The 72,089-nt window shown below is 46.8% G+C and overlaps 3 protein-coding genes and 2 pseudogenes across 6 annotated transcripts; 1 reads left to right on the forward strand and 4 right to left on the reverse strand.

Annotated features, from left to right (window-relative positions):
- Positions 1 to 25,331: 25,331 nt before the first annotated feature.
- Positions 25,332 to 54,850, forward strand: LOC125537160 (chromatin remodeling protein EBS). 4 transcript variants are annotated; one of them, XR_015616236.1, is made up of 7 exons: positions 25,332 to 25,547; positions 36,174 to 36,522; positions 37,216 to 37,284; positions 38,855 to 38,970; positions 39,061 to 39,255; positions 40,352 to 40,487; positions 54,205 to 54,850. XR_015616236.1 is itself a non-coding variant. In XM_087543743.1 (5 exons), the coding sequence occupies exons 1-5, from the start codon at positions 25,475 to 25,477 to the stop codon at positions 54,232 to 54,234; spliced, it is 657 nt and encodes a 218-aa protein (XP_087399869.1). In that variant the 5' UTR covers positions 25,332 to 25,474; the 3' UTR covers positions 54,235 to 54,850. The 4 variants fall into 4 exon arrangements, 2 of the variants coding, with proteins under 2 accessions (XP_087399869.1, XP_087399870.1); XR_015616235.1 differs by having other exon boundaries at positions 38,855 to 39,255; XM_087543743.1 differs by lacking the exons at positions 38,855 to 38,970; positions 39,061 to 39,255.
- Positions 29,440 to 31,737, reverse strand: LOC147984810 (uncharacterized). The gene has a single exon (XM_087543742.1). It carries the CDS (start codon positions 31,485 to 31,487, stop codon positions 29,682 to 29,684), a length of 1,806 nt encoding a protein of 601 aa, XP_087399868.1. The 5' UTR covers positions 31,488 to 31,737; the 3' UTR covers positions 29,440 to 29,681.
- LOC147984811 (uncharacterized) lies at positions 41,047 to 43,055 on the reverse strand (annotated as a pseudogene).
- Positions 43,121 to 45,982, reverse strand: LOC147984812 (uncharacterized; annotated as a pseudogene).
- LOC147984813 (uncharacterized) lies at positions 46,525 to 50,792 on the reverse strand (the record flags this gene model as incomplete). The annotated part of the gene is made up of 4 exons (XM_087545662.1): positions 46,525 to 46,554; positions 47,450 to 47,539; positions 47,714 to 47,842; positions 49,611 to 50,792. Coding segments are annotated over 4 exons (1,431 nt in total), but the record flags the coding sequence as incomplete, so codon positions are not given.
- Positions 54,851 to 72,089: the final 17,239 nt, after the last annotated feature.

Raw genomic sequence — 72,089 nt, forward strand, 5'->3', positions numbered from 1 at the left:
TTGAAAACTCTTATTATTTACCAAACTTTGAATTTGAATTTTGGACCGGTTTTGATCTAACAATAGATTAGCAGCAGAATCCGTGGTGACGTGGCACCATTAGCGTGGGATCATTGTAGCTTAATTATCCGGGCGTCACAATTCTCCTCCACTACAAGAAATCTCGTCCCGAGATTTAGAAGCGGGAGTAAGGGGGAAGGGATTTGGTTACGATATTCTAACGAATCTTCTCGTTTCTTGGTTGCTCTTCTCGAAGAGGTCGATCCATTACACTGACGTCTTCATTCCACTGCTTCAGGTCATCATTATGAAGTCGTCATCCTTTCTTCGGGGGCTCCATCGTACTTACAAATAGGTAACGGGGCAGATCGGCAACAACAGAATGTTATAGGGTAATAATCTGGGATTAACCCATGAATGAGCCTATGAGTACCTCTCGAGTTGAACAATTAAAACACGTCGAGAGTTAAGTTCGAAGGTGCAATAAGAAGTTTCAAGTGCCAGGCAATCGTTCGATGCCTGAAACAAAGTGTGAAAGGGGTCCAGAGCAATGAGAATAAGTATTGTGTTTGATACCAGAATAGATCACTAGGAAGGTGGCTCGTGATCTTTCATACGAAGCCAAGCGTGAGGAATGACTTTAGAAACAGGGGTGTACATGAGAGTCAGGTTTTGATCCTGTGTAACTGTGGGTTATGGGCCCACCATGTGGGTTAAAAGTAGGAAGGGTGTTGACATCTTGCACAGTCATGTAGGCAAGGCATGTCAGAGGTTAGTCTGTCGGTTATGTCGACAACAACATCGGTACCAAGGGCGAGGGACGAAGAGAACCATTTTCCCGCTCGTTGAACGAGGCGGGCCAATAGGCAAGGTTCCTGTCCATCGGTGGCTACCGAAATGTCAACAACAACAGTAACAGGGTCTTGCTGACAGAATTGTACACCGAGGTATATACATAAGCAGGAGAATATTACTGCTTAGATCATATAGATCACAAGAAAGGTTAAACCAAATAATGGAAAGGAAAATGTGTTTAAACACATATATCAGGGGTATATCCTCCCCAAGGACAAGCAGAGCATGATATCCTTGGCAGGATATAACAAAAACTCTTTAGGAAAGGGGAAAGAAATTTCATGACATTACCCATGCAACGGTGTTTGGATAATTGAGCAGGTAACATTTAGCATTATGCTTCAAATGTTTTTATTGAAAATCGAAGTACCACAGACATGCTTCGAGATAGCATCGACATGGTCTTCAAGCAAAGATCGGACTTTGGATATGCAAAGGATCCAACAGGAGCAACTTATAGAATAAGTCTTACGATTTCCTCGTGGAAGAATGGCTAGCCTTGCTGAAAAGGAATCTATAACAATAGGGCCTCCGGCCAGGTGTGCTAGGCATGACATCACCTTACCGGGTCAAGATGTTATAACTCCTGAAAATATGTTCCAACCATCATATCTGACCGAGATTCAGATCTGATTGGTGTCAGGATAACTCAGACTTAGGATGCCTGAGCAGAAAGATGCAACACAAATTGTCGAGATGACATTGTAAGGTTCTCGGGAAATGAACTATGAAAGCGAGTTCCGAACAAGGGTCCACCATTAAATCAAGGAGAGGCGAGGAGGTGACTGATTGACTCAGCGACAATCCATTGAGATTTCCAAAAAGATGGATTTCCACAACTATGTGAACAAGGAGATAACATAAGCTAGATCAAATGACTTAGTGATGTATGCTTGAGGAAACATACACAGTTAAACATTGGTTGAAATGTGCACCCGAAATATGGGCTAGGTAGCACGATCAATGTTCGAATGATGATTCAATAAGCCATAGACGTAGCATGAAACTATAGACCAATAACTTCAAAGCAATAGGGTTGCTAGAAGTTTAGAATTTACGCATCACAGACCATTTGTCGGTATTCCGAATAGAACCAACACGGGGACCAAGAAATGATCGCAAAAAGGCGAGAGATATTACTATATCAAGAATTCTCAAGAGGTGGTAAAATTACCACGAATTTCTTGACATAAAAGATGGTAATACTCCAAGGTAAAGGAGAACAAATGCTGGATAGCAAGGATCTCAAGGTATAACACAAAACACGAACAAGTTTGTGTTGAACGGAAGGCAATCGAGTGGTCGATGATAACACAAATCATCGAGGGCAAGGATGGTATTTCTCATCAGGAATTCAATTGATATCCTTGAGGAGCTCGAAATGTTGATGATGATCATGACAATTTCTGTCAAGAGGTTTCATGGAGATGTAATCGGTCGGCGATGACATCAAGTCAAACGAATGATGAAGCGAAAGGTTATTGGAACCATGGGTGCGACACAAACTTGAAATCAAGTTTGTTGTTTGAGGTGAAACAATAAGACAAGAAAGATCAACGTAGGCTTAGCCCATCGTCGAAATTGTGCTCCGGGAAAAAGGACCAGGTAGCACAGTTAAAATTTGGCACGATAATGATATAGCCGAGTAGGCTCGGAATGACGTGATCGAGTTCAGACTCGTAAGTAATGATGGTTACCAAGAGTTGTTGAATCGTAGTGCGGACTCAATTCAGTTGTTGGTGTCATTGAGGGGTTCTAACAACTGAGAACCCATTGGAAAAATGGAATCGGCAAGAATATTAGTTGATGAAGAACTCATAAGAAGTTATGTATCCCGTGGTATCCTCGAGATACCAGGGGGTAATACTCGACGACGGATCAAAGTAGAGGTTGGACTGGGGTATTGCTCTATAGAAGACAGGTGCTTAAACTTGCACGAGAAATGGTATTTAAAGGAGATCATGGTCGGAACCACGATTGCCAAAGGCCAGATCCCAGATATAAGCTGAACTTATACCAAGGGAGTAATTAATTTAAGAGAAGCTTTAATGATAAGATCTACATCGCGTCCATGGGCATGAACACAAAGCTCAAGGTCGACTCCCACTTCTTCAATGCATAACCTTACATTTACCTCCCCTTTTCGAAGTTGTAGTGCTGAAAAGTTATCTGACGAAGCATCACCAGGGTATAACCCGCATAACTTTCGAGGTCACACAAATTAAGGAAGGCATAGGTTCAACCCGTCAGGGTATCGTGGAAACATATACCGCAAGCTTTGAGAGTAAATATTACCAGCTCGAAAGCAGAGCATGGTTGGCAAAAGGAGAGGATACAAATTACCAAAGGCATTATGTATCGGAGAAAGAACTCACAAGGTGATTAATTATGAAGGACATTGTCGGATAATAATCCAACAGTGGATATGGTGATCCACAATGGAGCTGATGTGAGTATCGATACCCAATCAGAGGAAGAAAGAATGCAAATGCATCATTTTACAGAACATCTGAATAATTCAACGTTTAAATAACAAAGGATTTATGATTTTCAAATCAAGGGATCAGGAGCAAACGCTCTGATCAAGGATGGACAAGTTGAATAGACTTAGGGGTACAATCGATGGCAATCTGATTGGCCGAGGACCAGCTCACGTTTTAAATGACATCTGAGCTGGAAGGATGAATTCTATGATCTGAGTGAGGATTGCGAGCATTCGCAACATATTGAGTCAATGGACTCGAAATGATATTGACAAAGGTTGCCAATAAGATTACTATACTTATGGGATTAACCATAATGCAAGCAAGCAAGAATTTCAGGAGCAATAGGTTGCTCAGGATTTTCGGAAGACCGAATGGTATTTCAAAAAATTTTGTGAACTGCATGAATATCTGGGGATGAGCGGATACTCGATAAATGCGAGTAATTATCCGTAGTGGTATGCATGTGGCAAAGAACTGCAAGGCAGTAGGCACAAAGTATTCTCGGGGTATCTTATAATAACAAGATCGACTGGGAATAAAAGTAAGCACGACAGGTCTAAATACTTGTCCATAGGGATATTTCGGTGGTAGGGAATTGCAAAAGCAACGGCATAAGGTTTCGGGAGAACATCAGAGAGTATTGTCAGAATCTTCTGTTGAAGCAGTCGATCATTTGGCCTGAATGGGGCTCTCCGGGAGGAAGTATTTTCGAGAACCTAAAGTTAGATTTTAGTCAAACCATTTAACCCGAATAGAAGAGAGATCAGAGTCCCAGAGTAAGGATCGAGGAGTAAAAGATCCTAATACCACCCAGATGGCGACGTGGGCCCATGGGCCGCACAGCCATGTTAGAAAAACAGTTTTCATCGACTAGACTCAACTTCGGCCAAGGAGTTGGAAAGGGGATTCCTACAGGCAGTCGGCTCTGATACCAACTTGTGACGCCCCCGATTCAATCGTACACTAATCATACCCGCAAACATGTACAATCAAGATCAGGGACTCACGGGAAGATATCACAACACAACTCTACAAATAAAATAAGTCATACAAGCATCATATTACAAGCCAGGGGCCTCGAGGGCTCGAATACAAGAGCTCGATCATAGACGAGTCAGCGGAAGCAACAATATCTGAGTACAGACATAAGTTAAACACATTGCCATAAGATGGCTAGCACAAACTGGGATACGAAAGAGGCGCAGGCCTCCTGCCTGGGATCCTCCTAAACTACTCCTGGTCGTCGTCAGCGGGCATCACGTAGTAGTATGCACCTCCGGTGTAGTAGGAGTCGTCGTCGAAGGTGGCGTCTGGCTCCTGGGCTCCAACATCTGGTTGCGACAACCAGGTAGAAGGGATAGGGGAAAAAGAGGGAGAAAGCAACCGTGAGTACTCATCCAAAGTACTCGCAAGCAAGGAGCTATACTACATATGTATGCATTGGTATCAAATGGAATAAGGGTATCATATGTGGACTGAACTGCAGGATGCCAGAATAAGAGGGGGATAACTAATCCTTTCGAAGACTACGCTTCTAGCAGCCTCTGTCTTGCAGCATGTAGAAGAGAGTAGACTGAAGTCCTCCAAGTAGCATCGCATAGCATAATCCTAACCGATGATCCTCCCCTCGTCGCCCTGTGAGAGAGCGATCACCGGTTGTATCTGGCACTTGGAAGGGTGTGTTTTATTAAGTATCTGGTTCTAGTTGTCATAAGGTCAAGGTACAACTCCAAGTCGTCCTGTTACCGAAGATCACGGCTATTCGAATAGATTAACTTCCCTGCAGGGGTGCACCACATTCCCCAACACGCTCGATCCCATTTGGCCGGACACACTTTCCTGGGTCATGCCCGGCCTCGGAAGATCAACACGTCGCAGCCCCACCTAGACCAACAGAGAGGTCAGCACGCCGGTCTAAACCTAAGCGCCCAGGGGTCTGGGCCCATCGCCGTTAGCACACCTGCACGTTGCGTGGGCGGCCGGAAGCAGACCTAGCCTAGTGGCGTTCCAGTCCAATCCGGCGCGCGCCGCTCCGTCGCTGACGTCACGAAGGCTTCGGTTGATACCACGACGCCGGGATACCCATAACTACTCCCACGTAGATGGTTAGTGCGTATAGACCAAATGGCCAGACTCGGATCAAAAACCCAGATCTCGTTAAACGTGTTAAGTATCTGCGAACGCCGACCAGGGCCAGGCCCACCTCTCTCCTAGGTGGTCTCAACCTGCCCTGTCGCTCCGCCTCAAAGTAACAGTCGGCGGCCGTCGGGAACCCAGGCCCACCTCTACCGGGATGGAGCCACCTGCCCCTTCAGCCCCCATCTCCGAACAGTATCACAGGTAAGGTAACTGTGTAAAGTATATTGTATATGCCCGTGATCACCTCCCGAAGTGATCACGGCCCAGTAGTATAGCATGGCAGACGGACAAGAGTGTAGGGCCACTGATGGAACACTAGCATCCTATACTAAGCAGTAGGATAGCAGGTAATGGTAACAACAGTAGTAGCAAGGATAGGCTATGCATCAGGATAGGAATAACGGAAAGCAGTAACATGCTACACTACTCTAATGCAAGCAGTATAGAGAAGAGTAGGCGATATCTGGTGATCAAAGGGGGGGCTTGCCTGGTTGCTCTGGCAAGAGCGAGTGGTCGTCAACTCTGTAGTCGTACTGGGTAGCAGCGGCGTCGGTCCCGGTGTCTAGCGAGAGAAGAGGGGGGAGAAACAATAAATATTTAAGCAAACAGATGCATAGCGATGCATGACATGACAAGTATCGGTGCTAGGGGTGCCCTATCGCGGTATGAGGTGATACCGGTGAAGGGGGGAAACATCCGGGAAAGTATCCCCGGTGTTTCGCGTTTTTGGACAGATGAAAAAGAGGGGGAAAGTTGCGTGTTCGCTATGCTAGGGATGTGTGGCGGATAAACGGGCTGCGTATTCAAATTCGTCTCGTCGTTCTGAGCAACTTTCATGTACAAAGTTTTTCCATCCGAGCTACGGTTTATTTTATATTAATTTTAAAAGATTTAAATCATTTTTAGGATTTATTTATTTAATTTAATCAACATTATCCAGAATAGTGTCTGCTGACATCATCATGACGTCAGCATGTCGTCAGTAGTTGACTTGGTCAACCTGACAGGTGGGTCCCGATCGTCATACTCTGTTTTAATTAACTAACAGTTAATTAGGTTAATTAGTGATTAGGTTAATCTAATTATAATTAATTAACTTAATTAATTCCTTAATTAATTAATTAATTAATTAATTTTATTATTATTATTATTTTTTAATTCTTTTCTTCTTCTTTTTTAATTAAAACGTTCTGGGGCGTGGGCACACTGGTCAGCTGCCCAGAGGGCTTAACGGGCGCGCGGTGAGGCGGGTTGCGGGCGCCGGGGTGATACGAGCACCCAGACCGCCCGGGCGCACGCCCAGGGCTGCAGCAACGGCCACTGCAGGGGTGGGCGCGCGCCGGCTGGCGAGTAGGAGGGGCCGCAGGCGAGGACCGGCAACATCGGCCGCCAGCGCGACAACATGTGGTCAGTGCACGGGGAAAGGCACCAGCGGCGGCAGCAGTCATACGCACCAGCACAGCAGAGGCAGGGCAGGGAAACGACAGTGGACGGGGCGGCGGGAGCGCGGGCAGTGGACGCGGTGCTTGCGCCAGGATGACCCGGGGCACGCACTGCCGCGGGCAGCGAGGCGAGGACGGACACGGGGCCGGCTGTGCGCGACGAGGACAGGGGAAAGGAGGAGACGGGGGGGTCCCTCACCCGCGTTGCAGGGGAGGCCCGATGTAGGGCGAACGCGACGGCGGGGAGCGGTGGAGTCGAGGAGGCGTTCCGGCGGGGTCCGACGACGGCGCGTGGCGATGCGGCGCCGGCGTCGAGCACGTCGGGCGGGGTCCCGCTTCAGCGTGGTCGTGGGCAGGTGGCGAGGGAGGCCGGATCCGCGGCAAGGCCCCCGGGATCCGTCCCCTCTCCAGCAAGGAGGCGGCTTGGCGATGGCGGAGCGGTGGTGGCGACGGGCGCCAGGGGCGGCGGGGTCTAGCAAAAAGGGGGGGGGCGTTGCGTCCCGATCTGGTTCGGGGGGGAGCGAGAGGAGCGAGGGTGAGGGGAGAGTGGGGATCGATCCCGATCCAGGGGAGTCGGGGGAGGGAGTGGGGCGAGTGGGGGGGTTAGGGTTAGCGGGGCGTGGCCTATAGGCCAGGCGGGCGTGCGGGGAGTGGGCCGGCCCGTTCGGACGGCGGAGGACCAACTGGGCCACTTAGCCCAGCGGGGGGGGCTTTCTCTTTGTTTTTTTTGTTAGTTTAGTTTTTCTCTTTTGTATTTTCTTTTCTTTTATTTATTAACTTTTCTGTTTTAAATCATTTTAAATTATTTAGGCCCCTTTTTTATAAAAATGTGCTTACTACACCATATTTATCTATGTAATATTTAGTACAACCCGAACATTTTTATTTTAATGTTTGAAAACTCTTATTATTTACCAAACTTTGAATTTGAATTTTGGACCGGTTTTGATCTAACAATAGATTAGCAGCAGAATCCGTGGTGACGTGGCACCATTAGCATGGGATCATTGTAGCTTAATTATCCGGGCGTCACAACTTCGACAGGTCAAAACAAGACCAGCAACACCGCCCGAATGTGCCGACAAATCCCGATAGGAGCTGCACATATCTCGTTCTCAGGGCACACTCAGATGAGACTATCTACGAGTAAAACCAACACTCAAGTTTCCCCGAGGTGGCCCCGCGGGCAGCTCAGTTCGGACCAACACTCAGAGGGAGCACTGGCCCGGGGGGTTAAAATAAGATGACCCTTGGGCTCCGGTAACCCAAGGGAAAAAGAGGCTAGGTGGCGAATGGTAAGACCAATGTTGGGCATTGCTGGAAAAGCTTTAATCAAGGCGAACTATCAAGGGGTTCCCATTATAACCCAACCGCGTAAGGAACGCAAAATCCGGGAACATAACACCGATATGACGGAAACTAGGGCGGCAAGAGTGGAACAAAACACTAGGCAAGAGGCCGAGCCTTCCACCCTTTACCAAGTATATAGATGCATTAAGATAGCAAGATAATATAATGACATCCCAACAAGTAAATAAATTTTCCGACAAGGAACGGCTCCAATCTTCACCTGCAACTAGCAACGCTATAAGAAGGGCTGAGCAAAGCGGTAACATAGCCAATCAACGGTTTGCTAGGACATGGTGGGTTAGAGGTTCAACATGGCAATTGGGAGGCTAACAAGCAAAAGGTAGGCATCGTAGCGTTGGCATAGCAAAGAGCGAGCAAACTAGCATAGCAAAGATAGTAGTGATTTCGAGGGTATGATCATCTTGCCTGCAAAGCTGTCAGAGTTGGCTGGATCCTCAAAAGCAAACTCAACGGGCTCCTCGTTAGCGAACTCGTCTCCTGGCTCTACCCAAACAAGACAAACAAGCAACAAGGATACAATCAACCACGTGCAAGCTCAAACAATAAGATGCAATGATGGTATGCTATGCGGGATGCAAAATGCAAGATATGACAGGAAATGCATGAACCTGGCCTCAACTTGGAAAATCAAGTGTGCCACTGGAAAGATGAGATGAAATCTCTTGAAAATGATATAAAGAACGCCGGAATCGGAGTTACGGTTTGGAAATGGCAAGCGATTCAAATATGACACCGGTCTGCGATTTACAGCAAGTAGGCATCTAAATGCAATGAAATGAACATGCTACAGCACCCAAACATGACAAAAAAATACATGGAAGGGATGCACACAAGATGCTTAACAAAAGTTTAGCACTGAGCTACGTCCAAATCATCCATTAACAGGTTCAAACAAGCATGGCAAAAACACAAATGGTAAAACAGATCTCAGACGTAGTGAAATTGACACTTGTTTGGAATTTCAGATCATATAGCCTTCTTCGGAGCAACAAAACAACATGCTACAGGACCTGAACATGACAAAGAAAGACATGGCATGAAGCTACTCAACAAGCTTAACAAAAGTCCCTTAGTGACCTTGAGCCAAAAGGGATCACAAAATATACTAACAAGCACACGAACATAGCAAAAACATAATCAGTTTTCAGACTTAGTGAAAACTGGGACATGCTGAAACATAACTCACGAAGGCATGTTTACGAGCTCGATGCACTCACCACGGAGCAAGTCATGGCAAGACAATCATACATCCCTTAATAAGGCACAAAATTCAAGCTAGACATGGCAAGAACAATGGCATAGCATGCACGGATCAACTACAATAACATCGGCAAAATCGCAAACAAGTTGACGATCTGTCCAGATTCACAACGAAGCAAAAGTAGAGCTCGATTGACTCAAGCTAGGGTGCGCCATAATTGCAAACAAAGACATGGATGGATAGAGAACTACAAGATTAACAAAACTCCCTTACTGATCATCCTCAAAAAAGGCACGGATCACTAGGAAATAGCATGAACATATGGCATCATGAACTAAATAATCCCAGACTTTGTGAAAACTACCAAGTCCCAGAAAACAGATTTACCGGGTGCCTCACTTTGTAAGCTTGCACAAGTCACCACACACATCCTAAAAATGCATGGGTTGCACCTCTGGAAAGATAACAAGATGCTTAACAAAACATATGAAGGACTCACAGGCATATCATGCACACAATAATCATGGCAAAAATGACAAAAGTCTAAGATGAACTAGCAGATCTGACAATTAACTCACGAAGCCTCCTTCTAACAGAATTTCGGGCATCAAGATGAGCTCAAATGAAAATGATGCAATGGAATGAAATGATGTGCTCGTCGAGGCGAACATTTGGATATACTATATGTCCAAAACGGAGCTACGGATGCGAAGGTATAGCCGGTCAAAGATTGCATAAAAAATTAACAGAGAGGCAAAAGTCAACCCTAGGGTTTTCAGATCTAAGATCCGGATCGGCACGGATTTCGGAGCACGCGGGAGTTACTGTAGCTGTTCGCCGGAACCGACAGGGGAGGAGGCCGGCGGCTTGCTGGAGCTGCGAGGGAGGCCCGGGGCGCGCGGGGAACGAGGCGGCGGCGGCGGTGGTCGACCGAGCCGGCGGCGGCCGCCAGGCGAGGCGCGGGACGGCGCTGAGCTTCGGGGCGACGGGCCCTCGCCGGCAGGAACAGCGGCGGCGCGGCGAGGTGGGCTCGGCCACCGGCCGCGGGGAGGACGACGCGGGCGCGGGCGGCGGCCTCTGGCCCGAGCGGCGGGGAGGAGGGCCGGAGATGGGCGGCGGCGGGCGCCGGTTGCCACGTGGCAGCGCGGGAGAGGGCGGCGGGATCTGGACGTTGTCCGGCTCCGTCCGGACACGTCCGGCGGCGGCGGAGATCTGTTTTTTTAGGGTTTCGTGGGAGGAGAAGATCCGAAAACAGGGGGGTCTATTTATAGGCATAAGTGGAGCTAGGAGAGTCCAAATGAGGTGTGGTTTTCGGCCATGCGATCGTGATCGAACGCTCTAGGACATGGAGCAGAGTTTGGTGGGTTTTGGGCCAAATTGGAGGGGTGTTGGGCTGCAACACACACGAGGCCTTTTGGGTCCCTCGGTTAACCGTTGGAGTATCAAACGAAGTCCAAATGGTACGAAACTTGACAGGCGGTCTGCCGGTAGTAAACCAAGGCCGCTTGGCAAGTCTCGGTCCAATCCGGAAATGTTTAATCCCCACACACGAAAGAAAGCTAGAAATGACCACCGGAGGAGAACGAAGCACCGGAATGCAAAACGGACAACGGGGAAAATGCTCGAATGCATGAGACGAACACGTATGCAAATGCAATGCACATGATGACATGATATGAGATGCATGACAAAGACAACAACACACGGAGACAGAAAAACCCGAACCCGAGGAAATAAATAACTTAACACCGGAAACGGCAAGAGTTGGAGTACAAATTGGGAAAGTTACATCCGGGGCGTTACAACACTCCACCACTACGAAAGGATCTCGACCCGAGATCTAGGACTGAAAGAATGCCGGGTACTCAGAACGGAGGTGATCCTCGCGTTCCCAGGTAGCTTCACGTTTGGAATGGTGTGACCACTTGACTTTGAGAAATTTGATTGACTTGTTGCGAGTCTTACGTTCAGTCTCTTCAAGAATAGCAACTGGGTGCTCACGATAAGAGAGATCTTCTTGGAGCTCAATGTCCTCGAAGTTGACGGTGCAGTCAGGAGTCTTGAAGCACTTTCGAAGCTGAGAGACATGGAACACGTCATGAACATTTGCAAAGTTTGAAGGAAGCTCGAGTTGATAGGCGAGGTCGCCTCTCTTGCTGACAATCTTGAAAGGTCCCACATATCTAGGGGCAAGCTTCCCTTTGATACCGAAGCGACGAGTACCTTTGATAGGAGAGACACGGAGGTAAACATGATCTCCGATCTCGAAAGCCAAATCATGGTGCTTACTATCATAGTAGCTCTTCTGACGGGATTGGGCTGCTTTGAGGTTATCTCGAATGACTTTGCACATTTCTTCTGCCTCTGTGATTAAGTCATTACCCAAAAGCTGACGTTCACCGGTTTCAGACCAGTTGAGAGGGGTACGGCACTTCCTGCCATACAGTTTCAAAAGGGGCCTTGCCCGAACTTGCTTGAAAACTGTTGTTGTAGGAGAATTCAGCATAAGGAAGACAATCCTCCCACTTCATGCCGAAGGAGATCACACAAGCCCTGAGCATATCTTCAAGAATCTGGTTGACACGCTCAACTTGACCGCTTGTTTGAGGATGGAAAGCTGTGCTGAAACGAATGTTAGTGCCCATGGCCTTCTGAAAAGAATCCCAAAACTTCGAGGTAAAGATGCTGCCACGGTCTGAAGAGATCACTTGAGGAATACTGTGCAGAGAGACAATGCGAGAGGTATAGAGCTCCGCCAATTGAGTTGCAGTGATCGAATCTTTGATAGGCAGAAAATGAGCCACTTTGGTGAGTTTGTCGATGACAACGAATATAGCATCATTGCCACGCTTGGACTTTGGAAACCCAGTCACGAAGTCCATCTCAATGTGGTCAAACTTCCATTCTGGAATGGCAAGAGGTTGGAGGAGACCAGCTGGCCTTTGGTGTTCTGCCTTCACTCTTCTGCAGACATCACATTCATTCACGAATTGAGCGATCTCGCGCTTCATTCGAGTCCACCAATAAGCTTGCTTAAGGTCCTAATACATCTTCGTGCTCCCAGGGTGGATGGAGAGGAGAGAATTGTGAGCCTCGTTCATGATCACTTTACGGAGGTCACCTTTGGGCACAACAATACGATCCTTGAAGAAGAGAGTGTCCTTGTCATCAAGGCGGTAGCACTTGTACTTGGACTGACTCTTGGCAATCCCAATCTTCACCTTTTTCACCATAGCATCAAGAAGCTGGGCTTGGCGAATCTGGTCTTCTAAGGTAGGAGAGACTTGAAGGTTGGCGAGGAAACCTTGAGGAACAACTTGAGATTAAGTTTGCGGAAAGCTTCACAAAGCTCGGGTTGATAAGGCTTGAGAATCAGACTGTTGCAGTAAGCTTTCCTGCTCAAAGCGTCAGCAATCACATTAGCCTTGCCTGGAGTATACTCGATACTTGGATTATACTCTTGAATCATTTCGACCCATCGAGTTTGCCTGAGGTTGAGATTAGGCTGAGTGAAGATGTACTTGAGACTCTTGTGATCAGTGAAAATGTCCACTTTTCTTCCCAATAGAAGATGTCTTCAAGTCAAAAGAGCATGCACAACTGCCGCCAACTCGAGATCATGAGTGGGGTAGTTCTTCTCATTAGGCTTCAACTAGCGAGATGTATAAGCAACAACTTTCTTCTCTTGCATCAATACTGCGCCAAGACCTTGGAGAGAGGCATCACAAAAGACCTCGTACGGCTTGGATTCATCAGGCGGAGTCAGAACTGGAGCAGTGATCAATTTCTCTTTCAAAGTGTTGAAAGCAATATCACACTCCGGAGACCAAACGTACTTGACGTGCTTCTGAAGAAGATTTGAGAGAGGCTTCGCGATCTTAGAAAAGTTTTCAACGAATCTTCAGCAATAGCTTGCGAGACCGAGAAAACTGCGGAGTTGCTTCACATTCTGAGGAGGTTCCCAATTCACAATTGCAGACACCTTCTCAGGATTCACGGCAATGCCCTTGGCAGAGATGATATGACCAAGATAAAGAACCTCATTAAGCCAAAATTCACACTTGGAGAACTTGGCGTAGAACTGATGTTCTCTGAGCTTATCGAGAACCAAACGCAAATGCTTGGCATGATCTTCCTTGTTCTTGGAGAAAACCAGAATGTCGTCGAGATAGACCAAAACGAAGTCATTGGTGTAGGCGTTGAAGATGAAGTTCATCATGCGAGAGAACGTCGGAGGAGCGTTGGCGAGGCCAAAAGACATGACAGTGTATTCATATGAACCAAAGCTTGTTCTGAATGCTGTCTTGGGAATATCTTCTTCACGAATGAGAATCTGATGATAGCCCATACGGAGATCAAGCTTGGAGAATACTTGGGCACCTTTGAGTTGTTCGAACAGCTCATTGATGTTGGGAAGTGGATATTTGTTCTTGATGGTCTTCTTGTTCACTGGACGGTAATCAACACAAAGTCGGTCCGTTCCATCCTTCTTCTTCACAAAAAGAACACCACAACCCCACGGAGAAGAACTAGGCTGGATGAGACCCATTTTCTCTTGCATATCGAGTTGCTTCTTCGGCTCCTTCAATTCTTCAGGTCCGAGCTTGTAAGGACGTTTGCACACAGGTTCCGTGCCAAGCTCAAGATCAATAACGAATTCAACTGGCCGGTGCGGAGGCATTCCTGGAAGCTCTTCTGGAAAGACGTCTTGATATTCGCAAACAACTGGAATTTGAGAGATGGCATCCAATTCACCCTTCTCATTGAGAGAAAACAGACGGATGGAATTATCCTGAGCGGCAAAGACAATTACATCCTCCGACGAATGAGTCAATTGAATCTGCCTGGCTGCACAATCAAGCTGAGCCTTGTGCTTAGAAAGCCAATCCATCCCGAGAATAAGATCAATATCCGAGTTACCAAGAACCATTGGAGAAGCCAGAAACTTGAAATCACCCATCAAGATAGAAATATCCGGAACCATCAAACTAGAACTCAGACGCTTAGCTGGAGAGATGACTTGCATAGCTCTAGGTAAAGCCTTAGTACTAAAATTGTTCTCTGATGCAAATGGGAAAGACATGAAGGAATGCGATGCACCAGAGTCAAAAAGTACTTTCGCGGGAATATCATTAACAGGAAGGTTACCCATGATCACATCTGACGAGTCCTCTGCCTGAGCTGCATTCATCAAATTGACCTTGGCATGCTTGGGGTTATGCTTGACCACAGTTGTACTTGTCGATCTGATAGGAGGAGGAGGAGGAAGACGCCTCTGGTTGAGACACTTGTTGGCATAGTGACCCTTCTGTTGGCACTTGTTGCACGTGACCTCTGAAAGCGGACGGTGATACGGAGCACTCGATCTTGGAGCTTGAGACGAAGTCTTGTTCTGAAAGCCAGGGTTGGGTGGGTGGGAAGAACCACTGCCACCTTTACTCTTCTGCTGATACGGCTGACGGAACGGAGGAGGAGGAAGCCAAAACTTCTGCTGCTTGGCCACTTGAGTAGAGGAAGAAGGAGTAGCATCTCTGACTCGCTTCTTGGAAGCATCACACCTCAACTGAGCAGCCTCTTGCTTCAGTGCCATGTTGTAGAACTCATCGTATCTCAAGGGCTCGAAGAGAACAAGAGCGAGCTGAATATCTTCTCTGAGACCACCCCTGAACTGATATATCATGCTCTTCTCATCAGGGACATCCTGCTTGGCAAAGCGGGCGAGCTTCTGGAATAACTTGTTGTAGTCATAGACAGACAAAGAGCCTTGCTTCAGATTGCGGAATTCCTCACGCTTGCTTTCAACCACGCTCTGCGGAATATGATGAGCTCGGAAATCTCGACGGAAATCATCCCAAGTGCTAACACGTCCACCTCTGGAGTCCTTGTACTGCTGGAACCATTCTGCAGCTTGATCTTTGAGTTGGAAGGAAACGAACTTGACAAAGTCCTCAGGCCTGACGTTACTGCACTCGAAATGCTTGCACAGATCCACAAGCCAATCGTCAGCATCGGTTGCCTCAACACAATTGCTGAAAGTCTTTGGCCCGTTAGCAAGGAACTGGTTGAGTGTAGCAAAGTGACTCTGATTGCTGCCTTGATTCCCTTGACTGCCTTGATTGCGCTCTTGAAGAATTTGCATGATCAGCTGTGTGTTTGCATTGGTTGCTGCCATCACAGCTTGCCATGCCTCTGGAGGAGGTGGAGGTGGTGGCGGATCAGGATTCGGAGTCGTGCGCGTTGGAGGAGCCATCCTGAAGAGGTTGACCACCATTAGCACATTGACAGATAAATATTGAAGCTGAATCCAACGGCATGAAAATTGCAACTTATAGTCTTCACATCCGAACAAAATGAACGAATGCATTCCTCTTGAAATGGTCACATATCCATAAATTGAGAAGCCACGTAGAATTAAGGTAGAGAAACAAATCAACAAGGTACGGATCAAGAACGAATAATCGGTAAGAAATCCCAATCTCAAACCAATATCCGTGGAAGAAAAACTAGAGCTACTAGAATTCCCACCTATGAAACTTCCGAACCTTTCCGGTTATGCAATCAGGTGTTGGGGATACAGGGGAAGCATAATATCTCACCCAAACTAGCAAATCCTACATCCAGCTGTATCCATCCTTCAACACATAACCAAGAAACCTTCGGAAACCATCTACCTCAACCTTCGAAAAGCATCCGTTATACAAGTTATGGCGATACTCCCGAACTCCCGCCCCAGTACTGGGTGGCGTCGAGGTTATCTGACCAACGAACTGCATAAAAGAGATTTTCGATGTCGGCGTACTAGACTCAGGTATTCCAGAACTGCAACGATAAAATTATGATGACAACACCTCAGAGCTCAACTCCCCGGGACACTTCCACTAAACCCCTGACAGGAGGCACCAAGACAATGTTCTCATCATAAAACCATCGGAACAATTCCAAGATACCCGCGTGATCCTAAAAAAAATTAGTGAAATTTGAGAAGAGAAGAGTCAAAACTCTACGTCAGGATGCCTTACCAGAGCGATGAGGAGACTGGGAAGTAAAAAGAATTCCTAAACTCTCCGATATATAATTCCTAAATGACTCAAAACATTTTTCTAGACACAACTCGACCACTAATAACGATCAAGCAATGGGGCTCCTAAGGTCGGGGAAGGCTCTGATACCAACTTGTAACACCCTCAATGCGACTATAGCTCCCATGTGTCGAGGCACGACTTAGAGACATAATCGCATTTAAGGCATATGTCGCAAGTTAGGCAATCTTCACAACATCCCATGTAATATGATAATAAAAGGGGAGATAACATAGTTGGCTTACACTCGCCATGTCAATCAAGTACATAAATAACATTACATCATCCAAAACACTCATGGCCCGACTACGGCGCCAAAATAAAGAGAACCCAACATGCGACAACGGTCCCAATCACCCCCAACTGGGCACCACTACTGATCATCGGGAAAGGAAACGTAGTATCGTTGAGAGTCTTCGTCGAACTCCCACTTGAGCTCATACGCGTCTCCTGGAGCGGAATCATCGGGCCCTGCATCTGGTGTAATAGTAATCTGTGAGCCACAGGGACTCAGCAATCTCGCACCCTCGCGATCAAGACTATTCAAGCTTATAGGTAAGGCAAGGTAAAATATGAGTGGAGCTGCAGCAATCGACTAGCAAGTATGGTGGCTAACTTATTCGCAAAAGAGAGCGAGAAGAGGAGGCAAAGCACGAGCGAGAAGCTAGAGAACAATCTGCGCAAACATTACTCCAACACTGTGTCCACTTCCCGGACTCCGCCGAGAAGAGGCCATCACGGTAACACACTCAGTTGATCCATTTTAATTAATTAAGGTTCAAGTTATCTACAACCGGACGTTAACAAATTCCCATCTGCCCATAACCACGGGCACGGCTTTCGAAAGTTCAATCCCTGCAGGGGAGTCCCAACTTAGCCCATGACAAGCTCTCACGGTCAACGAAGGAATAGACCTCCTCCCAAGACGTTCCGATCAGACTCGGTATCTCGGTAACTCAAGACACTTCGACGGGTTAAAACAAGACCAGCAACACCGCCCGAATGTGCTGACAAATCCCGATAGGAGCTACACATATCTCGTTCTCAGGGCACACTCAGATGAGACTAGCTACAAGTAAAACCAACCCTCAAGTTTCCCCGAGGTGGCCCCGCAGGCAGCTCAGTTCGGACCAACACTCAGAGGGAGCACTGGCCCGGGGGGGTTAAAATAAGATGACCCTTGGGCTCCGGTAACCCAAGGGAAAAAGAGGCTAGGTGGCGAATGGTAAGACCAATGTTGGGCATTGCTGGAAAAGCTTTAATCAAGGCGAACTATCAAGGGGTTCCCATTATAACCCAACCGCGTAAGGAACGCAAAATCCGGGAACATAACACCGATATGACGGAAACTAGGGCGGCAAGAGTGGAACAAAACACTAGGCAAGAGGCCGAGCCTTCCACCCTTTACCAAGTATATAGATGCATTAAGATAGCAAGATAATATAATGACATCCCAACAAGTAAATAAATGTTCCGACAAGGAACGGCTCCAATCTTCACCTGCAACTAGCAACGCTATAAGAAGGGCTGAGCAAAGCGGTAACATAGCCAATCAACGGTTTGCTAGGACATGGTGGGTTAGAGGTTCAACATGGCAATTGGGAGGCTGACAAGCAAAAGGTAGGCATCGTAGCATTGGCATAGCAAAGAGCGAGCAAACTAGCATAGCAAAGATAGTAGTGATTTCGAGGGTATGATCATCTTGCCTGCACAGCTGTCAGAGTTGACTGGATCCTCAAAAGCAAACTCAACGGGCTCCTCGTTAGCGAACTCGTCTCCCGGCTCTACCCAAACAAGACAAATAAGCAACAAGGATACAATCAACCACGTGCAAGCTCAAACAATAAGATGCAATGATGGTATGCTATGCGGGATGCGATGCGGGATGCAAAATGCAAGATATGACAGGAAATGCATGAACCTGGCCTCAACTTGGAAAATCAAGTGTGGCACTGGAAATATGAGATGAAATCGCTTGAAAACGATATAAAGAACGCCGGAATCGGAGTTACGGTTTGGAAATGGCAAGCGATTCAAATATGACACCGGTCTGCGATTTACAGCAAGTAGGCATCTAAATGCAATGAAATGAACATGCTACAGCACCCAAACATGACAACAAAATACATGGCAGGGATGCACACAAGATTCTTAACAAAAGTCTAGCACTGAGCTACGGCCAAATCATCCATTAACAGGTTCAAATAAGCATGGCAAAAACGCAAATGGTAAAACAGATCTCAGACTTGAAATTGACACTTGTCTGGAATTTCAGATCATATAGCCCTCTTCGGAGCAACAAAACAACATGCTACAGGACCTGAACATGACAAATAAAGACATGGCATGGAGCTACTCAACAAGCTTAACAAAAGTCCCTTAGTGACCTTGAGCCAAAAGCGATCACAAAATATACTAACAAGCACACGAACATAGCAAAAACATAATCAGTTTTCAGACTTAGTGAAAACTGGGACATGCTGAAACATAACTCACGAAGGCATGTTTACGAGCTCGATGCACTCACCACGGAGCAAGTCATGGCAAGACAATCATACATCCCTTAATAAGGCACAAAATTCAAGCTAGACATGGCAAGAACAATGGCATAGCATGCACGGATCAACTACAATAACATCGGCAAAATCGCAAACAAGTTGACGATCTGCCCAGATTCACAACGAAGCAAAAGTAGAGCTCGATTGACTCAAGCTAGGGTGCTCCATAATTGCAAACAAAGACATGGATGGATAGAGCACTACAAGATTAACAAAACTCCCTTATTGACCATCCTCAAAAAAGGCACAGATCACTAGGAAATAGCATGAACATATGGCATCATGAACTAAATAATCCCAGACTTTGTGAAAACTACTAAGTCCCAGAAAACAGATTTACCGGGTGCCTCACTTTGCAAGCTTGCACAAGTCACCACACACATCCTAAAAATGCATGGGTTGCACCTCTGGAAATAAAACAAGATGCTTAACAAAACATATGAAGGACTCACAGGCATATCATGCACACAATAATCATGGCAAAAATGACAAAAGTCTAAGATGAACTAGCAGATCTGACAATTAACTCACGAAGCCTCCTTCTAACAGAATTTCGGGCATCAAGATGAGCTCAAATGAAAATGATGCAATGGAATGAAATGATGTGCTCGTCGAGGCGAACATTTGGATATACTATATGTCCAAAACGGAGCTACGGATGCGAAGGTATAGCCGGTCAAAGATTGCATAAAAAATTAACAGAGAGGCAAAAGTCAACCCTAGGGTTTTCAGATCTGAGATCCGGATCGGCACGGATTTCGGAGCACGCCGGAGTTACTGTAGCTGTTCGCCGGAATCGACGGTGGAGGAGGCCGGCGGCTTGCCGGAGCTGCGAGGGAGGCCCGGGGCGCACGGGGAACAAGGCGGCGGCGGCGGCGGCCGCCAGGTGAGGCGCAGGACGGCGCTGAGCTTCGGGGCGGCGGGCCCTCGCCGGCAGGAACAGCGGCGGCGTGGCGAGGTGGGCTCGGCCACCGGCCGCGGGGAGGACGACGCGGGCGGCGGCCTCTGGCCCGAGCGGCGGGGAGGAAGGCCGGAGATGGGCCTCGGCGGGCCGTGGCGGCAGCGGGCGCCGGTTGCCACGTGGCAGCGCGGGAGAGGGCGGCGGGATCCGGACGTTGTCCGGCTCCGTCCGGACACGTCCGGCGGCGGCGGAGATATGTTTTTTTAGGGTTTCGTGGGAGGAGAAGATCCGAAAACGGGGGGGGTCTATTTATAGGCATAAGTGGAGCTAGGAGAGTCCAAATGAGGTGCGGTTTTCGGCTACGCGATCGTGATCGAACGCTCTAGGATATGGAGCAGAGTTTGGTGGGTTTTGGGCCAAATTGGAGGGGTGTTGGGCTGCAACACACACGAGGCCTTTTCGGTCCCTCGGTTAACCGTTGGAGTATCAAACGAAGTCCAAATGGTACGAAACTTGACAGGTGGTTTGCGGTAGTAAACCAAGGCCGCTTGGCAAGTCTCGGTCCAATCCGGAAATGTTTAATCCCCACACACGAAAGAAAGCTAGAAATGACCACCGGAGGAGAACGAAGCACCGGAATGCAAAACGGACAACGGGGAAAATGCTCGAATGCATGAGACAAACATGTATGCAAATGCAATGCACATGATGACATGATATGAGATGCATGACAAAGACAACAACACACGGAGACAAAAAAACCCGAACCCGAGGAAATAAATAACTTAATGCCGGAAACGGCAAGAGTTGGAGTACAAATTGGGAAAGTTACATCCGGGGCGTTACATCTGGCCCCTGGACTCCGCAAAACTTCCTTTTGCGCTTTCCAAAAACCTTGTGGGCTTTCCCCTTTGGCCCAAATAAAGTGTTCTCATACCCAAACATTTCGAGAAACATCTGGAACCCCTTCCGATGAATTTCGGAGACCAAACACTATTATCCCATATATCAAACTTTATCTCCGGACCATTCCGGAGTTCCTCGTCATGTCTGTGATCTTATCCGGAACTCTGAACAACATTCGGTTACCAACATACATAACTCATAAATACTATATCGTCAATGAACGTTAAGCGTGCGGACCCTACGGGTTCGAGAACTATGTAGACATGACCGAGACACTTCTCTGGTCAATAACCAATAGCGGAACCTGGATGCCCATATTGGTTCCTACATATTCTACGAAGATCTTTATGAGTCGAACCGCATAACAACATACGTTGTTCCCTTTGTCATCAGTATGTTACTTGCCCGAGATTCGATCGTCGGTATTTCAATACCTAGTTCAATCTCGTTACCGACAAGTCTCTTTACTCGTTCCATAATGCATCATCCCGCAACTAACTCATTAGTTACATTGCTTGCAAGGCTTATAGTGATGTGCATTGCCGAGAGGGCCCAGAGATACCTCTCCAACAATCGGAGTGACAAATCCTATTCTCGATCTATGCCAACTCAAGGAACACCATCGGAGACACATGTAGAGCACCTTTATAATCACCCAGTTACATTGTGACATTTGGTAGCACAGGTAATTGGGAGTTGCATAATCTCATAGTCATAGAAACATGTATAAGTCATGAAGAAAGCAATAGCAGTAAACTAAACGATCAAGTGCTAAGCTAACGGAATGGGTCATGTCAATCACATCATTCTCCTAATGATGTGATCCCGTTAATCAAATGACAACTCTGTTGGGGAACGTAGTAATTTCAAAAAAAATCCTATGCACACACAGGATCATGGTGATGCATAGCAACGAGAGGGGAGAGTGTGTCCATGTACCCTCGTAGATCGAAAGCGGAAGCGTTAGCACAACGCGGTTGATGTAGTCGTATGTCTTCACGATCCGACCGATCCAAGTACTGAACGCACGTCACCTCCGAGTTCAGCACACGTTCAGCTCGATGACGTCCCATGAACTCCGATCCAGCAGAGCTTCGAGGGAGAGTTCCGTTAGCACGACAGCGTGATGACGGTGATGATGATGCTACCGACGCAGGGCTTCGCCTAAGCACCGCTACGATATGACCAAGGTGGATTATGGTGGAGGGGGACACTGCACACGGCTAAAAGATCAATGATCAATTGTTGTGTCTCCAAGGGGTGCCCCCCTCCCCGTATATAAAGGAGTGGAGGAGGGGGAGGGTCGGCCCTCTCTATGGCGCGCCCTAGGGGAGTCCTACTCCCACCGGGAGTAGGATTCCCCCTTTCCTAGTAGAACTAGGAGCCCTTCCAAGTAGTAGGAGTAGGAGAGAAGGAAAGGGAAAAGAGAAAAGAAGGAAGGAGGGGGCGCTGCCCCTCCCCCTAGTCCAATTCGGACTAAGCATTGGGGGGGCAGCCTCTCCTCTCTCTTTCCCCTAAAGCCCAATAAGGCCCATATACTCCCCGACGAATTCCCGTAACTCTTTGGTACTCCGAAAAATACCTGAATCACTCGGAACCTTTCCGATGTCCGAATATAGTTGTCCAATACATCAATCTTTACGTCTCGACCATTTTGAGACTCCTCGTCATGTCCCCGATCTAATCCGGGACTCCGAACTACCTTCGGTACATCAAAACACATAAACTCATAATACAAATCGTCACCGAACGTTAAGCTGCGGACCCTATGGGTTCGAGAACTATGTAGACATGACCGAGACACGTGTCCGGTCAGTAACCAATAGCGGAACCTGGATGCTCATATTGGCTCCTACATATTATAGAAGATCTTTATCGGTCAAAGGCATAACAACATACGTTGTTCCCTTTGTCATCGGTATGTTATTTGCCCAAGATTCGATCGTCGGTATCTCAATACCTAGTTCAATCTTGTTACCAGCAAGTCTCTTTACTCGTTTCGTAATACATCATCCCGCAACTAACTCATTAGTTACAATGCTTGCAAGGCTTATAGTGATGTGTATTACTGAGTGGGCCCAGAGATACCTCTCCGACGATCGGAGTGACAAATCCTAATCTCGAAATACGCCAACTCAACAAGTACCTCCGGAGACACCTGTAGAGCACCTTTATAATCACCTAGTTACGTTGTGAAGTTTGGTAGCACACAAAGTGTTCCTCCGGTAAACGAGAGATGCATAATCTCATAGTCATAGGAACATGTATAAGTCATGAAGAAAGCAATAGCAACATACTAAACGATCAAGTGCTAAGCTAACGGAATGGGTCAAGTCAATCACATCATTCTGCTAATGATGTGATCCCGTTAATCAAATGACAACTCATGACTATGGTTAGGAAACTTAACCATCTTTGATTAACGAGCTAGTCAAGTAGAGGCATACTAGTGACACTATGTTTGTCTATGTATTCACACATGTATTATGTTTTCGGTTAATACAATTCTAGCATGAATAATAAACATTTATCATGAAATAAGGAAATAAATAATAACTTTATTATTGCCTCTAGGGCATATTTCCCTCAAACTCATGTCTATGGCTAGGAAACTCAACCATCTTTGATCAACGAGCTAGTCAAGTAGAGGCATACTAGTGACACTATGTTTGTCTATGTATTCACACATGTATTATGTTTCCGGTTAATACAATTCTAGCATGAATAATAAACATTTATCATGATGTGAGGAAATAAATAATAACTTTATTATTGCCTCTAGGGCATATTTCCTTCAATACAACCCTTAGGGCATCGTTTAGACTTTGGATTTTGTTTAGATTAAAGTTTGCCATAGCTGCAACTTCGCGTACTTCGTTTGTGTTCAACGACCAGACGAAGACGTCACATAACCCCACCTTGATCAATAAAGATTTCCTCTTATATTTGCAATATACAGATTGCAATCTTAGTTTCTTGCTTGTTCTTTGGTTGCTTGCAGGAGATAGGCCCTCGTGGTCAGGTTGATCGTGCTCCGGCATGGTCAATAACCCCTCGGAGTTGGTTTACGATTGCTAAGGGGCGACTTCCTCGCACGTTCGTAGTCGGATCGTTAAAGTCTACTCCTCCGAAAATGATAATCACCATCTCATAGAAAGACGGGACACCTTTGCCTTTATCACAACTTTGGGCATCTACAACTGCGTATTGGTTGTTATTGACAAGCTTTCTAAGTATGGTCACTTTATTCCACTACATCATCCCTTCACGGCTTTGATAATTGCGGAGGCCTTTCTAAACACAGTTTACAAATTGCATGCTATACCCCTCTCCATTGTTTCTGATCGTGCCTACATCTTTACTAGTCCATTTTGGAAAGAACTGTTCCAACATACCCAGGGCACCCAACTGCACATGAGTTCTGCAAGGCATCCTCAATTTGACGGACAAACTGAACGTAATCAACAGATTGAATGTTATTTGCGTTGCTTCGTCAGTGCACATCCCACTAATGGGCTAAGTGGCTTTCCATTTGTGAGTATTGGTACAATACCAACTAGCATTCAACTACTGATAGAACTCCCTTTGAGATTATATATGGACATCTTCCCAGTCATTTTGGCACTAGCCTTGACTGTACAGTGGCATAATATGATCCGTCCCAGTGGATTGAACAGAGACAAGTTATCTTTAGTACAGTTAAACAACAAATTTTGTGTGCTCAACAACGAATGAAAGCGCAGACGGACAAACACATAACATAAAGGGTTTTTGAGGTGGGCGAATCGGTCTTCCTAAAACTGCAACCATACATTCAAGCTTCAGTTGCTCCACGAGAAAACCATAAATTGGCCTATAAATTCTTCAGCCCTTACAAGATACGGGAGCGTGTCGGTGAAGTGGCCTATAGACTGGTACCAACATCTAGCAAGGTCCATCCAATGTTCCACGTTTCCTTGCTTCGTAAGGTACTCAAACCTGAGCAACAAGTTCTGTTGTCACTTCCATCACCTGAGGTTCGTTTGCAAGTTCCCGAGCTCATTCTTCAGTGGCGTGTAGTGACCCGTGGTGCTAAGCGAATCCTGCAAGTGCTAGTCCAATGGTTTGATAGTTCTGCTGAAATGGCTACTTGGGAAGACTCGGAGACGCCGAAGCAAATGTTTCCTAGGGCATCGGCTTGGGGGCAAGCCACATCTCAACAGGGAGAGATTGTCAGCGACAAGGGAGCGACGGAGCGGCAAGTCGAAGCAAGTTCAAACACCAGGCCCACAGCGACGGCCCGTACGTCCCCATCCGCTCACTGGGCGGCGGCAATAATTTACCGCGAATGATTTACCAAGCGAATTTTCACTGCAAGAATCAAATGGTAGCGCACAGAGGCGGTAAAAAAGGGCGCCTCGGCGTTTTCGAACCAAAAAGGCCGAGGCTCTGTTTGGAGGGGTAGTAGACAACAGAAAATTTCCCCATTCTTCTCCGAACCCTAGCTCCCCGCTTCCCGCTCCTCACGCCTCTCGCCGTCGCCGTCCCGCCGAGCCCATGGCTAAGACGCGTCCGCCCAAGAAGATCCTCGAGTCCTACACCATCAAGGGGTCCGACAAAGTCATCAAGCGTGAGGCTCTCCCCCCAGCTCATCTCCTCCATCTGATCCTGAGTTTTCCGGATTATTTTTGTGGGATTTTGTTTTTGCGGCAATAATTTGTGGTATTGGTTGGCTGGTCTCGGTGCCTTATATCTGTTGTTGTTCCTGGGGGGGGGGGGGGGGGGGGGGGGGGGCTTGGGACATTTTAGTTGACGTGTTGTTTGAACCATGGTGAACACAGAAATATTTTTTGCTGTTCACTTCGGGGATAAGCTGGATTGCTAGCCAGCTCAAGAAGAAATTAGCACATTGAAACTTGAAAGGACATTTTAACACATCATTTTTGCTGTGTTTTTTGAATTTTACAAAATGATAGATCAATTGGTTACCACCGATGACAGTGCTCCGCATTAAAACTCAAGTTTTCTATGTCTGTGGCCAAATTTTGTATCTTCAAAATTTTAAGTTGGATAGTGTGTCTTATGTGCTTGTGCACATGCAGTCCGCTTGAATTAAGTTGGGTAGAATAGGTTACACATAGGAAGCTCTGTTGTTCTGTTATGACCTTTATGAACTAGATGATTCCCCGCGCGTTGCTGCGGGATATTAGTATGCAATGCTCATAATTCACGCGGTGCATTCTTAGAGGACACATAGAAAATGTGGAAATTCCATTCTACTTTAGACATACATATTAAAATAACCAATGTAAGTAAACTTGGTATATTGTAGAAAGAAGATATATATAGTTGCAATCCAAAAGGAATATAGTTTACTTCTCTTGCAATTATCCAGAGTTGATTGTACTACCAACAAATGTACAACAAAACATGATGGCGAGAATTTAATAAACTAAATAGGATAACCAAATTCCATATTACCATATATACAAATCAATTTACAACAAACGACCGAAACAATAAAAATACTTTTACTGGCCTGAAAGACAACCTGCACATACCCAAAAATACACCATGTGTTGGCAAGTCTGTAAGCACGATCTTTGTTTACCAGTTTTAGCATCACATGTATATGTTATATGTTACTCTCAAGGAGAAATAGGGTAGCTTAAAACAAAGAAAGATGAACTTAGTACACAAATGTAAGAATAACATAACCATAAATTGGAAGAATAAGAATGTGGTCATAGTACAGTTGGTAGTGTGTGTATTAGCGCTGTGAAAAAACTTTTGCAATTGCAAGCTTCTTGAATATATGCATCAGACTAAAAAATCCTAGATGACAATAGTACATACTAAGCAAGATGGCTAACCTGCTTTGATTTTAATCAGACAACTCGTTGATGGACATCAGAAAAGAATACACACCGAGAACAGAATCTGCACAGAGGACAGGAAAAGCAATAGTAGAAGTATAGATCAGAGCTTCTCTTCTCAAAAAAATTAGTAACTGTATGGTCATGAACCGTGGCAGTACTGATCACTTAAAACCAAATCTCCAATTGGCAATGGTTTAAGATCAAGCACAAATTACATAAATAAACAAAATGACTTTGAGACTCAATAAAGTTACAGTGATCAAGGATTAAGGAACTGAAATGAATGATGAATTTGGTTCGATGCATATATTATTGCAAATGATAGAGGACTATAGTGCTGATAACCTGCTGATATATTGAGTTTGGGAAATACTTATATGATAACACACGCGTGTGACTCATAATTCCAACTTCGATTCGTCTCTGAAAAAACTCAAGGAAGGCGCAAGAAAACTAATTTACAGTCAAGTGCAGGATACAATAAAGAAGCATCAGAGTAGAGGAAGTCGGGTAGGAGGGATCTGGAAGAAACTGGTATGGAAAGGGGATTGGAACAGGTCGCAACCAACGACAATGACTGCAGATGTGGCTACGACGTGCGGCACCAACAGGCTATGCGTTTCAACAACAGAGACTTCAGATTCATCCCATCAATCTCACTGGCTTTCCTGGTATATGGCCAATTGGTGCCTCACTATTGACCCTCTTTGGATTGTTGTCCTCGTCTCCCTTATGTTCCCCAAGGAAGATCTGCATCCAAGTTGCGCATAAACAAAATCCACCTGTTAATCTCCCTCCTCGATCTGCGGAGAGCTCGGGTGACCGATAGTGGAATCCTCACGACCTACTCCTCCTAGCCTCTTTCTTGAACTCCTGAGACGAGACCACGGGGTCCTTGCCATAACGGCGTGGAGGTGGCTGGGCGTCAAGGTTTTCCCGCCTGGGCCTGTCCCGACCTCTAGGGGGTCGGTCAGGCTCATCGACGGCTAACTCCTCATCAAACTGCGGCAGCAGACGCCTGCGTGGGTATGATTTCGGCGTGCTACAGCGCCGGTCTTCCATGACAGAGAGCACTTTGACCCACTTTTCATTTAGTGCGTCAGTGTTGGCTTGCAGCTGCTGCTGCTTGCGCTTCATGCTCCGAGCCGTGGCAATGAGGCGCCACCGGAAGCGCTCTTGTTCGGAAGGGTCCTCGGGGACTATGTAGTCCTCGGTGTCGAGGCTCTCGTCTTCCTCGGATTTCGGCATATAGTTGTCATCGGCCCCTTCAAAGAGGTCGCTGGGATCTAAGTCCTTGAGATGTCCTTCGGGTGTGCCGTTCCGCGCAGGGGAAGCTTGAGGGTCCTCCTTAGGGTTGTCGGCATTGTCGGCTGCCGTGCCGCCGTTATCGGCGGTTGCGTTATTGCCGCTAGGTTCCCCATTGTTGCCTCTTCTGCGTCTACACCGATGTCTTGGAGGGGAATTGGGGGTGTCCGCCATGTAGACATCGTAACTAGATGTAGTAGTCCACCTGCCGGTGTTTACCAGAGGCGAGGTGTCTTTGGTGGGGCCATTGGCATCTCCATCCATGTCCGTGGCCTCGCCGTAGTCTAGCACGTCGGTTAAATCATTGACCGTGGCCACTAGGTGGGTGGTGGGTGGGATGTAAATTTCCGGATTGTCGACTTTAAGTTCGACCTGATCATAAACCGAAGTCTTGCTGTCCGAGACGGACATGCTCTGGACACGGTCAAGCATCTCATTGAGGTGAGACTGCTCTTCGGGATTTATCGCTGGGTTGTAAGCGGGGCTGACACGAAGTATGCCCAGTGTATAACTTGACGCGCCGAAGGATCTAGGAGTGATTCCGGATTCTGCGCCGAGGTCAGTTCTAACTCTAACGTAATTTCAGAGGTGGGAGCTGGATCTATGTCCGAACTGGAGATCTGAAGAGGACAGGCCGAAGTAGTTACGTCAGGGGTTTCTAGTGATGCCGCGACGGAGATCGGTTCCGAAGTCGAGCCTTCGGAGCCGGGCGAGTTCTCAATTCGGCCGGGGCCCATCCTGACAGGACAAGTTCGTTGCGGGAATCCGTGGTGTACTCGAGGCCTTCGAAAGTCATGATTCGACCTGGGGCGTAGTTTTTGACAGAGGCGAGATGACCCGTCGAGTCGGCGCAAAAGATCATGCCGCCGAACACAAAAAGCTGGCCGGGGGCGTAAACGCTCCCATGGCCGTTGGCGCAGTTGATCTGCAGATGAGCCATTGATCCTTCTGGTGATCACACAGCGGAACTCCCAATGAAAGCACTAGTGTTGGTGTCAAAACCGGCAGACCTCGGGGTAGGGGGTCCCGAGTTGTGGATCTCGGACAGATGGTAACAAGAACAGAGAGACGATGTTTTATCCAAGTTCGGGTCCTCTTGATGGAGGTAAAACTTTACGTCCTGCTCTGCTCTTGTTTATATTAGTGGAGAGGTATCAAGTTGGTAGGATCAAGTACTCTACCAGGTCTAGGGCGTAGGTGGTAAGGGAAGGATGGAGGGAGACGTGGCGAGGATCGGGCGCGCCGGCGGCAGGGCGCCGTCGCGGCTAGGAGAAGGGCGGTGGCTAGGGCTGTTGGCGGCTAGGGTTCCGGCTCCTCAGGGAGCCGGGCAATAGGAGATAATATTCTTCTTATTGCTTGCCTTCAAAAAGAGTCTTACAACCTATATTTATATCCTAGATAACTTGTAGAAGAATCAACCTAAGATAACTTGCCTAAGATAACTTGCCTAATCTGAAAATAAAAACTAAGATAACTTGCGGGCCTAAGCCGGCCGGCCATAACACTTCTCCCCGCCTGCACAAACAGCTCGTCCTCGAGCTGCAAGGTGGGGAAGCGCTTGCTTGAACTCTTCGAGGTAATCAACCAGCGTCAAACACCTTCTCGACATCTGGGGCGGCAAGGTCAGCGGCGACGACGTCCTCCGGAATGTAGTCTGCCACCTCCAGGTAGAAGAGTCGCGGGCAGGCGTGGCCGGGCTTGTAGGGTTCATCGCAGTTGAAGCACAACCCTTGGCGGCGACGCTCGAGTATCTCAGCTGGGGCGAGCCGGCGGAACGGGCGCCCCGCGGTCGCGGCGAGGGGTGCCGCAGAAGCCTGCACAGGCCGACCCTGCGCGGAATCCGGTCCGGGTAGCGACCCAGTAGTCTGGGACGGTGATTCCTGCTGGATGGCCACCGCGCGGCACTCGAACGCGCGGGCGTAATACATGGCCGACTGGAGATCCTGGGGTCCCCGAAGCTCCACGTCCATGCGGATATGGTCCGGTAGACCGCCCACAAATAACTTGGCGCGCTGAGTGGCGGAGATGCCCGGCGCGTGGCACGCCAGGGCCTGGAAGCGGTCGGCGTAGTCCTGCACCGTGGATGTGAAAGGTAAGCGGCCGAGGGCCGCCAGTCGGCTCCCGCGGATAGGAGGCCCAAACCGGAGGAGACAGAGCTCCCGGAAGCGCTCCCATGGTGGCATGCCGCCCTCGTCCTGCTCGAGGGCGTAGTACCAGGTCTGCGCTGCGCCTCGAAGATGATAGGACGCGAGCCAGGTGCGATCCGAAGCGAGCGTCCGCTGCCCTCGAAAGAACTGCTCGCACTGGTTGAGCCAGTTGAGGGGGTCCTCCGTGCCCTCGTAGGTGGCAAAGTCTAGTTTGGCGAAGCGAGGGGGTGTCGGCCCGCCGTGCCCGGGGGCGGCCGTAGTTGCCGCCGGCGCGTATGCTGGGTCGGGAAGCGCCGGGGCGTAGTTCGCCGAGCTGGAGGGGTGATCAAACCGCAGGGAGGGCGTCGGGTGTTCCGGCGCTGTGGAGTAGACCGGCCCCGAAGACGAGCCGGTCGCCCAAGCGGGGATCGGCGATGGTGACGGTGGAAACTGCACCTGGTGCAGGGGCCGACCCGTAGCCCTAGGCGCGGGTGGTGGTACTGTCGATGGCGGCGGCGCCTGGTGGAGCTGCACCGGCGCCTGCGGCGTGGGGGCCGGCGGTGACGCCGGAAGAAGCTGCTGGGTCTGGCCCTGCTCCGAGGCGCCGGTGCCCAGGTTAGGGCTGGGCGGGGCCGGTGGAGGACCCTGCTCCGAGGCCGCTGGAAGGTAGGGCGCGACGGAGGCCGGCGCGGTCCAGGTGGGCCACTGCGGCCCCGTGGTGGCGAGAAGTGGCGGGGCTGCCGGTGCGATCTGCGGCGGCCACTGCGCCCAAGGCGGCGGTGCGGCCGCTGCGGCGGGGAGCGCCGGGTAGCCTCCGGTGACGGCCCCCGGTGCCGAGTACCACGGAAGCGCCTGCTGACCCGCGGCCATGGCTGGATGGAGTCCGGTGATGGCCCCCGGTGCCGAGTACCACGGAAGCGCCTGCTGACCCGCGGCCATGGAGTGGTGGGGGTGGCCCGTACGGACCTGCCAGGTAGAGGCGGATCCCTTGAACCGCGGTGACGAGGTCGTTGGGACGCCCGCCATGGCCTCCGGCGTGAACTGTTGCGGCTGCGGGGGAGGTGATGGCGGCGGCGAGTGTTGGACGGGGGCCTGTGGCTGCCCTTGGCCTGGCGTGGTGCCGGGTGCCGTTAGGACCGGCGCTGAGAGCGACGCAGTGGTGCCCGCCGAGAACGAGGCCGTGACGCCCGGCGCAGAGGCGGCGGTGGTGGAGGAGTTGGCGGGCAGCGGTGGTGGTGGCGGTGGAATTGGCGGAGACATGGTCGAAACCCGGTTACCTGATACCAAATTGGTAGGATCAAGTACTCTACCAGGTCTAGGGCGTAGGTGGTAAGGGAAGGATGGAGGGAGACGTGGCGGCAGGGCGCCGTCGCGGCTAGGAGAAGGGCGGTGGCTAGGGCTGTTGGCGGCTAGGGTTCCGGCTCCTCAGGGAGCCGGGCAATAGGAGATAATATTCTTCTTATTGCTTGCCTTCAAAAAGAGTCTTACAACCTATATTTATATCCTAGATAACTTGTAGAAGAATCAACCTAAGATAACTTGCCTAATCTGAAAATAAAAACTAAGATAACTTGCGGGCCTAAGCCGGCCGGCCATAACACAAGTACAGAGTTGATCTACCTCGAGATGGTAATATGTGGTCTAACTCTAGAGCTAGGTGAATGATATTGCGTTGATGTCCCCTCTACAGGCTAAACCCTATGGCTTATATACACGTCAGGGAGGGTATTTAGGGTTACAAGGTTGGTATCTAGGAGCAAGGCGGCAAGAGAAATCTTGGAGTATACGTCAAGTCTTCGGTGGAGGTAGTCTTGATCACGCCTCCTGCGTACGGCCTCCGAAGTCCGTCTTGACCACGAATGAGGGCCCATCGGCCCAACCCAAGGATCATGGGCCGGCTAGGTTAGCACCCCCAATCCAGGACACCGTCACTATTGTCAAGGATAAATACCAGATTCCGATTGTCGACGAGCTCGTGGATGAGCTCAACGGTGCTTTTTTGTTCACCAAGCCTGGTCTTCGTAGCAAGTATCATGTAACGCCCACGATGCGGCTATATCTCCCACGTGTCGAAGCACGACTTAGAGGCGTAACCGCATTGTAAGCAGTGTCGCAAGTGGGGTAATCTTCACATAACCCACGTAATGAATAAGGGAAAAAGATACATAGTTGGCTTACACTCGCCACGTCACACAATAGCACAAATATCATTACATTCATCCAGATACAATCAAGGTCCAACTACGGAACCAAAATAAAGATAAACCCCAAATGCAACAAAGTCCTCGATCGCCCCAACTGGGCACCACTACTGATCGTCTGGAAAGGAAATGTAGTATCGTCCTGAGTTCTCATCGAACTCCCACTTGAGCTCAGTCGAATCTCCTGGAGCGGTATCATCGGTCCCTGCATCTAGTTTTGGAAGTAATCTGTGAGTCACGGGGACTCAACAATCTCACATCCTAGCGATCAAGACTATTTAAGCTTATAGGAAGGGTAAAAGGTATGATGTGGAGCTGCAGCAAGCACTAGCATGTATGGTGGCTAACATACGCAAATGAGAGCGAGAAGAGAAGGCAAAGGCACGATCGAGCAACTGTGATCAAGAAGTGATCCTAGAACAACCAAGACTATGAGTGTTACATATCATCAAGTGCATGCACGAGCCAAGCCAAGATGTCCACCTTTCGCTCGCATCACAGCCATTACAAGTTCTTGGTGATGCCTTTTGGCCTCTCACCAACACACAAGTCACGCTCCAAGCTTTGATGAATGTTTTTCTTTGTCCTTTTCTTCAGAAATTTGTACTCGTTTCCTTTGATGATATTTTGATCTGCAGCAAGTCTTGGACAGAATACCTTCGTCATTTGTGTGTTGTCTTGCTTTTCCTCTAGCAATGTCAGTTATTCCTGAAGCATTCCAAGTGCTTCTTTGATGAGCGCAAGGTGGCCTATTTGGACCATATCATCTCAGCAAACGGCGTCGCTATGGACCTTACTGAGGTGGAAGCGGTGGAGGCATGGTCAAAATCACGAAGTGTCCGTGCCCTTCGCGGGTTCCTTGGGCTTAATGGGTATTATCACAAGTTCATCTAGGAGCACGGTGTGCTCTCAGCTCCATCGACCAAGCTCGTCAAGAAAGAAGGTTTTATGTGGTCCTCAGTGGCCAATGCGGCCTTTTGCACGCTCAAGCAGGGCCTCGCAGCAGCACCTGTGTTGCAGCTACCACACTTTGACTCTCCGTTCTTGGTGGATTGTGATGCATCTGGCACGGACTTTGAAGCCCTGGTACACCAAGGGGCATACCTCTTGCTTTCTTCAGCAGGGCGGTGGCACATGCCATGCCAAGCTAGTAGCTTGTGAGAGTAAGCTGATTGGATTGGTGAAAGTTTAGTGACGTTGGAGTCTGTACTTGTGGGGACGGAGCATCAAAATAAGAACGAACCACTGTAACCCGAAGTACTTGATTGACCAACACCTTCCCACCATTTCGCGACATTAATGGGTAAGCAAGCTGCTGGGATATGACTTCACTATGGAGTATCTACCAAGCCGTCAAAATACAGTGGCTGATGCTCTCTCCAGGCGTGAGCTAGGGCTGTCTTTGCTCTCATGTCCTCAGTTTCAATTTTTTGATGATCCGCACCAGGAAATTGACACTACTGCAGACCTTACAACACGAAGTGACTCCATTGAAGCAGGGATGGCTGCAGGGCTCGGAGCGTCACCGATGACCTCATTCTCCATAAAGGACGAGTCTACGTCACACTGACCTCACTTTGCCTTCTTGCATTCTTGGCAGATGCCCATGACTTAGGTCATGAGGGTGTTCGAAAGACACTTCCCGGTTGAGTGACAATTTTTACATCCCTCCCATGCAAGCGGTGGTGGAGGAGATTGTGCGGTGTTTTGTCGTGTGCCAACGCAACAAGACTGGGCATTTGCATCTCCATGGCCTTCTCCAACCCCTTCTGGCCCCTCAGCATGTTTGGATAGACATTTCCATGGACTTTGTGGAGGGCCCTCGGAAGGTTGGTGGTAAGTCGGTCATCTTGATTGTTGTCGACGGTTTCTCGAAATATAGCCACTTCATTGCTTTGGGACATTCATACTTTGCTAGCTCTGTTGCCAAGGCCTTCTTTGCTAACATAGTCCGTCTTCATGGATTTCTGTCGTCCATTGTCAGTGATCGCGACCCAGTATTTACCAGCGATTTTTGGACCAAGATTGTACGTCTTGCTGGCGTCAAACTACAACTCAGTTATGCATTTCACCCCCAAACTGATGGACAAACAGAAGTATGTCTGTAACCACAATACTAACAGTTGGGCCTTAGGTAGGCACATGGCTAGCTGACGGGTGCACACGGGCGTCTTCACCTCAGGATCCGTAGATGGAGGTGGGGAGGAGGGGATGGTGTCGGAGAGTTGGCCGCTTGATGGTGATATAGGCGGCAGGCCATGTAGGACCCACAGGCAGACATGGGAGGGAGTGAGGGGAAAGAGGAGAGGGGCAGTGGGGGCCGGAACGGATGAAGAAACAGCTCCTAAGAGCCCGTGAGATCAGGTGGTTTGCAAGAGGAGAGGGGAGATCGTGGGTGGGCGTCACCGCGAGGAGGGTATCAGTGGTGATGGCGGAGATGGAGGCATGGGATGTGTGTGCGTGGCTCACTCTATTTTTTCTCTTCGCCATGCGAAGGAAGCATAGGCGTGAGAGGGAAGCATAGTAGGGAGATATATTTCTGCCAATGGCACATAAACTCATATGTTTGCAACTTGCCCTGGGGACCCACCGGGAGGCCCACTGCTTCCACGAGGAACAGTGACGGACGGGTCCCAGGGGTCTTGGTGCTCAGGGCTTGTCCATCCACCAAGGCCCCGAGCCGTGCCAACCGGTGCCTGTCTTCGGTACGTGATCGTGACCCGCCTTATCCATCTTGAGAGAGGTGCCTGCCCCTGTACTGCTGACATATATATAACAATACTTTAGGACAAATTAGGACATATTGGGGATGTGACGTATTTGGACAAATATTTCCTACCACCCGGTGGTAGTTACCCTCACATGAGTTTTGTTATCCCTCCGTTCCTAAATATAAGTCTTTTTAGACATTTCAAATAGACTACAACATGAGGATGTATGTAGACATATTTTAGAGTATAGATTCATTTATTTTGCTCCGTATGTAGTCACTTGTTGAAATCTCTAGAAAGACTTATATTTGGAAACGGAGGGAGTATGTTGTATGTAGTATATGTTAAAACCGAGAGTATGTACGTGTAGTATGTAGTATGTATAACAATATTTTGGTCGTATGTACAATTTATTAGTATTATCTTTTTATACTTACAAATATGAAAGTATTTTCAAAATAAACTAAAAAGTATGGACTGACATGCAAGTTTTTCATAGATCTCGCTTTGAAAAATCTTAGATATACTAGTATATAAACATACTGAGAATGATAAAGTACTCCCTCCGTTCACTTTTATAAGTCATTTCAGACAACTGAAAATAGGCTGTTTTACATGTTGTCTCAAATGTCTTCAAGGACTTATAAAAGTGAACAGAGGGAGTAGTATATATACTATCACACGCTAGTATTTAAGACGTGAGGGTAACTACCACCGGGTGGTAGGATGTATACTTTTGACATTCTATTTTTTGAGTCTTAGAAATGTTGCACAGAAGGTAAAAAACAGGGACAGTGAACCGTTACTTTTTGCACCTATCCAGATGTGTAATGATATGAGAATATGGATGCTTTGATGTCCATTTTATTTCTGAATGTATGTCTTGCTGTATTGACCTCACTTTTCCATGCTCCATAATATCACTATCTCATTGTGATCCGGCATTACCTTGATATTTTGATGATGACCTTTTCAAAATGAACCAATTAAGACTAATCTGGCTTTTGTCTGATTTTCCCACGTGTTTCTTCCAGCTGGGGACTGTGTGCTAATGAGATCAGCTGATACATCAAAGCCACCATATGTGGCAAAAGTTGAGTCCATTGAGGCAGCAGGGTCTCGAGGCACAAATGTGAGAGTACGGGTTCGATGGTACTATCGTCCAGAAGAATCCATTGGTGGGAGGCGACCATTTCATGGTTCCAAAGAGGTATTCCTCTCTGACCACTATGATGTACAGAGTGCTGACACAATAGAGGGAAAATGCAATGTCCACAGCTTCCGTAGCTACACAAAGCTTGATTCTGTGAATGCCGAGGACTTCTTCTGTCGCTTTGACTACAAATCAGCATCTGGCAGTTTCGTGCCCGACCGTATAGCTGTGTAAGAATCCAATGCAACCTCTAATGTTTTATTGTTGGTAGATGGATACTCAATGCACTGTGTAATTTAGTTTTTTGGCATGACAGTTCATTATATAAGTGATGCATTCCTAACTTTACGATGATATTGACTATAAATAGTTTTCCTAGTTTTGTTCATGAATGATGTCTATATTTATCCCAAAGGTTATCAAGTTTGTACCCTTGATGATATGATGATAATTTTTTGCATATTCACAACCCATCTATTGGCCTGTTTTAGTTATTTTCCTAAAGAGGCAACACAACTATTTTCTTGCATGTAAGGCAATAGGAAGGGACATAAAAAAAATGCAAGGTTTATGTCAACAGTTGTTGGCATTTCATGTGTTGGGCTCGTGGTACACAATGCATGCTTTAGCATGTGTATCAGGCTTATATTGTCCACAATCGAAGAGTAATCCCTTGTTTGCTATAGCAGCTATATTTGGGAAAAAGTTGTTGCTGTTTGTTGTCCCATTAAATCGTGCTTCTTGTTTTATAATATTTGATCAAAGTCTACTTTCTTCCACTCTTGTATGTAATCTCAATCAAATCCCTCTTTCTTGCTAGGCTTTGCGTGCCTCCCTTATTTGCATGTTCGATTTCTGTACAGTTTTTGAATCAGAATCTCTTGTTTACTGTTATTATCGTGTCTTTCTCTACAATGTGACAGGTTTTGCAAGTGTGAGATGCCGTACAATCCTGATGACCTTATGATCCAATGTGAGGAATGCTCTGACTGGTGAGTAAATCGTATATTTGAAAAATACTCCCTCTGTAAAGAAATACTCCATCCGTTCCGAATTACTCGTCGCAGAAATGGATGTATCTAGATGTATTTTAGTTCTAGATACATTCATTTCTGCGACGAGTAATTTGGAACGGTGGGAGTATAAGAGTGTTTGGATCACTACTTTAGTGATCTAAACGCTCTTATATTTCTTTACGGAGGTAGTACAAATTAACTTTTCAAAGTCACGGGTGTCGGTTCCTCTGGTTCATTTTGTATCATTCTGTTGTGGTTCATTTTGAAAAGGTCATCATCACCTTGATACTTTGATGATGACCTCCATTCCATGTGTATTTTGTATAATTGGTTCATGATGACATAGTTATACCTTTTCCGCTCTGGTGCATTTTATATCATTCTGTTTTGTGTACAAATGGAGGTGTGTGTCTTGTCTTTTTGATATTAGACATGAGGTATAAAAGGTAGGCGATAAATCATTGTTTCAAGTAGAGCTGAACTGCAGCTAATTGTACAAAAAGAACTTAGTATTTTGGTACCTATTTTCGGCTTTGATTTGGTTTAACTAGGGGTGGGTGTTCGGTTCCCCCGAACAGAACGGTTCGGTGCTTTGTAATTTTTGGTTCTCAGAAAATATGGACCGATTGGTCTCTACTATTTAACGTAACCGAGAGTTTGGTCCCTGGATCGTTCGGTTAGGTCGTCGGTTCTGGACCGAACAGATCGTCGTGCATGGGGTTGGCTGACTGGCATAGCTGGCCTGCTAGCAAGATGGGGCGCTGGGCTGGTCTGGTCGGCTAGAATAGCAGCTAAATACTAGCTAGGCTGGTAGCTATCTATTGTCTGGCATAGACGCACAATTTCCTCTCACCAAAAATGAACTTAAGACAGTCGCAAGCTGCACCAACAGACAACATGTAGGCTTACAGGTGATCAGGTTGGGTTGGTACAGGTGATCAACTGCAAATTATGTATAGAAAAATGGCTGGGTTGGTACAGGCGATTAGCTGCAAATTATGTACAGAAATTTTTGCCAGCATATACCCTGTACCACACAGTTCCTTGACAAATAAGAATGACAGTAAACAAGTGACAGAGACTAACTTTGAGATAATTAACATAAACTGGGCATAAACATAGCAAATTCGACTCAACAGACAGCACCAGCAAACCAGCTGTAGTTTAGCACACACGACAGCATTGACAAGTCTGACTTAACACTTCAGTTTGATAAAACGAAATAGAAGAAGACAAGCAGCAGGAAGCGCACTGGATCAGTAGTGTTGCGCCGCTGCCATCTGCCAATCTCCCATCTTCTAAACTTCAAGCTTTATTGCTTATTCTTCAACCTTCATGGATGATTTACTTGCAGCACAGCTTGCTTATCTCACCTATATTCTTATGAGGATTACACCTGCAAACATGAAAGTGCTTGTGCAAAGCAGATGTACCATTGATGATCGGATGAGTGGCGATGTCGGTCTCGCAGTAGTTGCATTTTGCCTTCTGCAAACACCATCAACCTTGATCTTCTCGAAATGGTTACACATCTCTGATCTTGCAGCCATATGCTTTCAAGCCTCCTTATTTCACCCTCCTTGTCCATGGGAACAATAGCATGAGACTCCTATCTCGGAAGACATCTACAACACAAAGCAAACCTTGATTCAGACAAGGACGGTACACATCACAACTAGGATCAAATCATGAACTTGGATCTGGATGGAATCAAGAATATGACCGAATATAATTCAACTACTTATGTTGCAGGCAAGCAGCAGCGTTCGATACAGAATCCGTCCAGCCACTTGCCATGGCTTGCAGCAGCCAACTTTCTTCTTCCTGTGCGGAAATGGACCTGATGTTGTCGCGGCCCGGGCAGGCGGCGCAGTGATGCATCGGGCTGCAGTGATTCACAACTCATATACAGTGCTTGGGAAACAAGAAATCAAGCGGCCATGGAAGGTACAGATCACGCACGCGAGACTTGCGGTCTTGGGGAGGGCAAGGATTGATCTGTGCTGTGATTTTGGGAGGAGGCGATTTGGGACGAGCAGCGTTTTGGAAGGAGGCGGCGCCAGTTCTGTGGGGTGCGGCAGCTGGGAAGAGAGGAATTAGGGGTAGGGCGTCGGTGCTTCGGTCAGTTTGGTGGACCGAGGGTACATACCGAAATCACCGAACTTAATTTGGTTTTTAAAAATTGCTAACCAAGCTCAGTACCAAAGGTTTCGGTTTCGGTCACTTCGGCTTTGGTCCAGGTTAAATTGGTTTTGGGTTATATGCCCACCCCTAGGTGCAACTCTATTTTTGCCACACTTTCTCTCCCCTTGATGGTCAATAGCCCCAAATACCAAAAACGACATTCTGATTTTTCTTTATATTAGGACCCTGAACTGTGCTTCGGCTCAAATTCTGGAGCTGCATGTGATTTAATGATTTTATAGTTTCTGGCTCACATATAGGGAATTTTGGAGAGTGATTACAAACTATTAGCTGAAATATCTGACCCCATTGCGCCTAACTGAATTATTAAACGAGCTTATGTGATTCTATTTTCCATGTCCATGTTTCCATAACTCAGGGTATGTTTCCATAACAAGCATGAGTCAGCAGCATGTGCATTCATTTTCCTGTGAGGTACTATTGTTTTTGTATTTAGATCCAGAATTTAATTTATTTAATTGGTGACATTGCATAAATTAATGCCTTGACTCTATAACCTTCTGTCAACAAGTCCTTACACTGCTTGCGAGTGCATGTTAAGCTAATTGTTAGTGTTTGTCTATTCTAAATGGTGGCAAAAAGCAAGTAGTCAATCGGGACATATAGAATGATATTTTTTTTGTAGTTTTAATGTGCAGAGTATGCCTGGTTAGTTCTTGAATAGTGTGTGTACATAAATAGGGTGCACCATAATTTTTTGTTTGTTCAAACAAATATGTTTTCTTTTCCATCTATTCCGGTCTCTGTTGGTGCATCTGTGCGTGCTAAGTAATCATCTGCCTCCAGGAATTCGAGTCCCTTTGAACTTGAGGTTATAACTGCTGCTTTTGTTTTTCAGGTTTCACCCTTCTTGTATTGGAATGACCATTAAAGAAGCAAAGAAACGAGAACACTTTTTCTGCCAGAGCTGTACTGCTGAAAATGGGAAGACAACTGAGAATTTTCATGAAGCCACGGCAGAGTCAGAAGAAAAGGTAACTATGACACGATTGCTTTATTATCGCTGGTGTGTTGTCTGGTTTGTTATCTGAAATGATGATAAACAAATATGAATTATGCAAATTTAGTTCGTATTAGTGAAAAACTGAGAATGCACAATCTGTGATAATGTTAAAGCATGGTTAGCTTAATTATGAAAGGAGAGGTCTGTTCTGCAGTCAAACTGGTTGTCACGGGCTGGGGTTGGATTGGACCGGAGGTTGTAGTCGTGGGAGGTCGGAGGACGAGGGCGAAACTCTCGTCGGCCTATGGTTGGAGAAAGAGGTGAGGAGGGGGTGCCGCGGCGCAGGTGCACGAGGTGAGAAGATAGATTATTTTCTGGTTGTTTTTCTCGATCCCATAGGGGTGGCTATAAGTAGCCTATTACAATGACGTGACAGACTCCTGGCTGTAAGTGGCCTATTACAATGACGTGACAGACTCCAACTCTAATTGGGTGTTGGCAGGGTAACCTTCTTTGGGACTAAACCTTTCCAACTAAGACCCAGACTCTTTAACCTAAATCTAGGACTCTATAATTAAACTGGAACAGAACTAGGGTGGTGCAGGGCCCTTGCGCCTATAAGTCTGGCCCCACATGACATCTCCCCCTCCATTCTGAAACAGCTTGTCCTCGAGCTGGAAACTTGGATAACGGTCGCGGAAGGCTGGGACATCCTCCCAAGAAGCAGCAGACGCAGGCTGTCCCTCCCATTGAATCAGCACCTGCTGTATACCGCGAGCAATACGAGCACGCAATGCCTGGACGGGAGTTGGATGTACTCGACCCTGAAACAGCGGAGGGAGCATGGGCGGACCTTCAGGAGGCGGACCATGGTATTTCTTCAGTACCCCGACATGGAAGACATTATGAATGCGGGTGCGAGGGGGTAACTCCAGATGGTAAGCAACTGTATCAATTTTAGCGAGGACCTTGAAAGGCCCATAGTATTTGGGTGCCAATTTGCCTTTTGCGCCTGTTCCGAGGAATGCCGCTGGGCGGTGCTGCAGACGGAGCCAAGCCCACTCCCCAACATCAAAGGAAAGGGCCCGATGCTTGTCATCATAGTGATGCTTGTACTGGTGTGCTGCTTGAAGGAGACGCTTGCGGACATCTATTAAGAACTGGTCGCGGTCGATGATCTGCCGTTCTACCGCCTGATTGCGAATTTCGCCCAGAGTATAGTCCCGGAGAGACGGGGGGTCCTGTCCATAAACCACCCTGAAAGGTTTGTCCTTCAACGCTGAATGATATGAAGTGTTGTAGCAGAACTCGGCCCACGGCAACCATTGGAGCCACTGGCGTGGGCGATCCCCAGTGATGCAACGAAGGTACATAGTGATGACGTGATTCACTGCCTCCGATTGTCCATCTGACTGCGGGTGGAAGGCAGAACTCATGTGAGCCACAGCCAGGACCTCCGCTACCAACTGTGACGAGGGCGGCACATAAGCCTGCTGCTGAAAGGTAACAATGCCATCGACTAGAGCCCAAGGCAGCCCCAACTCGCCAGACTCCAGTTGTTCCCTCAATGTAACAAGCGCCGGGTCTGTGTGTGCAGCCTGCCGGAGGGCTTCAAATAGATCAAAAGAAGTCCCCTGGATGGCACAGGCGTGGCTTGTAGGAACATCATGGCGAGAGAGCGCGTCGGCGACGATGTTGTGGCGGCCTGGTTTGTATTCCACGGTGAAGTCAAAGCCCAAGAGCTTGCCCACCCAATGATGTTGTGGTATTGTGCAAGGCGTTGGTCCAGCAGAAACTTGAGACTGTAGTGGTCAGTTTTGACGACGAAGGCGCGGCCCCAGAGGTATGGCCGCCAATGGCGCACGGCTTGAACTAGACCAATGAGCTCCCGCTCGTAAGCGGCTAGAGAGGCATGTCGAGGAGCTATGGTTTTGCTAAAATAGGCAATTGGCCCGCCATCTTGATGCAGTACCGCACCGAAGCCAGACCCAGATGCATCACACTCCACAATAAACGGAACTGCAAAGTCAGGTAGCTGGAGCACCGGTGCGGTGGTGAGTGCAGTCTTGAGAGTGTCGAACGCGGTGACTGCCTCAGATGTGCAGGGAAACCCATCTTTCTTGAGTAGCACCGTGAGGGGTGCTGCAATGGTGCCAAAACCCCGGATGAATTTGCGGTAGTAGCCCGCAAGACCCAAGAAACCACGCACAACACGAACAGTGCGCGGAACTGGCCAGTCAACCACGGCGAGGACCTTATTGCTGTCCATGGCAACTCCTGCTGCAGAGATGACGTGCCCAAGGTAAGCCATGGATTCCTCCCCAAATGAGCACTTGGAACGCTTGAGGAAAAGCTGATGTGTGCGCATAGCCTCCAAGACGAGCTTGACATGACGAAGGTGATCCGACCAGGAGGAGCTGTATATCAAAATATCGTCAAAGAAAACAAGCACAAAGCGACGAAGGAAGGGACGGAGTACTTCGTTCATTAGTGCCTGGAATGTCGCTGGAGCATTTGTCAGACCAAATGCCATCACCACAAACTCGAAGAGACCCTCATGGGTGCGGAACGCCGTCTTGTGGATATCTTCAGGGGCCATCCGAACTTGGTGGTAGCCGGATCGGAGGTCCAGTTTTGTGAAAAAGCGGGCGCCTTTCAGCTCATCTAGTAGCTCATCGATGACTGGAATAGGAAACTTGTCCTTGATGGTGACAAGGTTGAGTCCACGGTAGTCGATACAGAAATGCCAAGTACCATCATGCTTTCTGACGAGTAGGACGGGTGACGAAAACGCCGATGAACTACGGCGAATAAGGCCACGAGCCAGCATCTCAGCACATTGTCTCTCCAGTTCATCCTTCTGAATAGTCGGGTAGCGGTAAGGCCGTACGGCAACAGGCTGTGTCCCTGGAATAAGGTGAATATGATGGTCATGGGCGTGCGGCGGCGGCAATCCCTGGGGCTCGGCGAAGACGTCTGTGAATGCGGCCAGGAGGCTGTCGAGCAGGTCCTTGCTGTCGCACACATGTAAGTGGGCAAGCCGTCCTGGTGAGCCTAGTCCTGACCACTCCACGTGGTGATCCCTGTGCCAAAACGATATCCACTGGGTATTGGAATCCCACAGAATTGGCCCCAAGGTTTTGAGGAAGCGCGTGCCGAGGACGACGTCAAATCCGCCCAATGGTATGGCGTGCAGGTCGACAATGAAGCGTTCCTTGTCAATCGTGATAGCAGCATGCTTGAGGAGGGCCGGTAACCTTATCACCATTAGCGACCGTGACGACGAGGCGGCGGTCGGAGGAGAAGGGCAGCCCCACGACAGTGGCCATCTCCTCGTGGATGAAGTTACGAGTGCTACCGGAATCAAGCTAGGCGACGAGGTCACGATCCCCGACACAAAGAGCGACCTGCATGGTGTCGCTGGTGGGAATCCCTGTGACAGCAAGAAGCGAGATTGTGGCCTCCTGGAAATCCGCTAGTGGCTCTTCTTCGTCGTCTGCTGACTGGATGTAGAAAAGACGTTTGCAGTGATGGCCCCGAACAAACTTATCGTCACAGTTGAAGCAAAGGCCTTTGGCGCGCCGGTCGTCCATCTTGGCCGGGGTGAGCTTTTTGAATACGAGCGGCGACGTGGAGCTGGAGGATTCAGACAATACCTCACCGGGGTTGGCCATGGGGCGAATTTGGCGGCTTGGCTGAGCGGCGGCGGCCGTGGCTCCGGTGACAGTGTTGAGGTGCTCGAACGAAATTGCCAAGTCCATAGCCGCGTCTAGAGTCGCAGGTTTAAGGATCTCAACCTGAGTTTTCATGGGCTCGCCCAAATTGTTGGTGAAGATATCACGCTCCTCGGCATCGGCAATTGGGTGCACACGAGAGATTCTCGAGGAAACGCTTGGAGTACTCCGCCACGATGCCGGAGCGGCAAGTGGAGATCAGCTCGCCAAAGGGGTTGGCGCGTGTCGGCAGTCTGAAGTGGTTAGAGATGAGTGTTTGAAACTCTCCTCAGGACGGCCGCTGGCCCAACTTTACGTCTAGATGGCTGTACCATAAGGCGGCAACGTCAGTGAGGTGGTAGGAGGCGAGCCACGTCTTATCGGAATCCTGCGTCCGCTGGCCGAGGAAGGACAGGTTGCAGCGTGTCAACCACGGACGTGGGTCGCTCGCCCTGTCAAAGAGTGGGAAGTCGATTTTGTAGAGTCGCGGAGCACAATCGGATGGATCCGACAGGGCGGCCCTGTCCCCGGCGTTAGATGTAGCCGCAGGTGGCTGCATGAGCCCGAGGCCACCAAGTTGAGGCGTGCCCTTCCCTTCAAGCCGGAGGAGGGCCAGATTCTGCGAGCGCCGTTGCTGTGACGTATCGGCGAGCTGACCCTGGAGCTTCTGGAGCATCTCGGTGATGGACTTGAGGGTGGCGCGGTCCTCGGCGCGATCAGCCCGCGCGGTGTGATTTTCATCGGAGAGGCTGGTGAGAGTTGCGACCACAGCTTCATGGTCCCCCTGTTGTTTGGCAGCGAGTTCTTCTAGGGTTTGCGGAAGGGGCGGCGGAGGGGCCATGGCAGCCGCCGGTATCGAAGGTGAAGTTGATACCAAGTTGTCACGGGCTGGGGTTGGATTGGACCGGAGGTTGTAGTCGTGGGAGGTCGGAGGACGAGGGCGAAACTCTCGTCGGCCTATGGTTGGAGAAAGAGGTGAGGAGGGGGCGCCGAGGCGCAGGTGCACAAGGTGAGAAGATAGATTATTTTCTGGTTGTTTTTCTCGATCCCATAGGGGTGGCTATAAGTAGCCTATTACAATGACGTGACAGACTCCTGGCTGTAAGTGGCCTATTACAATGACGTGACAGACTCCAACTCTAATTGGGTGTTGGCAGGGTAACCTTCTTCGGGACTAAACCTTTCCAACTAAGACCCAGACTCTTTAACCTAAATCTAGGACTCTATAATTAAACTGGAACAGAACTAGGGTGGTGCAGGGCCCTTGCGCCTATAAGTCTGGCCCCACATGACACTGGTACAATCATCGCACCAATTGGTACATAGTGAAATCCACTAGCAGTGCTTAAACTTTCGCGTTATGTTCGCACAGACACGGACATGGATTAGGAGCTCTCTGATGCCATGCACCCTGTATGAATAGTAAAATAAAAAATACTAAAAAAAATAAACAAATCCTAAAATTTGAGGATATCAAACCTGGCCGACCATTCTACTGCTGTGTGAAGTTTCATGAAGAAAAGACATCCATGGTATTCTCAGCAAAAAAGAGAGAAATTTCGATTATATGAATAAAACTGTTTGAATGAATCATAGGTCGGACTGTATTTTCTTACTAAGAATACCACGGATACCATTTCTTGACGAAACTTCGGACGTGAGTAGAATGAACGACCAGGCTTGATACCCCGAAATTTCAGTTTTATTTACTAGTATTTTTTTGATTTTACTGTTCATATAGGGTGCATGGCACCCGAGAGCTCCTATCCATTTTCGCACACAGACCCAATTACTTTAACACCGCAGTTTATTCTCCTTAAACTTTTAAAAAAAGAGGTGGGTCCTTGCCAAGAAAATAGAGGTTCACAGGGGGTCTACAAAGCATGCATTGCTGGCTCTGGCTGAATACATCATTCTTCTGATCTGATGAGCTCACACAATCAACACATTTGTTCTAATAGCCTCGTTCATCCAACTAACTGGCACGGGGTGACCCTTGCGACAATCGTTGCTACTGTTAGGAATATGCAACTTGTATTCCCATGAGGCCATAGGCCGATATATATATACATGTACAGGTGTGGAACATATGTAGGAAACCCCTCATATAACGGGATAAATACAGAGGGGTACATGACTTATATTATAACTCTAACACCCCCCCTCAAACTCATGGTGGATGAACAACACTGAGTTTGGAGAGATAAAAGCCATGTTGTGCTCTAGTCTGAGCCTTCGTCAGGAAATCCGCCAACTGTAACTCGGAAGGCACATACTGAAGAGCAATAACCTGATCCTGCACAGCAGCACGCACATAGAAAGCATCAACACCAATATGCTTGGTGAGCTCATGCTTCACAGGATCGCGTGCAATGCTGATAGCACCTGTACTGTCAGATAGAAGCAGAGTCGGTGTAGTGACAGAAACACCAAAATCCTGAAGTAACCACCGTAACCAAGTCACCTCTGCCGTCAAAAGAGCCATTGCTCGCAACTCAGCCTCGGCACTCGAACGGGAAACTGCAAGCTGTTTCTTCGTCTTCCAGGCAATGAGAGAACCACCAAGAAAAACACAGTAAGCAGAAAGTGAACGGCGATCGGAAGGATCACTAGCCCACGTAGCATCCGAATAGGCCTGGAGCTGTAAAGAACTGGAGCGAGGAAAGAATAGACGGTGAGAGATAGTGCCTCGAAGATATCGAAGAACACGAAGGAGATGACTATAGTGAACCGAGGTGGGGGCAGAGACAAACTGACTCAGAATATGAACCGGATAAGATATGTCCGGACGAGTGACAGCTAGATAGACAAGACTGCCAACAAGATGACGATAACGCGTCGAATCAGGGAGAGGATCACCATCAGTAGCACAGAGGTGAACATTGAGCTCCATAGGAGTCTCAACAACGCGCTCGTCAGTAAGGGCAGCACGAGCAAGAAGATCCTGGATATACTTTTCCTGGGATATAAAAAAGCCATCAGAGGTAGAAGAGACTTCAATCCCAAGAAAGTAGCGAAGAGGTCCAAGATCAGACATAAGAAACTGCTCACTAAGACGGGCCTTTACAAAGGCAATATACTCGGGGTCATCCCCCGTGATGATCATGTCATCAACATAAAGAAGAAGAAGTGTCCGACCACGAGGAGAAAGGTGAATAAACAATGCGGGATCATGAGCACTTGCTAAAAAACCAGCAGCAGTGATCACAGAGGCAAAGCGCTCAAACCAGGCGCGGGGGGCTTGCTTAAGGCCATAGAGAGAGCGACGAAGACGACATACCATGCCATCAGGAACAGAATACCCAGGTGGTGGCTGCATGTACACCTCCTCACGCAGCTCACCATTAAGAAAGGCATTCTTAACATCAAGCTGAGATATAGACCAGTGGCGTGCAGAGGCAACAGCAAGAAGGGTACGAACAGTGGTCATATGAGCCACAGGAGCAAAAGTCTCGTCATAATCACGACCATGCTCTTGCTGAAAACCACGAGCCACAAGACGAGCTTTGTGACGCTCAAGAGAACCATCGGAGCGAGTCTTAACCTTGTAGACCCACTTACAAGTGATCGGACGGACTCCGGGAGGAAGAGAAACAAGATCCCAAGTACCAGTGCGTTCAAGAGCAGCAATCTCCTCTGCCATCGCAAACTGCCATTCAGGATGAACAACAGCCTGACGGTAAGAAGTTGGCTCAAGAACAGCAGCACCAGCAGTGGGAAAGCCAAAGCGATCAACAGGCGGACGAGGACGAGAACGCAAGCCATAAGTAGGCTGAGAGGAAGATGACGACCCATCCATAGAGGCATCAACTGGTCGTGGACGACGAGTGTAATGCTGAGGAAGAGATGGAATAATAGAAGGAGGAATCGGCAAGGTAGAATCAGGGGGTGGTGACGAAGAAGTCACCGGAGATGAAGGTGTAGAATCCGGTGACAGATTGGGAGAGGAGACCGGGGAGGAAGTCACCGGAGATGAGGGTGGAGAACCCGGTGACATGCTAGGCGAGGAGACCGGGGAGGATGGTGGCTGCAAGTCAACTAGATGTGGAGAAGGAGAGGAAGTGGAACGGAGAGGTACATTGTCGGCAGGGGTGAGAAGTGAGTCAGGAAAAGTGAGGAAAGAGATATCCTGCACTGAAAAAGTCGAGGAAGATGGGCGTGGTTAGAAGGGACGAGACTCTTCAAAAGTCACATCTCGAGAGATACGCATCCGACGACCAATAGGATACCAACAACGATACCCCTTATGCTCATCACTGTAGCCTAAGAAGACACACTCAACAGACTGAGCGGTCAGTTTGGTGCGTTCGCGAGGGGCAAGAAGAACATAGCAAACACAACCAAACGAGCGAAGCATCGAATAATCGGGAGAACGATCAAAAAGTCGCTCGAAAGGAACACCACCCTGTAGAGCAGCGGAAGGCTGTATATTGATAAGATAGGTGGATGTGGAGACGGCCTCAGCCCAAAAATGAGGCGGGAGAGAGGCAGCAATCATCAATGCACGAGCCGTCTCAAGAAGATGTCGATGCTTTCGCTCAGCCACACCATTCTGAGCATGAGCACCAGGACAAGAGAATTGAGAGAGAGTCCCGTGCTCAGCAAGAACACCACGCAACATCTTAGAGATATACTCGCCAGCAGAGTCAGCACGCAAAACACGAATGGGTGAAGAGAACTGAGTATGAACCATAGCAGCAAAACGCTTATAAATAGACAACACCTCAGAACGAGAAGTCATGAAATAAAGCCATGTGTAACGAGAGAAATCATCTATAAAAATAATATAGTATTTATGACCACCTTTCGAAGCGAAAGGGGCCGGACCCCATACATCAGAATGGACTAAATTGAAAGGACGCTTAGACACGGACTCACTATGTGAATATGGTAACTGAATCTGCTTGCCAAGACGACAACCCTGACACTCTAAAGAGACATCTCCTGAGACAGACCCCAGAAGGCCTCGACAAACTAAAGAAGACAACCGAGAACCACACAGATGACCAAGTCGATGATGCCACTGCTGGAAGGAACCAGTGACGGAGGCAACAGAAGCGGGAGAACTGGCGATGGTGGTGGCAGCAGAAGGAACATGAAGCCAGTCCAACTCCCAAAGACTCTGAGAATCACGGCGGCGGGGGCCAGCCCCAACCAGAGTGTGCGTGACGGTCCTACGGTCCTGGACAGAACAAGAGTCAACGTCAAGGATGACGCGACAACCAGAATCCGTAAGTTGTCCAGCAGAAAATAAATTCATGGTAAGGCGAGGAACATGAGCAACATCAGGAACAGAATAAGGAGTAGTAAGATTGCCTCTACTAGCAACAGAAAGGGGAGTACCATCAACAGTGAGGACATGAATAGGAGAATCGAGTGATCGAAGAGAGGACAAAGTGGAAGAATGAGAAGACATGAAAAGAAGCTCCAGAGTCCAGAACCCATGGGGATGTACCTGACTGTGTAGAGGGTGAGTGCTCAGTGCGGGAAGCATCAGTCACAGAACCGACAGCACCCGTCGAGGAAGAACCTGAAGCCGCGAGCAGACGCTTAAGTCTCAGAATATCCTGCTCAGTCAAAGCAATGGCTGAAGCTGTCGAGGTAGACGACGAAGTCCCTGAAGATGATGATCGAGCCTTGCGCAGATGTTTCTTCTTCGTGTAGCACTGAGACTCAAGATGACCATCATTGTTGCAATAGGCGCAGTGTGGACGGGGGCGACCTGAGCCTCCAGAAGGAGTGGGCAAGAGCGGCGGAGCACTCGAGCGAGAAGTGGTCGATGGAGCAGGTGGCGTAGGAGCACGAGTAGCAAGCACAGAAGGAACCTCCAGCAAACCAGCACCACGTAAGCGAGTCTCCTCCGCACGAATCTCAGAAAGCGCCTCCATGAGAGAAATACGGCCACGAGCAAACAACTGAGCACGCCGGGGCTCAAACTCCTTACGGAGCCGAGACAAGAACTCATAGACGCGATGAAACTCCAAATTGGCCTGGACAGCCTGGCAACAGGGGCAGGTACGACACCCAGCACTACGGAGAGAATCAAGCTGACGCCAGATAGCAGAACTCTGGGCATAGAAGTCATCAACAGTAGAGTCACCCTGCTGAAGAGCATGCTCCTGACGGATCACAGAGAGGTATAAGGCATCACCAGAGGGCTGATAGCGCTCACGAAGACGGGTCCACATCTCAAAGACAGTAGAAAGACCCAGAAATTCAGAAGCAAACTGAGGCAGAACACTAGCAGTGAGAACAGCTGCAGCACGAGCATCATCATCAAGCCACTGGGTGTAAGCAGACAGAGCACCATGATACAACTGAAGAGCCTCCTCATAAGTCAAAACCCTTTCATCATAAGCATGATCAGCAGCCTCATCAGCAACCTTAGCCGCATCCTTGGCGGCCTGATTAGCATCCGTGGGAAGAACCGATGGAGTGGGCGGAGTAGGAGCCACCGGAGGAACTGGACGTGGCGGACAGCAGACCTCGCCAGAAAGAACACCCCAAAGACGAATGCCACGCATGTGAATGCGCATGAAGCCAGTGAACTCGGTGTAGTTAGTACCATCAAAGATCACCGGACAGCGAGGGACAGCAACAAAACCCGATGCAGCAGACATTTTTTTTTTTATGATCCGGCGAGAACAACCAGATCGGGATCAGGCGCGGGCTACGGGAGCTTCGAAAGCCGGCTGGGGAGGGAACCCGCGGCTGGGGCAGGGACGGGCGGCTGAGACGAGCTCCCTGGGCACCCGCGGGACGGGCGGCTGAGACGAGCGCCCGGGGCGCGTGCGGGATGGCTGGCTGGGTAACTCCCGATCTGGACGGGCCGGCAGCCGGGCTCCCTGGGCGCCGGCGGGATGGGCGGCGTGGAGGACTCCCAGCGGCTGGAGAGGAGAGCGGGGGCTCGGGCTCCCTGGGCGCCGGCGGGATGGGCGGCGTGGAGGACTCCCGGCGGCTGGAGAGGAGAGCGGACGAACCCCCTGCTTCGATCGAGAGACAGAGAGGAGATCGAGCGAACAGATCAAACGCACGAGTTGCAGTGTGCAAAAAATTGACCTAGCTCTAATACCATGTTAGGAATATGCAACTTGTATTCCCATGAGGCCATAGGCCGATATATATATACATGTACAGATGTGGAACATATGCAGAAAACCCCTCATATAACGGGATAAATACAAAGGGGTACATGACTTATATTATAAGTCTAACAGCTACCTCTTCTGCCCTAGCCACCTGCAGCTCCACTCTGCTCCTAGCAATGCTGCTGTTATCCCCCTCGATGAAATGTTGCACCAAAGCGCTGTTGGCATAGACGGCTTTGGCCACATACATCATTCCTCAAACGCCTGAGCCTGCAGGAATTTGTCGTTTTTTGACGCGTAAAGGACCAACAGGTGCTTCCTGGGATGGCCATGACCTACACCGTTGGTGGGTGTGCATGAATATGAATCTTGCTCCTTGATTGCATTTCCATTGTCATAGTTGGCCGCGGATATTTTTCTTTTTTCATGCCTAGGTACCAACTACCACCAGCACGCTTTATTGATCCCATCCCCTAGCTCCAAGATTGTGCTCCTGGCTACGAGAAGATGGGGCTGATAAGTGGGCCCATGTGACTGGGATGCCAGGCTTGCAGAGTTAATACTTAATACTCAATGTACGCTGCCAGGTACGCTGCTATGGCAGCGGTGCTTGTTTTGGACCTGTGGTGGACCCCTTCAAAAGGGAACACAGCATGCATGTCACGACCTGTATACTGAAAGCTTGGGTGATCAGTTCAAAATAAATCAGGGATTACATATTGTTTGTTCATTTCTCAGGGTAAGGTTAAATCTAGTCTACCAAAATTCTTTATATAATCCTAAACTAGAACGGTTGGGCGCGCTTTGCTGCACCGTTGGTGTTGTTGGGTTTTCATAATTTTTGTTCTCCCTCTGTTTCAAAATATAAGGAGTATTAGTTTTTTGATAAGTCAAACCTTTTTAATTTTGACCAACTTTGTAGAGAAATATATCAATATACATAATATCATATTGGTATCATTAGATTTATCATGAAATGAATTCTCATATTTTATTTATTTATTATGGATGTTGATATTTTTGGCTTTGAACTTGGTTGAAGTTAAAAGGACTTTCACTTTTCAAAAAACTAATACACCTTATATTTTGGAACTAAGGGAGCATTTGGTTTGGTGAGTCGGGGAGACGATGGAGTGTTTTTTTATATTTATAGTGGTGTTTTGGTGGGCCTTCCGTGGTGTTACTCGGTGTTATCTGCTAATCGATCCATACTTATGTGTCGAAATTTTCTGCATGGGCGGCAGCCTGTACTATATTGGTGCTGCAGTATCACATTGGCACTTTTTTTTTTCAGGTGGTGAGAGGATGCGCGGGGTTGATATGTTTTTATAGGCCGGTTGTTGCTGATTGGTTTGAAAAATTGTTGACCCGCTCAAAGCCGTGAACCAAATCCAAAATTGAATACTTCAATTAAATGGGAGAGCTTCAAAATTAGGGTGCATAGTGAATTCAAATAGAATTTTATCCCAAATGATAAGTGTCACACGTAGGGCACGAAACAACATGGTCCAAACGCTTCCGTAGCCATCCATTTTACCACATCAAATAGATGACATCAGTGATTTTTTTTTTTTGGTTTTCGGAGATAAAAGTATTTTTATCTCTTAAATAAAAAATCTGATTAAAAATTCATTTTTCATCATGAAATCTGTCTCGAAGAGATCTTCAAAACTAGATCCCATATAGATATGTTTTGATGATTTTTTCTAGCCAGAAGTTACCATGATGTTACACTGAAGTTGCCATACCGTTTACACTAAAGTTGCAATGATATGTTTCATCTAGTTTTTTTTCTAGATTGAAAGCTACCATTGTATTTTAACACTTTTTATAACATTTTTTTATTAATTGACCATGGCAATTTTAGTAATTAACCACGGTAAATTTAATTTGTGGATCATGATAATTTTTAGTAATTCGTCATGGCAAATTTAGTTTATAGATCATGAAAATTTTAGTATTTTGACCATGGCAATTCTAGTATTTTGACCATGGAATTTTTTTTATGAACCATGGTAAATTTTAGTGCATGTATCATGGCAAATTTAAATAATTCATCATGGCAATTTTAGTTTTTGATCCGTGGCAAATTTGAGTCATTGACTATGCATTTTAAAGTAATTGACGACGGATTTCTTTTTAATTATGAACCATGTCAAAATTATTTCTTGGATCATGGCAAATTTTAATAATTCTCCATGGCAATTTTAGTTTTTTAATCCCTTTTTTATAACTTGTCAAAATTTACTTTAAACATAGAAGAAAAAGTTGTTGAAACATATCATGGCAACTTCACACCATGACAATTTATGTGCAATAAAAATGGCAACTTTTGACCGCAAAAAATATCGTCGAAACATATCGATATGGGATCTATTTCCGAAGTCCTTGTCGCGACGGATTTAATGATAAAAACGAATTTTCAATCGGATTTTTCATTTAAGAGATAAAACATTTTAAAGTTTGAAAACCCAAAAGATTCTTGCTGGCATCATCTGTTTTTATTCCTATTTGCATGCATAGTGAAAGCAATAAAAATGCTGACGTGTCACAATGGGTAGTTAGAAGGGCGTTTGGCTCCTCCTTCAGCCCACACGTATGGATGGAATTGCTTCGTGTCACACGTGTGGCACTTATGAGGGTCCAATTTAATAGGAGAGGTCGTCGAGGAATTGTTGACCTGGTTAAAATTGGGTGATCCATTTTTCAAATTGAAGATCTCATGGTTGTGAGGCCTTAAAAATCAAGAAGAAGAATATATTTATAGATTTGTAATCCCGTGGTGGTTCACGACATAATGAAATCCAACAGGAAATCAACCCCATCCAAAGTTGAATGTGTTATCTGGTCTAGCATATGCATGAAATTCTTAAGTAAACAAGCTGTGACTATCATTCTTGGATAGCTGATCAATGCGCTCATAATTCATTTACACTAACATGTGCAGCTGGTGGAGTCGAAAAGGCGGAGAAGGTGATGGGCTGGATTAATTTGATGGAATTCCCACACGGATATACAAACTACATAGCCTTCTAGTATGAGGTCTGTGGTGTTGTTTGTGGCAGTCTGTGACCCCTTCTAATGTCAGGCATGCAGTGTACATAACGTGCAACCTGAGATTGTTGTATTAGGAGAAAATAGAATTTGGACGCTAGTGTCAGAGTTTGAGCAGTATGGCACCATCAAGATCCCTTGTGATCTTCCCTCAAAAAAAAAAAGATCCCTTGTGATCCATTCTGCAATGGGGCCTGAACAGCCTTTTACGTTTGTGAGAGTCGAATCTTGTGTTGCCATGTGGAATGTTTGTCTTTGTTTCAGAGCAACTCGTGGTGCAGTATCTGTGTAGAAGGGGATCTGATTTTTAGCATTTGATTTAGCTGTGTAATTTTTATAGAACTATTGTTGCTTAAGATCGTTAATAAAGCTGGAAAAATTGGTCTCATAATGTTGACAAAGATTGGTAATAAAGCACACTCCACTACATATCAGAATGTTTGCGATTTTGTAACACTGGGTTTGTGAAACCTTATGGCACTGTAAGGTCTCTTTGTCAAATTTGTTTATATCAATAGCAATTCAACTATACATTTAAATAGTTGCAAAGTTTTGTTGCAAATATGCAATAATAAACTTGTTATTATTATTTTGTTATTTTTATGATTAAATTTATATTTTATGCTAAAATTGCGGTAGTTCCTGAAAACCTTAATGCATGTGTGGAATACTAAACATCAAATAGATCCTTAGTCAAGCCTATATACTACTCCCTCCGTAAACTAATATAAGAACGTTTAGAATACTAAAATAGTGATCTAAACACTCTTATATTAGTTTACAGAGGGAGTAGCTTATATGTTGTTAATGATCTTATTTTCTTGGTCATGTGCATTGTTAATGTAACAAGGACATCAACAATAATGAGTACACATTATTAGGGTAACAATGGTGTTGAATAGACCCATTTTATGAAATACCGTGAGATCACAATGCAATATGTTGTCGGTATTTTCTCATAATTTGTTAATGTTTACTTGTGTGCTTAGACCACGAGAATATCACGGACTTAGATGATTTATTCAGGGACAACGATCAAACTTTACTTAGTAATTAGGTAATTATAAATATGGCTTCTAGGTACATTGAAAAGTATGTTGTTGTGTGGATCTGGCCATTTGACGATGGAGACATACACTCTAGGCCCGCTTATTATTTCGATGCCTGCCAGACATTGTGACTATGGAGTTGTCACAATCTCACGGGGATACTGGTATACGAAAACAAGGAATATGTTTATATTCTGTGTTATAACTGCTATGATTCTCGAATTTGCTATAACAAAGGTTCAGAGAAAAACTCATGTGCACGTGTAGAGTTGTAGGATCGAGAGTGTATCGACCGGAGGAGGGGGGGGGGGCGAATGGTAGATTTAAGATTTCTTTTGAAACTTAAAATCTCTTAGTAAAAAACAACCAAAAATAAACTAAACAGATGGAGTTCTACAAAAAGAAAACATCTCATAAATGGTAGATAAGTTATCAAAATAAAACAACTACGAGCACAAAAGTTAAATTGCACAACAAAAATACTATGAAAGATCAATCATGGTGTTTGATGGCAACAAGGTAATTTTTTTCCTACCAGTTCACTCTTCTGCAAAAGAGCTATGTCTTGCTGTAGTGACTAGTGATTGAACACATGAGCAAAACTCTTCGTCTTGTTCTCCTTGATAACAAGTTTGTCAACTTGTGCCGATTACTCGAGGTAGATACTTCAGGCGATCTCCATAACCTTTCCAGACTGTTTTTGTGAACCACAATAACTCTTGGTTACTAAAGACTTTAAACGCCTAACCGTCTAGAGAGTTAGCAGCTCTTAAGAGTAATAGACCGAGTGTACTAACTTAGATCTCTATGATGCTTGACCACTATCTAAGTTTTTGGCTCTAGGTTTTCTTTCAGTGGATTCAATCAAATCTTTCGGAGCTCAAGAGTAATAGACCGAGTGTACTAGACTTAGATCTCTGTGATGCTCGACCACTATCTAAGTTTTCGGCTCTAGGTCTTCTCTCAGTGGATTCAATCAAATCTTTCGGAGAGAGAGTGCTCTAAAAAACTTGTCAAAATCACACAGAGCAACCAACCATCTCGGAAGGCGCGGTGTCACACCCCATTTTTCTCTCCTAAATGTAGGATGTGCACTTAGAAGCATTGCGATGTAGGATGGAATCCTAATGGTCGATCATTTCACACTTGGAGGGGGGGGGGGGGGGGGAAGGGAGCAAATCAAAGAGGAACACAAGAAGAACTCTCAAATAGACTAAATCCAATCACACATCTATAATACCTAAATAGTTCATCTCCACTACCCTATTTATTTTGACATGCAGCCTATCCACATTAGCAGGACTGCCACGTCAGCGTTTATTTAGAGACTTATAAGCGAGACCCAGCACAATAGAAAACAGACATGTTGGCTTCAGTTTACTGCTTTTTTTGAGACACTGTTTACTGCTGTTTGGTCCCACGATAGAGCCTCCCCACAGACTAATCCAGTCCAACCCATCTCCCCCGCTTTCCCGGACTAAATTTTGGTGGGCCGCCCGCCCAGGACCCAGGATGGTCTCACAAGCAGGATCGGTGGGCCGGCCACCTCAGCAAACTAAAATTCGCAACCAATATATTTTATTTCCACCGAGGCGTTATTGGCTCGAGGACACGCACGCTGGCTCTGTTCGGCTCAATTCGTTTGCCAGAATCTGGGGATTCTTCCAGAATCCGACCCCTACCCAGCTTCTCCCAGAATCCTTGAGCCCCATTTGTTTTACAATCCTATCTAGTTAGGGTCTAATTAAATAGGATTGTAAAATAAATGAGACTTAAGGATTCTGGGAGTAGCTGGTAGGGATCGGATTCTGAGAGAATCTCGAGAATCTGGCAAAAGAACTGGGTCTTCATCTCCTCCATTATTTCCCCCTCTTCCTCTCCTAGGTCCACTCATCTAAACAAATCCTCGCATTGATTCTTTGATAGTGGTTCGGTTCGTCTCCCCTCAATCAATACTCTCTGCCTCAACTATAACAAGTCACCCACAAAGATGACGGAACTGCCGTTTCGCGCCGCCGCCAACCAAACCTTCGCGGGCCATCCCCACCGGAGAACCGCGAGATGCTGACCCGGAGTCCAATGATTGACACCGTCGCACGGCCGAACTGTATCGGAGGACCAGCTCAGTTGCACCAGATCACACCCCAGTAGAGAACTGCGCTGCAACATCCGCTCCCTCATGCGCATCATGCCACGGATCCAGCGGCCGGGGACGCGAGGCTACGTCGGGGTGCCCGCCAATCGGGCCGGCGGCTGCATCGCGGTGGATCAGCTGACCTCGCCGGCGTTAAGGTGTGGGCTCCGCGGGCCCAAGACTCACGCCCCGGCATCGAATCTGGCACCCAGCGACGCACACTTGCCACCGCTGACATCCTCCTCCAACATCACCTCGGCCAGAGGTGGGGGGCTCTCCTTCCTTAATTCATATCCTTAGGTCTGAACAAGTTTTTGAGTTAGCTTGGTTGGAATCTCTAATTTATGCGTTGTAGGAAGGTTTGTTCGTCTCCAGCCGTCTCCTCCATTGCAGCAAGTCCGGCAGGCTTCTCTACCTCTCATGTTAATTAGTTTAGTACGAATAGCTGCAGTCATGGTCCATACTATCAAGTATCAACTATGCCCAACTACCATCCTGCATATCTCTCTCACTCTCTCTCATGTTAGTTTAGTACAGATCTTATTGGTATTTTAATCCTTTTCTCTGGTTGTTTTGTATGGTTAGAGCATATTCAAGTTCATTTTCAGGTATGTTGTTCCCTGGCACGTAGTCCTATTCCACTGAACGGCATGGGATGGATCTAACACCCGAGTGATACAATATTTTGATTGAGATTTGTGTTCTTCCCCTACTGCATGATTTTATTCATCTACTTGCATAAATGAAACGAAATATGAAGTGACTCTTATGAACATACTTGAATTCTCTCCGGGACTGAAGATAATTGTACATGCTTGCCTTGAGTTACTTTGATGTCCTATTGAAGCGGAAAATGCAGTTTCTTTTGGATACGTCTCATTCTAGATGTCTTTGTTTAGCTGAATGCACTTCCTGATAACATATTGAGTTACTCGGTGTCCTATTGCAGTGCAGAGTGAAGTTTCTCCAGCATACTCCCTGGATATACTAATGTGATGGCAAATAAGGGTGCTGGTGTGTTTCTGCTTTGTTGGCAGGTGATACGATTTTTTTATCTATACTAGAATCGGAATTGATGTTCAGTGTTCAACCATGCATGTGTACTTACAATAAAACAGTCTTCTCTAAATTAAGCACATGGATATTATCTGTTCAAACCTAAAGCTTCACCTGGTAAATGTAAGTGTCTAATTAAATAGTGGCTTGCCAATTATTCAATCAAAATGTTGAATTTAGATCTTAGTAATGAATAGCCCTTTTCTGTAGTTTGAATATCACTATTTGATTGTTCTGATGTAAATCACAACTTGAGCCTAAATGTGTACATTTCCTTGCTGAGAGGATCAAACATAACCTGTTTTGACTGTCCTTCTGTTTTATTGTTCTATGTTGGTTTGCATCCTCTTAAACAAGATGCAATAAAAATAGAGTTTGTGTGTTGTCATAGTCAGAAGCAATGTCATTTCTCATACCTTTGGTTATTCTTTCGGTAAAAAATGGACCAAGCTGGGCAATGCAAGCTAATTACTGTTTGGACGCATTAGCACCACAAAAGGATCTTAAATTAGCGCGGAGTCTCTTTGTTTCTTGCTCAACATATTTATCTAAACTTATTATGACAAAAATCTGATCAAACTATGGTAGTAATCTTTTTTAACTTTTAATATCATTCTGCGAAAAGTTAAAATAAATATATTTTTCATGATTTCATTACCTTTTGCTCCAGAAAACTTACTCTTAATTAATGCTATAAATTACCGCAGCAACGCGCGGGGTATTATCTAGTATGCTAAATCCACATACGCAAAGAGGAGATACAACGATCCAAAGTCAACACAAGAGGATCCCTGAAGGAGAGAGGTCTTGAATCCTAGGAGGATCTTCTCATGAAGGGGTCTTGAATCCACTTGGGGGATCTTCTCACATGGAGGTCTTGAACTCCATGGGAGTGGTAAGTGGATGAGCAAATCTTTATCTCAAATGAGCTCTAACCTTTGCTAACCCTAGCTAGGAGGAGGGATAGGTCCTTATGTAGTAGTCCATGAGATATGAGGGGAAAGAGGGGATACATGACCTCTTGGCCAGTTTTGGCACGCGCAGGTGCCGGATGTCTCGGTGCCGGATGTCTCGTGGCTCCCGTCGGGCCGGATGTGCGGGGCTGGGGCCAGATGTCCAGCCTGGTGATGGTCCAGGCTCGAGTGGCCTCTATTGGCATCGGGCCGGATGTCCGGGGTCGTTGGGTCGGATGTCCGAGCCATGTAGCTCTTCTACTGCTAAGGCTGCGGCCTCCAGGCGCTGAATATCCAGGCCAAGGGCCAGATGTCCAGCCGCTATAGACTTGCAACAGTTTCTCTCGTCGTGCTCCTTCATCTGTGTACTTGGAGACTTGTCTGTGATCCCGAGCATCTTCGAGAGGGTCTGCTTGGTACCTAAGTACACATAACATTCCGAATTGAGGTAGTAGCCATGTCTCATGTGGATCATACGGCAACTCATTAAGGAGACATGTCACCTTGGTCTCGATAGCTCTTGCACATTCTTGTGTCATCAGTATACTTGGCACTCAGGGAGACGAAGGTAGGTCCATGAGGATGACTATTGGAAGGATCGAGAAGAGGGGTCTAGAGGGGGGGGGGTGATTAGACCCTTAACAAGCAAAAATGACAGTTTTTAATTTCTTCAAGTTAAGGTTGAGTTTAACACATGTTAAAGCACTCACAATACATTTCAAGCAAGCATGACAAGAGTATAGGCATCGAAAAGGGTAAAACATGCAAATTGCAAGAAAGTAGAGGGATGGGATTGGAGTGTGCAAACACAATGGAGACGCGAAGAATTTTTGGCATGGTTCCGATAGGTGGTGCTATCGTACGTCCACGTTGATGAAGACTTCAACTCATGAAGGGTAACGGTTGCGCGAGTCCACGGAGGGCTCCACTTATGAAGGGTTCATGAAGAAGCAATCTTGTCTATCTCACCATGTCCATCGTCCATGAAGGACTTGCCTCACTCGGCTAGATCTTCATGAAGTAGGCGATCTCCTTGCTCTTACAAACTTCTTGGTTCAACTCCACATCACGATGGAGGCTCCCAAGCAACACCCAACCAATCTAAGAGACACCACTCTTCAAAAATAATAAACGATGTGTTGATAATGAACTCATTGCTCTTGTGCTTCAAATGATAGTCTCCCCAACACTTGACTCACTCTCTCAGATTTGGGTATGGTGGAAGAGGGATTTGAGTGGAAATCAACTTGGGAAAGGCTAGAAATCAAGGTTCAAATGGTAGGAATGGAATCTCTTGATCATGAGTAGGTGGTTCTCTCTCAGAAAATGAATGGTGGAAGTGTAGGCACGTTCTGATGGTTCTCTCACAAATGGAGATGGGTGTGGAGGGGTATATATAGCCTCCACACAAAATCCAACCATTACACACATTTGACTCATCGCGGTGGCACCAAATAGTTAAACTAGGTGGCACCGATCAGTTCAAAAATGTGAACGCTAGGAATCTCGGTGGGACCGATGTGCTAGGGCTTAGGGTAAACCGCATCTCGATGGCACCGATTGCATCAGCTCGGTTAGACCGAAGTGAAGCAATAAGGCAATAGAGAGTTGGTCAAGCCATCTCGATGAGACCGATTGCAATTTCGGTGAGAATGAAATAATTGCAACTGATAACAGAGAGTTGACAAGGCCATCTCGGTGAGACCGAGATCTGTATCGGTGAGACCGAACTGTTAGGGTTTCTGACAGTGGCTATGTCATATGAACTCGGTGGCTCCGGATAGAAAGAATCGGTGGGGCCAAGTTGGATATTAGGGGTTTGACATATTTGGATGGAGAAAGTGGCTGAGGGTTTTGGAGCAATATCACTAAGCACTAGAGCAAGTTGACCATTAAGCAACACCTCATCCCCTTTTAATATTATTGGCTTTCTTATGGACTCAATGTGATTTTGGATCACTAAAATATGAATGAAGAGTCTTGAGCTTTTGCCAATCTTTGTCCTTAGCATTTTGAAGGGGTTTCATATCTTCTTGTCCTTGCCACACCATTGTTGACCTTGTCTGAAATATACTAGATAAAACCATTAGTCGAACAAGAGATATGTTGACATTAATTACCAAAATCACCCAGGAAGCACTTGTGCTTTCAGTCTCTCCCTTTTTGGCAATTGATGACAACATACACCAAAACATTAAGGAAATGATATGAAGAGTAGTAAGTAAAGCTTTGCAATAGCATGTAACATACATATACTCCCCCTACATGTATGCAGTCATGTGAAAATAGGATAGAAGAACATGTGAATGCATATCACGACAGAGTAGGCAATGAGTTACATGTATCTTGGGTATATGCATCAAAGCAAAAAAAGTAGTTAAATGATGTACCTTCATGTTCATGAATCCCTCTTGCAAATAATATGTGCAAAAGTAAGAGATCATCATGCATATGAGTGTGATGCATATTCTTACCTTGTGGTTCTTGAGCTGCCTTTTGAAGGAGTAAACTTGAGAAAACAAGGTTAGGTAACACAAGAACACTCCAAACAAGAAAGATTCCAAGATCCATAAAGATACCAAGACTGGGACGACATGTAATAGGTGAGTACCACAGAGCGAGTACTTTGTTTAGATATAGACATGTCCCAAGGATTTAAAGATTTGCAATAAGCACTAAGGATTTTTCTCCCCTTAAAACATGGACTCTTTTTCCCCCTGAATCTAACATTGGGTAATGGGAGAAGGTAGGGTGAGATAAAATCAGAGCAGAAATACATAAATAAGAGTAGAAATGAAATGAGATCCAAAATATCTCAACATAATAAATACCAACATGTCTTTCCCCTCTTAAAGACATGTGACTTGTCTCCTCTTATGACATTGCATCTTTCTTTCTTTTTTAGAGTTTTGTAAGAGTAAGCTTTGATGTGCTCTCTCTCTATATTAGAGAAGATCTTTCTCTCCCCCTTTGACATCAATTTCCAAGGGTTTCTTCATGAATATGAGTCAAATTAGTATGGTCCTTGAGAGACACAAGCAAGCATAATGTAGCTCAAGATACAGACAGAGGAAAATAATTATTGAGTGGAGTTGAAGAGAATAGGCAATATAGAATGGCAAAATGTTTTCTCAGCAATGAAATCGATGACGCTGATTTTTTTTCAATCGGTGACTCTGAGATAACAGAGCCACTGAAGATGCTCATCGGTGGGACCGAGTTACTCCTTATCGGTAGAGCCGATGAACTGTGTACAGGTAAACCTTGTGCTTCGGTCTAGTCGATGGGCTTGGATCGGTGGAACCGAGTTCAATAAAGAGGAAAATTTTGTCAACTCAGCTCACTTTGCAAATGAAATCTCACAAGGATTTTTCATAAAGATGTGCAATAAATTAAACTTAGATATATACACAAATGAAATAGAGAACAAAAGATATCTAGATGAAGTTTTTTTGTTTTAGAAGGGAAACACAAGAAGAAATGCAATGAAAAGGACAAAAAGGAAAGAACACTAGAGAATTTCATCTAGAGATGGTCGGCGACAAAGTCACCTATGTTAGAGTATATTGATTAGGAGCCAAGTGAGGTCACTTGATCATAGGTCGTACTCATCGTTAAGCTCAAAATGGGGTTGCCATTTTTCATTTAAGCATTTTGATGTATCCACATCTTGTTGAGTTGCTTTAACTCACGACTTGGAGTAAAGCTTCTCTAAGATGGACTGACATACCTTGGGTTGTGGTGTTAATCTTGATCATGTAGTTGAACTTATGTTGGATGCTTCAAGATTGATGTAGACCATCAAGAGTTGGGAGCATCCTTTGGAGTTGAAGTTCATCTTCCTACATGGGTTAGTCTTGCAAGGAATAGCACTTGTGTATCCAAATTGACAATCATGAAATTTGATGTATTGAAATAGTCAAATGATATGTTGAGTGAGTTCGTGCTTCCTTGGTTTCAACAACCAATACATAGATATTTGGTGATGCAGAAATTGCTCAAGATGTGAGTGATTTGCAATCTCCTAGACTGAGGCTTATCCAAGTACCTACGGGTTAGATAATATGCAAGGGTGCAAATACATATCCAAGACAAATGATCATCATCATAAGAGAAATATCAAGGATTAGACACAAAGGCTCATGCCTTGCATGTATCCAAGTGGAATCTCTATTCCAAATTTGAGGCATCAATGATATTCAATTTACCTCTCAAATGGCAAAAGACCTTTTCATCAAGCAGTTTGGTGAAAATATCCGCCAATTGCTTGTTGGTACGAACATGCTTAAGATTGATGTCTCCTTTAGTAACATGATCACAAATGAAATGATGAAGAACTTCAATATGCTTACTTCGAGAATGTTGCACGGGATTGTGAGAAATCTTAATAGCACTCTCATTGTCACAAAGCAATGGAACATGTTTCACATGTATCCCATAATCTTTAAGGGTTTGGGCCATCCAAAGTAATTGAGCACAACATGATCCGACGGCAATGTATTCTGCTTCGGCGGTGGATAAGGATACCGAATTTTGTTTCTTGGAGGACCAAGAGACAAGGGATCTACCAAGAAATTGACATCTACCCAAAGTGGACTTCATATCAACCTTGTACCGGCATAGTCCGAGTCGGAATAGCCAACAAGATCAAAAGATGACATCTTAGGATACCAAATGCCAAAGTTTGGTGTATGAATTAAATATCTTACTATCCTTTTCATGGACTTAAGATGACATTTTTCAGGAGCCGCTTGATATCGTGCACACACTTAGCGGGACGGGAGGCACATAGATATAATAATGAACCAATCATAGAACGGTAAACCTTTTGGTCAACCAGATTGCCATCCTTAGTCAAGTCAAGATGTTCACTAGTAGGCATGGGTGTTTTCATACCTGTGCTTTTTTGCATGTTGAACTTCTTAAAAAGATCCTTGGTATACTTTGTTTGTGAGACAAATGTATCTTCCTTAGTTTGCTTTGATTTATAAACCAAGGAAAAATTTGAGTTCACTCATGAGGGAGTCCTGAATTAGGGGGTGTTCGGGTAGCCGGATTATACCTTCAGCCGGACTCCAGGACTATGAAGATACAAGATTGAAGACTTCGTCCCGTGTCCGGATGGGACTTTCCTTGGCGTGGAAGGCAAGCTTGGCGATGCGGATATTCAAGATCTCCTACCATTGTAACCGACTCTGTGTAACCCTAACCCTATCCGGTGTCTATATAAACCGGAGGGTTCTAGTTCGTAGGACGACTTCATTATACAACAATCATACCATAGGCTAGCTTCTAGGGTTTAGCCTCCTTGATCTCGTGGTAGATATACTCTTGTACTACCCATATCATTAATATTAATCAAGCAGGAGTAGGGTTTTACCTCCATCGAGAGGGCCCGAACTTGGGTAAAAACATCGTGTCCCTTGTCTCCTGTTACCATCCGCCTAGACGCACAGTTCAGGACCCCCTACCCGAGATCCGCCGGTTTTGACACCGACATTGGTGCTTTCATTGAGAGTTCCTCTGTGTCGTCACTTTTAGGCCCGATGGCTCCTTCGATCATCAACGACGATGCGGTCCAGGGTGAGACTTTTCTCCCCGGACAGATCTTCGTCTTCGGCGGCTTCGCACTTCGGGCCAATTCGCTTGGCCACCTGGAGCAGATTGAATGCTACGCCCCTGGCCATCAGGTCAGGTTTGGAAGCTTAAACTACATGGGAGACATCCGCGGGGATTTGATTTTTGACGGATTCGAGCCACAGCCAAGCGCGCCGCACTGTTTTGAGAGGCATGATCTTGCTCTGCCGCCGAACAGTGCCCTGGAGGCCGCACGCGCACCGGTTCCTACCCTTAATCCGGAGCCTATTGCGCCAATTGAGGATGAGCGGCTGGACGTCACCTCAGGGGCTACGATCTCAAAGGCGATCGAGCCGAACGTCAGCCCTGCATTCTGCGTGACCCGTGACTCCGAGGATCCGGATTCCTCTCCGGACTCCGAACCCCTCGCGCCCCTACCGATCGAATCCGATTGGGCGTCGATAATGGAGTTCACCGCAGCGGACATCTTTCAGCACTCGCCCTTCGGCGACATCCTGAACTCACTAAAGTCTCTCTCTTTATCAGGAGAGGCATGGCCGGACTACGGTCAGCAAGGATGGGATGCGGACGACGAAGAAATTCGAAGCCCACCCACCACCCACTTTGTAGCCACTGTCGAGGATTTAACCGACATGCTTGACTTCGACTCCGAAGACATCGACGGTATGGACGATGATGTAGGAGACGAACAGGAACCAGCACCTGTAGGGCGCTGGAAGGCCACCTCGTCATATGATATATACATGGTGGATACTCCAAAAGATGGAGATGGCGATGGAACAGCGGAGGATGACACCTCCAAGAAACAGCCAAAGCGCCGGCGTCAGCGGCGCCGCTCTAAATCCCGCCAAAGAAAAAATGATGATTCCGGCACGGGAGATAATACTACCCCGAATAGCACCGAAGAACACCCCTTACAGCAAGATTCGGCATAGGAAGATGGAGAAGCTAGCCCTCATGAGAGAGCGGCAGACCGAGAGGCTGAGGATGATAACTATATGCCTTCCTCCGAAGACGAGGCAAGCCTCGACGACGACGAATTCGTCGTACCATCGGACCCCGCCGAACAAGAGCATTTCAAACGCAGGCTTTTAGCCACGGCAAGCAGCCTCAAGAAAAAGCAGCAACAGCTTAGAGCTGATCAAGATTTGCTAGCTGACAGATGGACCGAAGTCCTTGCAGCCGAAGAGTATGAACTCGAACGCCCCTCCAAGAGTTACCCAAAGCGCATGCCGCTACCCCGATCAGAGGAGGAAGCACCTACATCACCAGCACACGATATGGCCGACCGGCCATCTCTCGGCCCTCCACCCAAGCCATGCCCCGGCGCCGTTCAACCAAGGCACGGAAAAATGCGCCAGACCTGCGAGACGTATTGGAGGACAAGGCAAAACAAATAAGATCGATCTACGGATCGAGCAGGCGCCCCACGGCACGTGACGGTGATCTTCATTCCGGATACAACAAATCCGGCCGGGCCGAACACAACAGACATAGCCCCTTCGAGCTGCGTTGTGATATAGCCCAGTATAGAGGCGCCGCACACCCATTATGCTTCACAGACAAAGTAATGGATCATAAAATCCCAGAGGGTTTCAAACCCGTAAACATCGAATTATATGATGGAACAACAGATCCTGCGATATGGATTGAGGATTATGTCCTCCATATCCACATGGCCCGCGGCGATGATCTACACGCCATCAAATACCTCCCGCTCAAACTTAAGGGACCGGCCCGACATTGGCTTAACAGCTTGCCAGCAGACTCAATCGGTTCTTGGGAGGACCTGCAAGCCGCATTCCTCGACAACTTACAGGGCGCTTATGTGCGACCACCGGATGCCGATGACTTAAGCCACATAATTTAGCAGGCAGAGGAATCGGCCAGGCAATTCTGGACACGGTTCCTAACAAAGAAAAACCAGATAGTCGACTGTCCGGACGCAGAGGCCCTAGCAGCCTTCAAGCATAATATCCGCGACGAGTGGCTTGCCCGACACCTGGGACAGGAAAAGCCGAAGTCCATGGCAGCCCTCACGACACTCATGACCCGCTTTTGCGCGGGAGAAGACAGCTGGCTAGCTCGCAGTAACAACTTAGCAAAGAACCCTGGTAATTCGGATACCAAGGACAAAAGTGGCAGTACATGTCGGAATAAGCAAAAGCGCCGCGTTAGCAGCGACAACAACGAAGACACGGAAATCTCAGATCTGAAATCCTAACCCTAGGTCGTTTTTTTGCCAAGTCCCAGAATTTTTACTTCATATGCTCCTGTTCGAGGCCCCGTAACTTTTCATCCGTAGCTCCGATTTGGGCATATAGCATATCAAAATGTTCATCTCAGTAAGTACATCATTTCATTACATTGCATCATTTTCATTTGAGCTCATTTTGATGCCCAAAATGCTGTTAGAAGAGGGCTACTTGAGTTAATTGTCAGATCTGTTACTCCATTTAGCACTTTTGTCATTTTTGCCATGATTATTGTGTGCATGCTATGCCCGTGAGTTCTTCATATGTTTTGTTAAGGGTTTTGTCATCTATCCAGAGGCGCAACCCATGTATTTTTAGGATGTGTGTGGTGACTTGTGCAAGCTTGCAAAGTGAGGCACCCGGTAATTCTGTTTTCAGGGACTTAGTGATTTCACTAAGTCCTGGGATTGTTTATCTCATGATGCCATATGTTCTTGTTGTTTCGTAGTGATCCGTGCCTCTTTTGAGGATGATCAGTAAGGGAGTTTTGTTAACCTTATAGTGCTCTATCCATCCATGTCTTTGTTTGCAATTATGGAGCACCCTAGCTTGAGTCAATCGAGCTCTACTTTTGCTTCGTTGCGAATCTGGGCACATCGTCAACTTGTTTGCGATTTTGCCGATGTTATTATAGTTGATCCGTGCATGCTATGCCATTGTTCTTGCCATGTCTAGCTTGAATTTTGTGCCTTATTAAGGGATGTATGCTTGCCTTGCAATGACTTGCACCGTAGTGAGTGCATCGAGCTCGTAAACATGCCTTCGTGAGTTATGTTTCAGCATGTCCCAGTTTTCACTAAGTATGAAAACTGATTATGTTTTTGCTATATTTGTGTGCTTGTTAGTATATTTTGTGATCCCTTTTGGCTCAAGGTCACTAAGGGACTTTTGTTAATCTTGTTGAGTAGCTCCATGCCATGTCCTTCTTTGTCATGTTCAGGTCCTGTAGCATGTTGTTTTGTTGCTCCGAAGAGGGCTATATGATCTGAAATTCCAGACAAGTGTTAATTTCACTAAGTCTGAGATCTGTTTTACCATTTGCGTTTTTGCCATGCTTGTTTGAACCTCCTAATGGATGAATTGGCCGTAGCTCAATGCTAGACTTTTGTTAAGCATCTTGTGTGCATCCCTGCCATGTATTTTGTTGTCATGTTTGGGTGATGTAGCATGTTCATTTCATTGCATTTAGATGCCTACTTGCTGTAAATCGCAGACCGGTGTCATATTTGAATCGCTTGCCATTTCCAAACCGTAACTCCGATTCCGGCGTTCTTTATATCGTTTTCAAGCGATTTCATCTCATCTTTCCAGTGGCACCCTTGGAATTCCAAGTTAGGGCCAGGGTCATGCATTTCCTGTCATATCTTGCATTTTGCATTCCGCATCGCATCCCGCATAGCATATCATCTTTTCATCATATTGCTTGGTCTTGCACGTGGTTGATTGTATCCTTGTTGCTTGTTTGTCTTGTTTGGGTAGAGCCGGGAGACGAGTTCGCTAACGAGGAGCCCGTTGAGTTTGCTTTTGAGGATCCAGTCAACTCTGACAACTGTGCAGGCAAGATGATCATACCCTCGAAATCACTACTATCTTTGCTATGCTATTTTGCTCGCTCTTTTGCTATGCCATTGCTACGATGCCTACCACTTGCTTGCAAGCCTCCCAAATTGCCATGTCAAACCTCTAACCCAACATTGTCCTAGCAAACCGTTGATTGGCTATGTTACCGCTTTGCTCAGCCCCTCTTATAGCGTTGCTAGTTGCAGGTGAAGATTGGAGGCCGTTCCTTGTTGGAACATCTTTTATTTACTTGTTGGGATATCATTATATTGCCATGTTATCTTAATGCATCTATATACTTGGTAAAGGGTGGAAGGCTCGGCCTCTCGCCTAGTGTTTTGTTCCACTCTTGCCGCCCTAGTTTCCGTCATATCGGTGTTATGTTCCCGGATTTTGCGTTCCTTACGCGGTTGGGTTATAATGGGAACCCCTTGATATTTTGCCTTGATTAAAGCTTTTCCAGCAATGCCCAACCTTGGTCTTACCATTTGCCACCTAGCCTCTTTTTCCCTCGGGTTTCCGGAGCCCGAGGGTCATCTTATTTAAACCCCCCCGGGCCAGTGCTCCTCTGAGTGTTGGTCCAAACTAGAGTCCTGTGCAGTGCCCCCTCGGGGAAACTCGAGGTTTGGTTTTAGTTGTATGGAGTGCTCATCTGAGTGTGCCCTGAGAAAGAGATATGTGCAGCTCCTATCGGGATTTATCGGCACATTCGGGCGGTGTTGCTGGTCTTGTTTTAACCTGTTGAAGTGTCTTGAGTTACCGAGATACCGAGTCTGATCGGAACGTCTTGGGAGGAGGTCTATTCCTTCGTTGACCGTGAGAGCTTGTCATGGGCTAAGTTGGGACTCCCCTGCAGGGATTTGAACTTTCGAAAGTCGTGCCCGCGGTTATGGGCAGATGGGAATTTGTTAATGTCCGGTTGTAGATAACTTGAACCTTAATTAATTAAAATGAATCAACTGAGTGTGTTGCCGTGATGGCCTCTTCTCGGCGGAGTCCGGGAAGTGGACACGGTGTTGGAGTAATGTTTGCGCAGGTTGTTCTCTAGCTTCTCGCTCGTGCTTTGCCTCCTCTTCTCGCTCTCTTCTGCGAATAAGTTAGCCACCACACTTGCTAGTCGCTTGCTGCAGCTCCACTCATATTTTACCTTGCCATACCTATAAGCTTGAATAGTCTTGATCGCGAGGGTGCGAGATTGCTGAGTCCCTGTGGCTCACAAATTATTATATCACTAGATGCAGGGCCTGATGATTCCGCTCCTGGAGATGCGTGTGAGCTCAAGTGGGAGTTCGACGAAGACTCTCAACGATACTATGTTTCCTTTCCCGACGATCAGTAGTGGTGCCCAGTTGGGGGTGAACGGGACCGCTGTCGCATGTTGGGTTATCTTTTATTTTGGCGCCGTAGTCGGGCCTTGAGTGTATGGATGATGTTATGTTATTTATGTACTTGATTGACGTGGCGAGTGTAAGCCAACTATGTTATCTCCCTTTTATTATCATATTACATGGGATGTTGTGAAGATTGCCTAACTTGCGACATATGCCTTCAATGCGATTATGTCTCTAAGTCGTGCCTCGACACGTGGGAGCTATAGTCGCATCGAGGGTGTTACAAAAGCACATTCAGATCCGTCATCACTTTCTCATAGATCATGTCATGAAGGAAGATATTGATATCATTCACGTCAACACTTAAGAGCAATTGGCAGATATCTTCACAAAGCCCTTGGACGAGGAAAGGTTTTGCAAGTTGCAGTGTGAGCTAAATATCTTAGAATCCTCAAATGTCCTGTGATTGGACACACATCCTAATGCTTATGCATGTTGATGACTTAGATGTGCAACACACGAAGTAACACATATCTTCAATGAATGAAGACATACACTCTAAGTGTGAATACATTAACGTGGAATTTTACTTTGGAGTGCTGCGATAATTGTGCGTCGTGTCTGGGTCTAATACTTCCTATACGATAATTGAGTGCCACCACCAAACTTTCTCGAAGATTTTCATTTTGGCGTCATGATTGCGTTATCTTCGCAGTTGGCTGGTCTTCAACATTGATTTGACCTCAAGGTTTATCTTCGCAATGTTGGTTTAGTCTTCTCTGATGTATATGTATGTATGTATATAATATATATATACATGTTCTGTCCTCTACAACATTCACTTATAGCTATGTCTTCAAACATGCCATTTTCTGAAATAAGTGATTGTGATCGGACCGTAACCCCTTCTGTGCTTCTTCCTCAAATTTTGTCTATCTAGTCATATGCATTCTGTTGAAATGTGTTGAATGTCTTCACTGTGTCCTTGTCAGCTGAAGATACAGAGACACACATTTAAAGCAACTTTTATTGCTATATGTCTTTTGCCTGAATACAGGATAAGCCGGAACGACCATCCGACAAACCAGGCGTGCGTGGGATCATGGAACAACTTTCCATGAGTGCATGCATGTCACATGTCCATCAGATGTGAACCGCTAGGGGCACCTGCGTAATTACACTGTGCAACCCTTTACCTTATAGATACACACCCAAGCACGGTCATTATGTCCTCTTCCACCTTGCCACATCGCTCCAACCCTAGCGCCACCACTAGCTCGCGTCGACGCCGGAGACGAAGCGCTTAGCTGCCATGACCTCTTCGATGCCGTCCTCACGCCAGCCGCGGACCTCGTCTTCTCCACCGCCGCCGTAGGTGTATTCTGCCACCAAGTTAGGGTGCAGGAGATTGGAATGCTCGGCCTCTCTTCTGCCTGGTCTAGTAGTTCGTTTGGGGTAAATAAATCTCACTTTTTACAGTCTTTTTGATCTGCCAAATCCATCCACTTCAACCAAAAGTGGTTTCTACACTTCCAAATCTGGATCTTTCTCTTTCTGAATCTCATATCTTGGAAAGAATATTCACTTATGCTTCATAACTAGTTAGATTCCTCACTTGTACTTATTCATGGATTCGTAGAAATCTGGAACCAACTCACATCAAATAAGTGAATGTCTTCGCACTATGAGGTCAATGTCTTCAAACTGATTGTTCTTCAAAATGTTCTGAGAATGCATATGACCTCTTCCCCATCCCTTGCATCTCTAATGTTGTCACAGGTCCATGTCCGTGGGAGAATCCCTTGGTTATCATAGTCTACATTCATTTGTAGAATTCTTACA

The sequence above is a fragment of the Triticum urartu genome, chromosome 2A, assembly GCF_056163025.1.
Source record: "Triticum urartu cultivar PI428250 chromosome 2A, HENAU_Tu73, whole genome shotgun sequence".
Lineage (NCBI taxonomy): Eukaryota > Viridiplantae > Streptophyta > Magnoliopsida > Poales > Poaceae > Triticum > Triticum urartu.

Excerpts from the sequence above, each read along its gene's own strand:
- LOC125537160 (XM_087543743.1), top strand. The coding sequence starts at position 25,475 with ATGGCTAAGACGCGTCCGCCCAAGAAGATCCTCGAGTCCTACACCATC. Across the intron at positions 37,285-40,351 it reads TGTGAGGAATGCTCTGACTG|GTTTCACCCTTCTTGTATTG; the intron begins GTGAGTAAATCG and ends TTTGTTTTTCAG. Across the intron at positions 40,488-54,204 it reads CGGCAGAGTCAGAAGAAAAG|CTGGTGGAGTCGAAAAGGCG; the intron begins GTAACTATGACA and ends TAACATGTGCAG.
- LOC147984810 (XM_087543742.1), bottom strand. The coding sequence starts at position 31,487 with ATGTCTCCGCCAATTCCACCGCCACCACCACCGCTGCCCGCCAACTCC.